This window comes from Anomaloglossus baeobatrachus, chromosome 4 (genome assembly GCF_048569485.1).
Source record: "Anomaloglossus baeobatrachus isolate aAnoBae1 chromosome 4, aAnoBae1.hap1, whole genome shotgun sequence".
Classification (NCBI taxonomy): Eukaryota; Metazoa; Chordata; class Amphibia; order Anura; family Aromobatidae; genus Anomaloglossus; species Anomaloglossus baeobatrachus.
Genome location: NC_134356.1, coordinates 466,588,570 through 466,660,658, shown reverse-complemented (window position 1 = coordinate 466,660,658; position 72,089 = coordinate 466,588,570). Strand labels below are relative to the sequence as shown.

The 72,089-nt window shown below is 46.2% G+C and overlaps 1 long non-coding RNA gene across 1 annotated transcript; it reads right to left on the bottom strand.

Annotated features, from left to right (window-relative positions):
• Positions 1 to 13,807: 13,807 nt before the first annotated feature.
• LOC142301696 (uncharacterized) lies at positions 13,808 to 68,186 on the bottom strand. Its single transcript, XR_012752868.1, has 3 exons — positions 68,147 to 68,186; positions 45,721 to 45,916; positions 13,808 to 13,843 (listed from the first exon to the last, which is right to left on the bottom strand). It is a non-coding gene; the product is annotated as an uncharacterized LOC142301696 (long non-coding RNA).
• Positions 68,187 to 72,089: the final 3,903 nt, after the last annotated feature.

Below are 72,089 nucleotides of genomic sequence, written 5' to 3'. Positions count from 1 at the left end.
TGCCGCTGCACAGTTTTTTACCACTGGGGCTGATGGTGATAGCAGCTTGGATGATAGGCCTTCCGCAAGTAGGGCTGGGCCCCAGGGAGTGGATGATGGGATCCAGCACAGAAAGAAGGGAGACCACAAGATGGGGATGCAGTGCAACTGTTGTTTACTCACAGCGGTGTTGAGCTGATGCACTAAGGACAGCTGGTTTCGACCCCTGGTAACTTTTGTTCCAGTGCCGGTGTGGTAACCTGGTGGATTTTACCCCTGCCACCTCTCACTGGTTAGTGGAACCCCACGACTTGGAGTGTCTGGGGGTCCCTTACTGTCTGCCAGCAGTCTCTGGTCCGTACGGCAGGCAGTGTGAACCCTTTAAGCTTGGTGTTCTGTTCAGCTCCATGGCTCTAGCTTTACTTTTGGTGCCCCCGAATTCTTGGGTCAGTGAGGTCCTTGGTGGTCCCCTCACTGTACAGGTATTTGTCAGGTAGCCTGAAGCGTTCGTCTGACCTAGGGCCCTGTGCCCCATCAGAGCTCCGGTTCCAGGGGTACCTGGCTGTAACCTCTCCGGAAACCACTCTCCTATGCCACCTAGGTCTCTGCTACATGACCCCGTCTGGAGACACGTCCGTCCCCTTCAACTCTCACTACCGGACTCCTGTACTGTCTGTCCCCTCGCACCTGGTTGTCGTCTAGTGGACTGGACTGGCTCCACCCCTGGGTGGCCATCCATTAGGTCCTGGACTAGTCAGTCACCCATGATTGGGAGAGGGAAACTGGGGATGTTTATGTGTTTTAGTGGTACCGAAACTGATCTTCCAGGTCCCTGAGAGTAGACCCTGCATCTTTGCCAGGATGCAGTACCTTGTAGTGCCCTGATGGTATCAGGGGTGCAACAGAAGTATAATGTATACGTTCAGTTCAGAAAAATATACTGAATTACATTACTGTTTGCAAAAAAAGTAGAAAAAAACAAATAAATTACTAGAGCTCAAAACCATAAAACTGCATAAGTAGTCAGATTATACATATGCAATAATTTATGCATAAAAGTGCAAATTTGCCAGAGAAGGTACAAAACTGCATGCATATATAGTCAGATCACCAATATTAAACAGAGCTCTAGGTCATGAGACTATTATATACAGTATGTGCAAAAAATATGCATAAAGTGCATCAACAGCATCGATTCGTGTTGTGTACTGATCTGAATGTATGTGCTAAAATATGCCAAAAATAAAAAAATGCATCCTGCATATATGGGTGATCGAATCACTAGTGCAGACAGAACTGCATGTATCTGTAGTCCAACGACCAGTACTTCTATTGGTGCTGCAACACAGCTAAGATATATGAGTAGCTAGTTTATACTGGTTAAAGCATACCATGCTATGAAGAAATAAATCTCCTACGCCAGCGTACGTTTCGTGGTTGCTTCATTAATGAAGAATTCACAGGAATGGACGTTATGAATATTTTTGGAACATATATAATAGTCTCATAACCTAGAACCTTGTTTAGTATTGGTGATTTTGATTACATAGGCATGCAGTTTTATACCTTCTCTGGCATATTTGCACTTTAATGCCTAAATTATTGCATATGTATAATCCAAATACTTTTTTGTAAATTTTTTGCATATTTTTTGCACACATAGTGATGTAATTCAGTATATTTTTCTGAACTAAACATATATAGTTCCTTGATGCTATTAATGCACTTTATGGATATCTTTGCACATCTTAGTGATTAATTTATGTTATTATATACTAGAAGGTGGCCCGATTCTACGCATCGGGTATTCTAGAATTTACGTATTGTGTAGTTAATGTATGATTTTTGTTATATATATATATATATAGATGTTGTTGTGTGTAGTTACCAAGTGTTTGTGTAGCACGCTGTACATGTTCTGGGTGTTGTCTGGGTGTGGCGGGGGGTGAGAGCGGTGTTGTTTGTGTGTTGCATTGTTTGTAGAGCGCTGTGTGTCTGTAGCGTTGTGTGTGTGTGTTGCGCGGTTTGGGTGGGTGTGGGGTGTGTGTGTGTTTTGGGGGGAGGTATGTTTTGTGCAATGTGTGTGTTGTGCGGTATGTGCGTATATTTGTGTGTGCCGCGGTGTTTGTGTGTTGGGTGTTGTGTGTGTGCGGCGTTGTCTGTGTGTGTGGGTGTCTGTGTAGGGCAGTGTTTGTGGTTCCCAGTGTGTTTGTGGTGTGTTGTGCAGTGCGTGTATGGCGGTGTGTGTGTGTGTGTTTTGGGGGGAGGTGTGCATCCCCCATCGTGCTCCATCTCCAATGCTGCGCACCCCCATCGTGCTCCATCCCCCATGCTGTGCACCCCCCATCGTGCTCCATCCCCCATGCTGTGCACCCCCCATCGTGCGCCATCCCCCATGCTGCACACCCCCCATCGTGCTCCATCCCCCATGATGCACACCCCCCATCGTGCTCCATCTCCCATGCTGCGCACCCCCCATCGTGCTCCATCCCCCATGCTGCGCACTCCCCATCGTGCTCCATCCCCCATGCTGTGCACCCCCCATCGTGCTCCATCCCCCATGCTGCGCACCCCCCATCGCGCTCCATCCCCCATGCTGCGCACTCCCCATTGTGCTCCATCCCCCATGCTGCGCACTCCCCATTGTGCTCCATCCCCCATGCTGCGCACTCCCCATCGTGCTCCATCCCCCATGCTGCGCATTCCCAAACGTGCTCCATCCCCCATGCTGCGCACTCCCCATCGTGCTCCATCCCCCATGCTGCGCACTTCCCATCGTGCTCCATCCCCCATGCTGCGCACTCCCCGTCGTGCTCCATCCCCCATGCTGCGCATTCCCGATCGTGCTCCATCCCACATGCTGCGCACTCCCCATCGTGCTCCATCCCCCATGCTGCGCATTCCCAAACGTGCTCCATCCCCCATGCTGCGCACTCCCCATCGTGCTCCATCCCCCATGCTGCGCACTTCCCATCGTGCTCCATCCCCCATGCTGCGCACTCCCCGTCGTGCTCCATCCCCCATGCTGCGCATTCCCGATCGTGCTCCATCCCACATGCTGCGCACTCCCCATCGTGCTCTATCCCCCATGCTGCGCACTCCCCATCGTGCTCCATCCCCCATGCCGCGCACTCCCCATCGTGCTCCATCCCCCATGCTGTGCACTCCCCATCGTGCTCCATTCCCCATGCTGCGCACTCCCCATCGTGCTCCATCCCCCATGCTGCGCACCCCCCATCGTGCTCCATCCCCCATGCTGCGCACTCCCCATCGTGCTCCATCCCCCATGCTGCGCACTCCCCATCGTGCTCCATCCCCCATGCTGCGCACTCCCCATCGTGCTCCATCCCCCATGCTGCGCACTCCCCATCGTTCGCCATCCCCCATGCTGCGCACTCCCCATCGTGCTCCACAATCACACATCAGACAGTATACACGCACACATCTGATCGCATACACTCACACACACACCCCACTTCTCCCTGTGCCCACCGGTGGGCGGTCCCAGCATCTGTGCTGCACGCCGTACTCCTCTGCCGACACTCACAGATCCGATCGCATACACTCACACACACACACACTCACACATCAGAACACACTCACACACATCCGATCGCATACACGCACACACACACTGACGATATCGCACATACACGCTCACACAATCACAACATCCGGAGATACCACATGCTTCCGGCCATGTGATCCTCCGGCAGGTCCTGGAAGGTAACTGCACGCACAGTATCGCCGCCGAGAAGCAAGCGATATCACGGGATGTTGTGAGTGTGTGGATGCGATCTGATGTGTGTGTGAGGTGTGTGTGAGAGTGAGTGTGATCTGATGTGTGTGTGTGTGTCTGTTCTTATGTGTGTGCGTGTGTGTGTGTTCCGCCGCTGCAGGACCTTGATGCGCTCACCTGGGAGCCGGTGTACGCTGGTAACCATGCTACAATATTACATGGTTACCAGCGTACCCCGCCCCCGCTCGCACGGGAGCCCACACCAGCGTACGCCGGCGTACGCTGATGTGGGCTCCCGGGGGTACAGCACTCACCTGGGAGTCAGTTCGGGGAATGCGTGCGGGGGGCGGAGCCAGAGCAAGCGTGCAATGCGTGAGGGGGGCGGGGTGTGGCCGAGTTGCCAATGCGTGCAGGGGGCCGGGGCGAGAGGCCAATCCGTGCAAGGGGGCAGAGCCGAGGCGAGGCGAGCGGCCAATCCGTGCGGGGGGCGGGGCCATGGCGAGCCCAGCGGCCAATCCGCTGTTTGTCACCGTAAGGACACAATTTTGGAGAAAGACAGACAGACAGACAGACAGAAAGACAGAATAAGGCAATTATATATATAGATCATGAACTGATTATATTTTTTAGGCACCTTTTGCACATTTTGCACATACAGTGAATGAGTTTATATTTATCTACTTATTTTCTTTTAAGAATGTGCTGACATCTGTTTGTAGTCATTTTTATTATCCGTGTGTCTTTGATTTTTTAATTTGTACTATACATTGTCAGATGTCTGTAGTCTCGCGTTTTTTGTCTTTTGGAGGAGTAATTTCTCTGTTTTATGAAATAGCTATGATTAATTATTAATAAAATTTTATATTTTAATTTGTGGTGTTGACCTCATATTTGTGGTGCTTAAAGATTTGGACCCTCACTCAGTTGGTTATCTTAGGCTACTTTCACACATCCGGCTTTAGCAGTGCGGCTCAATACGGCTGTGAAACCTATGCAACGGATGCGGCAAAAACACTGCATCCTTTGCATAAGTTTTTACATGCGGCCCGTCCGTTTTTTTCCGGTTGCGTCATGCTACTGGCCGCCGCATGTGGTTTCTTCCACTGCGCATGCTCAGTAGCATTTTTCCGCATCGCGCTGCATCCGGCGTCCATAGGCATGCATTGAAAAATGCGCCGCAGCGGCCGGATGCGGCGCGATGCGTTTTTTTTGCCGGAACAAAAAACGTTCCAGGCAACGTTCCATCCGCCCGCGGCATCGGCTAAATCTGCCGCATGCGACAAAAACCGGACCAAACGCAAGCCCATGTGGCACAATACGGCACTAATGTAAGTCTATGCAAAAAAAAAAAACGCAACCCGTGGCAAAAAAAAACGGTTGCGGTTTTTCTGCAGAGCGCCGTATTGTGCCGCAGAGCAAAAACCGGATGTGTTAAAGTAGCCTTAGATCAAACAGTACAGTATATGTAGGATAGTATGTGATGGTATATGCCAGTGATGGCGAACCTATGGCACGCGTGCCACCAGGGGCACGCTGAGCCCATTCTGGTGGCACGCGTGCTGTCGCCCGATGCTGCAGCTTTGGTCTGCTAGTGCAGTCGTGCCGGCAGATCAAATCTGTGTTGGAGCGGAGGAGACATTTCTCCTCCGCTATGACACTCCTCCTCCCCCAGGCTGCAGTGGGTTGCCTAGGAGACAGAGGAGCGTCAGAGAGCGGCGCCGGCGCCGTCTGCTGGCCGCGTGGGAACTGAGGACCCAGCAGCGCGCAGCGGGGGGAGCGCTGCTGGGTCCTCAGTTCCCATGAGTTTTATAACTCGTGTGCGGCAGCGCCAGCATGGGGTGGGAGAGGGGGAACGCACATGGCAGCGTGGGGTGGGAGAGGGGGAACGCACATGGCAGCATGGGGTGGGAGAGGGGGAACGCACATGGCAGCGTGGGGTGGGAGAGGGGGAACGCACATGGCAGCATGGGGTGGGAGAGGTGGAACGCACATGGCAGCGTGGGGTGGGAGAGGGGGAACGCACATGGCAGCGTGGGGTGGGAGAGGGGGAACGCACATGCCAGCGTGGGGTGGGAGAGGGGGAACGCACATGGCAGCGTGGGGTGGGAGAGGGGGAACGCACATGGCAGCGTGGGGTGGGAGAGGGGGAACGCACATTGCAGCGTGGGGTGGGAGAGGGGGAACGCACATGGCAGAGTGAGGTGGGAGAGGGGGAACGCACATGGCAGCGTGGGGTGGGAGAGGGGGAACGCACATGGCAGCGTGGGGTGGGAGAGGGGGAACGCACATGGCAGCGTGGGGGTGGGAGAGGGGGAACGCACATGCCAGCGTGGGGTGGGAGAGGGGGAACGCACATGACAGCGTGGGGTGGGAGAGGGGGAACGGACATGGCAGCGTGGGGTGGGAGAGGGGGAACGCACATGGCAGCGTGGGGTGGGAGAGGGGGAACGCACATGGCAGCGTGGGGTGGGAGAGGGGGAACGCACATGCCAGCGTGGGGTGGGAGAGGGGGAACGCACATGCCAGCGTGGGGTGGGAGAGGGGGAACGCACATGCCAGCGTGGGGTGGGAGAGGGGGAACACACATGCCAGCGTGGGGTGGGAGAGGGGGAAAGCACATGCCAGCGTGGGGTGGGAGAGGGGGAACGCACATGCCAGCGTGGGGTGGGAGAGGGGGAACGCACATGGCAGCATGGGGTGAGGGAACGCACATGGCAGCGTGGGGTGAGGGAACGCACATGGCAGCGTGGGGTGAGGGAACGCACATGGCAGCGTGGGGTGGGAGAGGGGGAACGCACATGGCAGCGTGGGGTGGGAGAGGGGGAACGCACATGCCAGCGTGGGGTGGCAGAGGGAGAATACACATGGCAGCGTGGGGTGGGGGAACGCACATGACAGCGTGGGGTGGGGGGTGGGGGAATGCACATGGCAGCGTGGGGGTGGGGGAACGCACATGCCAGGGTGGAGGTGGGGGAATGCACATGGCAGCGTAGGGTGGGGGTGGGGGAATGCACATGGCAGGGTTGGGGAACGCACATGCCAGCGTGGGGTGGGGGTGGGGGAACGCACATGCCAACATGGGGTGGAGAACACACATGCCAGCATGGGGGGGAGAACACGCATGCCAGCATGGGGGGGGACATGCATGCCATGATGGGGGGGGTGACATGCATGCCAGGATGGGGGGGAAACATGCATGCCAGGATGGAGGAAACATGCATGCCAGGATGGGAAAACATGCATGCCAGGATGGGGGAAAACATGCATGCCAGGATGGAGGAAACATGCATGCCAGGATGGAGGAAACATGCATGCCAGGATGGAGGAAACATGCATGCCAGGATGGAGGAAACATGCATGGCAGGATGGAGGAAACATGCATGCCAGGATGGAGGAAAACATGCATGCCAGGATGGAGGAAACATGCATGCCAGGATGGAGGAAACATGCATGCCAGGATGGAGGAAAACATACATGCCAGGATGGAGGAAACATGCATGCCAGGATGGAGGAAACATGCATGCCAGGATGGAGGAAACATGCATGCCAGGATGGAGGAAACATGCATGGCAGGATGGAGGAAACATGCATGCCAGGATGGAGGAAAACATACATGCCAGGATGGAGGAAACATGCATGCCAGGATGGAGGAAACATGCATGGCAGGATGGAGGAAACATGCATGCCAGGATGGAGGAAAACATACATGCCAGGATGGAGGAAACATGCATGCCAGGATGGAGGAAAACATACATGCCAGGATGGAGGAAACATGCATGCCAGGATGGAGGAAACATGCATGCCAGGATGGGAAAAACATACATGCCAGGATGGAGGAAACATGCATGCCAGGATGGAGGAAAACATGCATGCCAGGATGGAGGAAAACATGCATGCCAGGATGGAGGAAACATGCATGCCAGGATGGAGGAAACCTGCATGCCAGGATGGAGGAAAACATGCATGCCAGGATGGAGGAATACATGCATGCCAGGATGGAGGAAAACATGGATGCCAGGATGGAGGAAAACATGCATGCCAGGATGGAGGAAACATGCCACGATAGGGTACATTTACCAGGAAGGGGTACATTTACCTGGATGGGGTAAATTAACCAGGATTGGGAACATTTACCAGGAATGGGGTACATGCCGGGATGGGGGAACATTTACAAGGATGGGCAATATGTCAGGATGGGGTACATTTACCAGCATGGGGGAACATGCAAGAATGGGTAACATTTACTAGGATGGAGAACATTTACCAGGATGGGGCCATGATGGGGACAAATATACCAGAATGTAGGAAATATATATCAGGATGGGGGGACATGTTTACCAAGAAGTGGCCGAGGAAGGGGGACAGAACTACACAATGAAGGGGAGGGGAGCCACTCATACGTCTTTATGGGATTTCGAGATGTTCAGACTTTGAAATGTAGATGTGGATTACAGGGTGACCTCTGATTGCATTCCAGGCTAAAATCTCTGTCTAATATGCTGCAATTTTTTTCCAGAAAGATCAATCCAACTGCTGTGTCTGGAAAGGGCAGGGGCTCAGCTTCAATGTGTGGTAAGCATGAGCGTGATGCCCCCTGCTGAGGAGAAGATGGCAAAGGTAAGATTAAAATCAATTCTTTATATAATAGGATTGGTTGGCACTTCGGAAAAAAAATTGGGTTTAGGGCTACAGTTTGGGCACTCGGCCTGTAAAAGGTTCGCCATGACTGGTATATGCTATACTATGACTACAGACATCACATGATACATACAGGATAGTATATGACTATTATACATTATACTATGACTACAGAACATCAGATATACTATTGACATATCTTCTATATTATGGCTGATATTTGTGCACATATGCTGTACACTGGATGGGGTATAGTAGGTGACTGGTATATGATATAATCTGACTACAAACAACAGTTGTTATACATATACATGTGGTTACATGTATACACATATATATGACAGTATGTATAATGTATGACATCTGATTTCTGTAGTCACTGTATATCATATACCAGTCTAAGTATTTTTTATACTGGATGGCTATACTACTGTATGTTCAGGGGATATACAATGATGTAATATGCACTGACTTATCAACCTGGCACCTTGTTACAGGACATATAAATGTTTTATTATATATGGAGAGCCATATACTATAATAAGTGATGTCCTATAACCAGTCTCAGAGTTGATCAGTTCGGTAATGGATTCTGTATTGTTTCTGTGGTCGCTCCACCTTAGGAAAAGTGTGATGTAAGGCAGCAGACTGAACATTGCAGCAGATCAGATGACGCTGGAGGTGATGACTTCACACTGACACTGACAATACAACCTAATCAATGTGAAACTTCAAGCTACTGCAATAATACTCACTGAGCCTCAGTACAATGGCCATGGATGTAATACATGATCCGACCTTGAACTTATCAGGAGGCGAGACCTCTCACCACACAGAGAGCAGAACTATTCTGCAGCTTACTGATCTCTCCTTTCTGTCTCACCCATAAGCGCTTCTCCGGTGGGGAGATAACAGAGAGAGGTAGAAGACGGGTTTTTCATGCCGCGCCAATGATCACCAGTCAGAGGATCAGATTCATGTAGCTTTATTATTGCATAGGTCTACGCGTTTCAGGAGCTCTGCTCCCTTCCTCAGGACCGTCAGAAATCTGCGGTGGGGAGAAGCTGCCAGGTGCCCTTTGTCTTTGCCTGGATTACTGGTAAAGCATATTTTGTAACCGTGTTAACTGGTAGATAGAAAAAAAATAATTGAGAGTCCTCAGTGGTTGATACCTTTTAATGGCTAGCAAAAAAAGATGGTAGTATATAGCAAGCTTTTTTTTGTGGATTACCGTGATCTAATAATGTAATATACAGTGTCGGCCCCCCAGCAGCCCTAATCAGCTGGGGGGCAAATACACCTCTTCCAGCCCAGGCTCAGCTGATAACGAGACTAACACATTACACCCTTTTTATACTTTGGGTGCTGCTTTTTGGCAGTGTCCTACATATTTCTGTAATACAGGACCTTATGGAATATACCTTATAAAGTCATGAAAGTGTTTCACCTGTTTGATGAATATAAAGTAACAATGATAACACTGGAAAAATGCAGAGCTCACTTACATGATCATCTAGGTACCGACGTTCCTCACATTGCGGGTAACAGATTCCTGCTTTAAAGCTGCTGCCTCTGTCACATGTTTTGCATCCCTGAACTGAAGAGTCTATATAGAACATATACAGTAGATACATGTGGGTCATACTGTGGAAATGTAGTAAGCAATCTTTCAATTAACACCAACTTGGAAAAGATAATCACAAAATATACCTTGTGATACATGACTACAGTAACGACAAAAAATAATGTTCTTGGTTTATATAAGGGAAGTTAGTAATTACATGAATGCATATTGCTGCATAAATTTGACCTAAACGTAAATAAAGAGAACTAAACAAAACAAATAACTCAAACATGTTATAATTTGTCATTTTCTAACTGTGGGGAATGATCCAATATTTCATGTCTGTGAGTGGTATAAGTACCTTTAGTATTAGCATGTCCGCTGTCTGATATTTTAAATCAATGGGATGACAGATGCAAGTGGGTGACTTGTTTTAAAACACAAGTTTGTGAAAGTAAATCATGGCGAAAGCAAAGGAAATTTCAGAGTACCTCAAGCATTGTTGTTGATACTCATCAGGATAAAAAATGTTACAAAACCGTCTCTAAAGAGTTTGGACTCCACTAATTTAGTAAGGCAGATTGTGTTCAAAGGGAGGAAATGCAAGGCCATTATTATCCTCCCCATGAGTGATCGTCCAATACGGATCACTCGAAGAGCAAGTCTTATAACAGTCTACAATGTCACAAAGAAACCCAATGTAACCTCTAAGCAACTAAAGGCTTTTTTCACATTGGCTAAAGTTAATGTTCATGAGTCTCACCAACAGCAGGACAAAGAACAACAATGGTATGCTTGGCAGAATTGCAAGGAGAAATCCACTGCTCTCTAAAAGGAAAATTGATGCCCATGTAGTTTGTTAAAAATCACCTGGACAAGAACACTATTGGAACAATATTTTTTGAATGGATGAAACCAAAATTGAGCTTTTTGGTTTAAATGCCAAATAATTATGTTTGGAGAAATAGAAACACTGCAGAAAGACCTCATATCTTCTGTAAAACATGGTGCTGGTAGCATCATGGTTTAGGCCTGCATCTGGGCCAGGACAGCTTGTCATCATTTATGGAACAATGAATTCTAAACGTTATTAGCAAATTCTAAAATTCTAAAGGAAATCTGTCCATGAACTAAGGCGGGCTTTGCACGTTGCGACATCACAAGCCGATGCTGCGATGTCGCACGCGATAGTCCCCGCCCCGTCGCAGGTACGATATCTTGTGATAGCTGGCGTAGCGAACATTATCACTATGCCAGCTTCACACACACTTACCTGCCCTGCGACCGTCGCTCTGGCCGGCGACCCGCCTCCTTCCTAAGAGGGCGGGTCGTGTGAGGTCATAGCGACGTCACACTCACACGACAGGCGGCCAATAGCGGCGGAAGGGCGGAGATGAGCAGGATGTAAACATCCCGCCCACTTCCTACCTTCTCATTGCAGCCGGGAGGCAGGTAGGAGATGTTCCTCGCTCCTGCGGCTTTACACACAGCGATGTGTGCTGCCGCAGGAACGAGGAACTACATCGTACCTGTCTCTGCACTGGCATTATGGAAATGTCGGAGAATACACCGATGATACGATAACGACGCTTTTGCGCTCGTTAATCGTATCATCTAGGATTTACACACTAAGATGTCGAAAGTGACGCCGGATGTGCGTAACTTTCGATTTAACCCCACCGACATCGCACGTGTGATGTTGCAACGTGCAAACCCATCCTTAGTCTCAAGAGAAAGGGGTTAATGCAGAAAAAACAGTGAGATACAAAAAACAAGTCCTTGTACAAAACAATGGTTAAAGAAGAATAAAGTTAAAAAGTAATCGTTTTGTTTCATAAACCAATAGTATAGTTAAAAATAAGAAACTCTGTAATATAACTTAACAGACCAATCTGCTTCTTTCTCCTCCTAAATTGTTCATTCACTCTCAAAATTCCTAATTCATGAGTAAAAAAGCTATATTCAGTGAAGACACATTATTACATTACTGAGATAGGAGAAGGCTGCTGATAAGATTCACTGTAGAGGGGAGGGATGAGGAGAAGGGAGGAGTTCTCTAGCTCCTTCCTCCTCTTCATAGAATCTCATCAGCAGCAACTGTCTTCTCCTATCCCATTTTATCCACGAATTGAGAATTTGGGGAATGAATAATTAGTTCAAGAGGAGAAAGAAAGAAATTTCTCTAGTAAGAAAAAACTTTGCAGTATATTTTATTTTCATGCGTACTCTTGGTTTATGAAATAAAAATAAAATGATGGCTACTCTGTAAAGTTTTATAAACGGCCAGGTCAAATTCCTGACCTTAATCCTGTAGAAAGACATGAAGTGAGTACTTCATGGGGGGGGGAACCACCAACAACTCAGAGCTGAAGCTGTATGGACTAAAGTTCCTCCAAGTTGACGTAAAGTACAATTACTGAAAGATCTAGAGGCATATATTGCTGCTAAAGGGGGTAACACCAGATACGGGAAGCAAAAGTTCACCTTACAGTCACAGACAAGTGAAATTGGAACATTTTCCTCATTTAAAAAAAATGACAAAGTCTATTTTTTTTTACTTAGATGCTTGATTTGGTTCGCTTTATCTATTTTTAAGAATGGTGTGAAAATCTAATGTAGTGGCCAAATTAATGCACAAACAGAAGATACAGAAAAAAAGTCACAAACTTTGAATCTAATATTTTAAATAAAAAAATATATATTATCCCAAGGTAGTGAGAAGGCCAATACCATAAGAAGTAGGATAGAATTGTGTTCTGTGTACATTGAGTTCATGGAATACAATACATCCTATAAATCTACTATACACTAGTATACAATGTATGTTCTAAGTAGAAAAACTGAGATTTCTGTAGGTTAAATTGTATTGTGCAGTAGTAGTAGATCAGGAGCAAAAAGAGCCATATTAGTGATGCAAAGCCATCTTCTAGGCTGTCAGGTATTTGTGCCCAGACTTGACCTAGCCCACTAGATAGCTGGTGAATCTCCTAATGGTCCCCTGAACCAGCAAGTGGAGGCTACCTTGGATTGACCACCACCGACACTGAAACCACACAGGAGCAGTATTAATTAATAAACTACCCAGCTTACAATATACATGCTGCTGGTTAAGATGACTTTTTTTGTGATTCCTGCATCTGACCAGAGTGTCTCGTCTCTGCCCTCCATGTGTCCTGCCCATGGGTGTCACCATCAACCAGGTAAACTATCACTTTCCAGCTTCTTGCTGCCTACCGCCATCCTGCTTTAGTGATAAGCAGCATATCCCTACCATCTATGCCATTCATGGGCTTTAACTATACAGGGCAGCAATGGGATCTATGTACCTAAGCAACAAACTGATAGGCATTAAAAAGTGTTACCCCTCCAAAATTTCTACCTTCTGTTACTGTTTTTCCCTCTGCCTCATTCCATTTGGGAACTACAACTTCCACCATGCCATGACATCTTCAAGATCTTCAGGGAGTTTTTCTTATACCTGGGAACCTGCAGATTGCTTTTCTTTCAATGCTATCTACAGAAATAGATCTTCATGTGTGGGACAATAGCCAAGATATCCACAGTGCTATTACTCATGCTTCCTCTATTACCTATTTTGACCCCTGGAAAACCCTGGGAGCAGGTCTTGGAATCTAGGGATCAATAAGGTTAAATTTCCAAAACAGAGTTGTAGATGAATTACTATTTCTTACTTATGAGCAAACAGCTCAGACTTACCATTGCAGGTTCTACAGCTTGGGTGACACTTCCTGCACTTGTTCCCATGTATGAAAAATCTCTCAGGGCATTCGCTAACGCAATGAGTGGTACCCTCTACCTGGAAAGTACCTGAAGGACATTCTAGACAAGAATCCAAACCAGGACCAGAGCAGAGCTGGCAGCGAGAGTCACATTTATCACATTGGTTGTTTCTTTTATAATATCTGTGGGGAAACAAAAAGATCATAGTATCATAGTATCATAGTTTTTAAGGTTGAAGGGAGACTCTAAGTCCATCTAGTTCAAACTGTAGCCTAACATGTTGATCCAGAGGAAGGCAAAAAAAACCCCAATTTGGCAAACAAGTTCCAGTGGGGAAAAAATGTCCTTCCTTCGTCCACATCCGGCAATCAGACTAGTTCCCTGGATCAATACCCTGTCATAAAATCTAATATACATAACTGGTAATATTACATTTTTCAAGAAAGGCATCCAGGCTCTGCTTAAATGTTAGTAGTGAATCACTCATTACAACATCATGCGGCAGAGAGTTCCACAGTCTCACTGCTCGTACAGTAAAGAATCCTCGTCTGTGATTATGATTAAACCTTCTTTCCTCAAGACGTAGCGGATGCCCCCGTGTTCCAGTCGCAGGCCTAGGTGTAAAAAGATCTTTGGAAAGGTCTCTGTACTGTCCCCTCATATATTTATACATTGTGATTAGATCCCCCCCAAGCCTTCGTTTTTCCAGACTAAATAACCCCAAGTTTAATAACCTGTCTTGGTATTGCAGCCCACCCATTCCTCTAATAATCTTGGTGGCTCTTCTCTGCACCCTCTCCAGTTCAGCTATGTCCTTCTTATATATCGGTGACCAGAATTGTACACAGAATTCTAAGTGCGGTCGCACTAGTGACTTGTACAGAGGTAGAACTATATTTTTTTCATGAACACTTATACCTCTTTTAATACATCCCATTATTTTATTAGCCCTGGCAGCAGCTGCCTGACACTGTCCACTAAAGTGAAGTTTACCATCCACCCATACACCCAAGTCTTTTTCTGTGTCTGTTTTACCCAGTGTTCTACAATTAAGTACATAATCATAAATGTTATTTCCTCTACCCAAGTGCATGACCTTACATTTATCTACATTAAACTTCAATTGCCACTTCTCAGCCCAATCCTCCAATTTACATAAATCTCCCTGTAATATAAAATTATCCTCCTCTGTATTGATTACCCTGCAGAGTTTAGTATCATCTGCAAATATTGAAATTCTACTCCGCATGCCCCCAACAAGGTCATTTATAAATATGTTGAAAAGAAGCGGGCCCAATACTGACCCCTGTGGTACCCCACTATGAACTGAGACCCAGTCCGAGTACGTACCATTAATAACCACCCTTTGTTTCCTATCACTGAGCCAGTTTTTAACCCAGTTACACATATTTTCCCCTATCCCCATTATTCTCATTTTATGTACCAACCTTTTGTGTGGCACCGTATCAAAAGCTTTTGAAAAGTCCATATACACAACATCCACTGCATTTCCCTGGTCCAGGCTTGAACTTACCTCTTCAAAGAAGCTGATCAAATTAGTTTGACAGGATCAATCCCTCATAAACCCATGTTGATATTCTGTCATAAGGTTATTTTTCTTGAGATACTCCAGTATAGCATCTCTCAAGAAAGTGAGACTTAAGTTAAGTATTCCAAAAATGCGATATTTTTGACAAACCAAAAATGCCCTCAAAAGAATTAAGTTCTCTATTTGCTTTAGTAGTAATGGCAATTAAACATGAAGTGCAAAATAAATGTCACAATGACTTTTGGATAGCGAGGAACCAGAGCTCCTAAGCTTTTCCTGAAGCTGGGGGACCCTATGCTATCCCTATTGTCAGGGATACTCCTATTGGTGGAGAGGCATAAGTCTCCTTCCTGGCCTGGTATTGGGATTTCCATGGTTGCATATTCACAATTCTGTCATTTTTTGGGGTCGGAGACATATTGTTAAGTGGAGTCCATATTGTCAAAAGAAAAGTCTTAAATCTGTATGCCTGAAGTATTAATGGAGTATGAATCCTCTCCCTTATTGTTTTTTCATCTCTGTTCCTACTTCAGATGTTCAACCACACTTTGCCCAGCACCAAGATGGCCACGTGGCGGTGGATGAACTGTGTGATAAGGTCTCCTAAGACATCTATATGGGGCAGTGTGGGTCTCTGACGTCACATAAAGTGTTTTCTTGATCTGCGGTACCACTGGGATTCACACAGGTGACGGTAGCTGCGGGGTCCCCCCTCACATGCACCATCTACATATGAACATGTGGCAATCAGCAGAGTATTGATATCTTGATTGCACCTGATGGTACTAATATATATATATATATATATATATATATATAGTGTGTGTGTATATATATATATATATATATATATATATATTAGTACAGACCAAAGGTTTGGACACACCTTCTCATTTAAAGAGTTTTCTTTATTTTTATGACTCTGAAAATTGTAGATTCACATTGAAGGCATCAAAACTATGAATTAACACACATGGAATGAAATACTTAACAAAAAAGTGTGAAACAACTGAAAATAGGTCTTATATTCTAAGTTCTTCAAAGTAACCACCTTTTGCTTTGATTACTGCTTTGCACACTCTTGGCATTTTCTTGATGAGCTTCAAGAGGTAGTCACCGAAAATGGTTTTCACTTCACAGGTGTGCCCTCTCAGGTTAATAAGTGGGATTTCTTGCCTTATAAATGGGGTTGGGACCATCAGTTGTGTTGTGCAGAAGGCTGGTGGATACACAGCTGATAGTCCTACTGAGTAGACTGTTAGCTGCTTTTTTCTTGCCATAATACAAATTCTAAGTAAAGAAAAATGAGTGGCCATCATTACTTTAAGAAATGAAGGTCATTCAGTCCGAAAAATTGGGAAAACTTTGAAAGTGTCCCCAAGTGCAGTGGCAAAAACCATTCAACGCTACAAAGAAACTAGCTCACATGAGGACCGCCCCAGGAAAGGAAGACCAAGAGTCACCTCTGCTGCGGAGAATAGGTTTATCTGAGTCACCAGCCTCAGAAATCGCAGGCTAATAGCAGCTCAGATTAGAGACCAGATCAATGCCATACAGAGTTCTAGCAGCAGACACATCTCTAGAACAACTGTTAAGAGGAGACTTTGTGCAGCAGGCCTTCATGGTAAAATAGCTGCTAGGAAACCACTGCTAAGGACAGGCAACAAGCAGAAAAGACTTGTTTGGACTAAAGAACACAAGGAATGGACATTAGACCAGTAGAAATCTGTGCTTTGGTCTGATGAGTCCAAATTTGAGATCTTTGGATCCAACCACCGTGTCTTTGTGCGAAGCAGAAAAGGTGAACAGATGGACAGTTGTCGCGGGCGGGGAGGAGGGCGTCAGCACACGACGCTCACCCCCACTGCTCGGGTCCGGCTGCTGCTGCTCAGTGGTGGCTCGAGCGGTGGGCCGGATCCCGGGGGTTTCTCGAGCGGCACTCCTCGCCCGTGAGTGAAAAGGGGATTTTGGTTGGAGAGATTGTTTATTGTCCGTGACGCCACCCACGGTTGTGGTGATTGAGTGTACACCACCGCTGCTCTATATGGGGATCCTGGGGATGGTGAGGCGGAGCAGCCAGTTGTTGTGTTGTCCCTCCGTGGGTAGGGGTTGGTGATCCCGGGGCCCAGTGGGGTGCAGGGGCGCAGGGGCAGCGCTGTGCCTTGCGGCACTGAGGTACTCACTCAGCCAGTAAACACGACACAGTTCTCGGTAACAAACGGCTGGTTGGACGGGTCCCTCGGACGGTTCACGGTGCTGCGGTTCCCTGCAGTTAGCGGTGACGGTCTCTTCCCTGCACCTTTGAAATGTCTGTTTGGTAGCGATGGATTCCCACCGGTTACCCGCTCCCCGACTACAATCTGAGCCGGAGGAGCTCCACACTTTGCCCGCAGGCGCCGACCCTGGGAAACTGGTGCCTTGGCGGTGGCGGTGTTTCCCCGTTGTGGTTGGACCTTTGCCGTCAATCAGGACTTGCTTGTTGGGGGATCTACGTCCCCTTCACTAACGGATTTGGCAATTTACGGCGACTCCAAGCCTTGCCGGGATCCGAAAGGCCCCTGCCTTGGTGCTGACTGCCCTTTGTATACTGCTCCAGACCCCCGGGCACACAGCCTCTGTGGTCCTTCCAGCAACCTCCAGACAGTCCCACTGCAGACCTTCACCGCCGTCTGCTGACCTTGCTGACTCCGTCTGGGCACACAGCCACAGACGAACTTCAGGCTTTTCTGTCACTTCCACTGTTGTTTCACTTCACTCTAGCTCCCTCCTGAGCTACCCTCTGTTCACCTCCTACTCCTTCCACTTCTCCCTCCAAACTCCTCACTCAAGCTCTTCCCTGAGCTGACAGCCGGTTCTTCCCGCCTCCAGAGCTGTGACCTCCTCGGTGGGCGGAGCCAACCGCCTGGCCCACCCCCTGGTGTGCATCATCAGCCTCTGGAGGAAGGCAACAAGGATTTGTGGGTTAGCTGGTGTACCTGCAGGGAATGTGGGGTGTGTGTGTTGTGTGACCTGTGTCCCCTGGCTTGCCCAGGGCGACACATTCCCCCTTAGCAAAACGCAGACCGTCCTCGGGCTGCCCGTCCAACACCGGTTTTATTTTCCTTTTTGTTTTCTGTAAATGTAAAAGGGTATAACATGATAAACGGTAAATTATGTACATTTTTAATAATAACTCTTCCCAAGACGGGAGGCACATCTCTTTAACGTTGCAAACGGTTTACGGTTATGGTTTCCGCTCTCTCCCACCCAAGCAACCTGGCCCTGATGCTGCCCCTAAAGCCCAGGCAGCACCCCTTGACCCACAGTCCAGCACAAGTTACCCGAGCGGGATCTGTCCTTCCCCTCCAGAGGGTAGCCACCGGTTCCTTTGGTGGCTGGGCCCCAGCCTGCTCTGCTGAGGGCCCTCCCTCCAACCTGCCTCTCCGGAGGCGGCATTGCGGAAAACGGTAATGGTAAACAACTTATTTACAAGCCACTAACGTTTGTGGTTGCCCTGCAAGTTCACGGGCTTGTCCATGGATAGTCCTCCATGCAAAACTTTAAACGGTCCCCACGGGGACAACGGTGTCGTCTCCAGCCGGTTGCAAATCACAAAGACAATCTGGTTACTTTCACGGTATCATCATTTTTCATCATCTTTCAAAACTTTTCAAACAACGAACAACCACTCTTTACATTCCCTGACCCCTTTTTCTCACAGAACGGTCTCCCTGTACCTAAGTGGGGGTCTACCTAGGTTGGGACGGGTGGACCTTCGGGGCCCAGTGTCAGTGGTGCTAGACAGTGGGGTAGAGGGAACAATCGGTTCCTCCCCCCTGCTACAGTGTGGAGCAGGCGGAGGTGTAGGGGAGCTGGGTACAGGTTCATCCCTGGGCACTGGCACTGGTTCTGGCTCACGGTTAACCACTTCCACTACTTCTTCATCCACGGGTTGTGGGAACAGTATCACTGGAAGGATCACCGCGCCGTTCTGTGTAGGCCAGTTTGCTGGGAAGTCACCCATTACAGTGTGGATTACCTCTGCTGCCTTGTCCGCTGGTGGAGGAACCGGTACTTCAGCCTCTGCCTTCAACGCTGGGGGGCATCTTTTTAGATGGTCCCGGGAAACTGTGGCCAGGGTGCCCCCTTGGTCACGACTGATCTGGTAGGCCTTCCCATCTCCCCATTCTGTGGGTTGTATGACGTAAGGGACTTGCTCCCACTGATCATCCAGCTTGTGGGCCTTCCTTTTCCGTTTCAGCACTACATCTCCTGGCTGGAAAGGACCCGCGGATGCCTTCTGATTGAACCGGTGCTCCTGCTGTTCTCGACTTCGACTGAGGTTTTTCTCCACATACTCCTGGATTTGCCGGTATTGTGCTCTCCTCCGACTTTCCCACTCCGCCGTCGAAGGGAGTGCTTCTGGGGCCTCCAACCCCGTCTCCAGATCCACTGGCAGGCGGCCAGGCCGAGCCCTCATCAGGTACGCTGGGGTGCACTTCGTCGAGCTAGACGGGATATTATTGTACATGTCGACTAAGTCGGGTAACTTTTCCGGCCACAGGTTCCGTTCTTCCAGCGGTAGCGTCTTGAGGAGCCCCAGGACCAAGTGATTCATTTTCTCGCACATGCCGTTGGTTTGGGCGTGGTCCGGAGTGGTCCGGATCTTCTTGCAGCCGTACAACTGGCAGAATTCGTGGAACACCTCTGCTTCAAAGGCCGGGCCTTGGTCAGTCAGCACCTTTCCGGGATACCCATGGGGTCGGCAAAAATAAGCCTGGAATGCTCGAGCAGCAGTTCGACCAGTCAGGTCCTTAACTGGGACTACCACCATAAATCTTGAGTAGTGGTCTACAATGGTCAATGCGTAGGTGTACCCACTTCGGCTAGGGGTGAGCTTGACATGGTCTAGGGCGACCAGCTCCAGCGGCTGATGGGTGACTATTGGATGCAAGGGTGCCCTCTGGCTAGTCTCGTCCTTTCTCCTCAGCGTACAAGGACCGCACTCTCGGCACCAGGCTTCCACCGATTCACGCATCCCACTCCAATAAAACCGCTCCCTCAACAGCATCTCCAGCTTCTTCCACCCAAAGTGGCCAGCACCATCATGGTATGCCCGCAGGACAGTAGCGACATCAGCTTGAGGAACGACCAACTGGCATATTTTCTCATGGGTCTTCGGGTTGATCAGCTCACGGTACAGCCTCCCTTGGTGTAGGCAAAGCCGTTTCCGTTCTTTCCACAAGCGTTGGGCTTCATAGCACCTTGTTCCACCAGAGTCTTGACAAGGTGAACAGCTGGCGCTTGGTCCTGAGCTTCCTGCCACTCTTGACTGGGTCGTGGGTCCAGATCCACCCGTTGCTGATGTACTTGTATCCTCTCAGTAGGCGGCTGGTGAAACGCAGGCAACTCGATCTCCTCGAGGTCGTCATCCTCGCACCCCTCTTCTGACAAATGGGGCATTCGGGAGAGTGCATCCGCATTTATGTTGACACGACCGGCTCGATACTTTATGGTGAAATCATAGTTGGCTAGCCGGGCTACCCACTGCTGCTCCAGCGCGCCCAACTTGGCCGTGTTCAGGTGAGTCAGCGGATTGTTGTCCGTAAACGCGGTGAAGGTTGCTGCCGCCAAGTAGTGGCGGAACCGCTCCGTGATAGCCCATACCAACGCCAATAGCTCGAGCTTGAAGGAGCTGTAGTTCTCAGGGTTCCTTTCGGTCGGCCGGAGTTTTCGGCTAGCATAGGCAATCACCTTCTCCTTTCCATCCTGGACCTGGGATAGGACCGATCCTAGCCCCACGTTACTGGCGTCCGTGTGGAGGATAAACGGGCGCCCATAATCAGGGTACGCCAGGACCTCTTCTCCGGTCAAGGCCGCCTTCAACTGACAAAAGGACTCCTCGTGCTTGTCCTCCCACGACAGTGGGGCTCCAATGGGTCTACCACCTTTGGTCTGTCCCACGAGGAGGTCCTGCATGGGGGCAGCCATCTTCGTGTATCCCTTTATAAAGCGCCAGTAGTACCCCACCAGACCCAGAAACTGCCTTACTTCCTTCACTGTAGTTGGTCTCGGCCAGCTCTGGATGGCAGTGATCTTCTCAGGGTCGGGGGCGACACCGTCCGCACTCACCACATGCCCTAGGTACTGCACCCTGGGTTTCAGCAGGTGACATTTAGAGGGCTTCAATTTCATCCCGTACTTGGCAAGGGACGCGAACACCTCGGCCAGGTGCTCCAGATGGGCCTCATACGTCTGGGAATAAACAATCACATCATCCAAGTACAACAGGACGGTCTCGAAGTTTAAATGTCCCAGACAGCACTCCATCAGCCGTTGGAAGGTTCCAGGGGCATTGCACAGCCCAAACGGCATGCTATTGAATTCGCAGAGCCCCATCGGGGTGGTGAAGGCGGTCTTCTCCTGGTCCTCTGGGGCCACGGCCACTTGCCAGTATCCGCTGGTGAGATCAAGGGTCAAGAAGTAGTTTGCAGTTCTCAGTGCAGCCAAAGATTCTTCAATACGAGGTAATGGATAGGCATCTTTATGGGTTATCTGGTTGATCTTCCGGTAGTCCACACACATCCGCATGGTACCATCCTTCTTCTTGACCAGTACCAACGGAGCGGCCCAGGGACTACAGCTGTCCCGAATGACCCCTGCCTCCTTCATATTCCTCAACATATCTTTGGCACACTGGTAATGTGCAGGGGGAATAGGTCTATACCTCTCTTTGATAGGGGGATGTTCACCGGTGGGGATGTGGTGTTGGACCCCCTTGATCTGCCCAAAGTCTAGGGGGTGCTTACTGAAAACCTGTTCGTACTCCTGCACTACCCTGTATACCCCTGCCCTGTGATGTGTATGGGTATCATCAGTGCCTACATGTAGCTGTTGGTGCCACTCCTTTGTCTCCCGCTGGGGTGGGGAAGTGGTGGTAGGTGGGAGTGTGGATGGACTGGCTTCATGGATAGTGTGAAGGTCCAGGGTGAGCAGCTTGGCAATGGTGGCATACCGGGGAAGCCTGACTTCTTTCTCTCCACAGTTCAACACCCTCACAGGCACTCTCCCTTTCTTCACATCCACCACCCCTCGGGCGGCCATTACAGTGGGCCAGTGCTCGGAAGGCATGGGCTCCATCATCGCAGGGTAGTCACGCCCCTGAGGCCCTACTGCTGCCCTACACCAGATCATCATCTCACTCCTAGGGGGCACAGTCAACGGAGCAACATCCATCACTCTCACTCCACCAATCTCCCCTCCTGTCGAGCTTACATGCTGGCGGTACATCAGGGCGCGGATCTCACGCTGCACAGCCCTCTGCCGGCTCCCTGCCGCTGTGGCGGCTAGCTGTTGCAATAGGGTCAACACATCAGCCATGCAGTGTTCCATCACATTGGTTCCCAGCACTATTTTCGGGTTATGATCACTGGGCTCATTCATGATCACAATCATACCCTGGTGTTGCAGTTCAGCTTGCCCCACTGTCATAGCCACTTGTTTATACCTCACCTGGGTCAATGGAAGTCCATTAGCGGCAATCAACGTTATACTATTGTCTGGGGGCGCCAGCTCGTCTATGGCCCAATACCGCTGGTACAACGTGTACGGTATGGTAGTTACCTGTGATCCAGTGTCCAAGAGAGCCATCACTGGTATGCCGTCCACAGCCACGGGGATGATGGGACGGGCCCCGATATATCGGTCTCGCCAGTCTGGGGGGCCACGATGTTCTACTCCTGAGGATTGGCCCGGGGCCCCAGGGGTTGCTCGTTTAACGGGCACTGTCGGAAGTAATGGCCCGGCTTACGGCACTTGTAGCAGATTGGAGGTCTGCTCCGCGGGTTGTTAGCACTTTTCCGCTGCATCCAGGGAACATCCTCGGGACTGTCAGCAAGCTGTATCTGTGCTGGAGGCTGAGATCTGGTCAGAGGTTGTAGTGCAGCAAGGATTTTGGCAAGGTCTCCGTCCATGCGACAGACCTGGGCTGCCAGTTCTTCTACTGTGCTGCTCGGGGCTGCAGGTATTGGAGAGGTTGGTTTGGCTGAGGCCGCCACAACGGGAGCTGTCTGGACGGGCCACGGGGCGGGTTCCAGAACTTCGGCAGCTGGGGGCTGTAGGGCTTTAATGGCCCGCTCCTTTAACACAGCAAAGTCCACATCAGGGTGTTCCAGGGCCCACAGCCGGAGTTGTTTACGATCCTCAGGGGACCTCATCCCCTGCGCAAATTGCTCCACTAACATCTTGTTGCTATCCGCCTCATTAATAGGGTTCACCCGCTTCAGCGTGCGGAGGGCGGTCTGCAGACGTAGAGCATAGTCCCGAATGCTATCCCCAGCTCGTTGCCGGCACTGGTAAAACTGCATCCTCCGCTCAGCTTCAGTCCGGGTCTCGAAGGCAGTCTGTAGCTTCTCAAAGATGGTGGCTACAGAGAGCCGGTCCCCCTCGGCCCAGGTCTCCGCTTCCTGCTCCGCCGCACCGGTTAACTGGCCTAGCACTATCGCTGCACGTTGCTTATCAGTGAGGGGGTACAGCTCTAGCAACGGGTTAAGCTTTTTCCGGAAGGCCTGTAGGGCATCCGGTTTCCCGTCATACTGCGGTAGCCAGGCAGCTCCGGGCGCATAGGGCAAGGAAAACGGCATGACCTGAGCAAGCGCGGGGGCCGCGGCACCTCCCGCCAGTACGGCCGGGACCTGGGCAGGCCCATTCCCATCCGCGGGTGCCGCTGCGGCTGCGACCACCGCTCCTCCAGCGGCTCCGTCGGGCGCAGACATCTTGTTTCCGTCCCCCTTAGCTCTTTCCGGCCCCTCCCCTCTCGGGGTGGGGTTTTGGCCTTCGCGCCTCTATTACTCGAGAAGACGCTCGAGCGGGAACTTTTTGCGCCAAAGATGGCGGCTTCTGAAATTTTTCTGCCGGATACCTCCGGCGGTAACAAGGCGCACCTCTACCAGACGGCAGAGCGGTAAGATCCTGTTCGTGACGCCAAGTTGTCGCGGGCGGGGAGGAGGGTGTCAGCACACGACGCTCACCCCCACTGCTCAGGTCCGGCTGCTGCTGCTCAGTGGTGGCTCGAGCGGTGGGCCGGATCCCGGGGGTTTCTCGAGCGGCACTCCTCGCCCGTGAGTGAAAAGGCGATTTTGGTTGGGGAGATTGGTTATTGTCCGTGACGCCACCCACGGTTGTGGTGATTGAGTGTACAACACCGCTGCTCTATATGGGGATCCCGGGGATGGTGAGGCGGAGCAGCCAGTTGTTGTGTTGTCCCTCCGTGGGTAGGGGTTGGTGATCCCGGGGCCCAGTGGGGTGCAGGGGCGCAGGGGCAGCGCTGTGCCTTGCGGCACTGAGGTACTCACTCAGCCAGTAAACACGACACAGTTCTCGGTAAACAAACGGCTGGTTGGACGGGTCCCTCGGACGGTTCACGGTGCTGCGGTTCCCTGCAGTTAGCGGTGACTGTCTCTTCCCTGCACCTTTGAAATGTCTGTTTGGTAGCGATGGATTCCCACCGGTTACCCGCTCCCTGACTACAATCTGAGCCGGAGGAGCTCCACACTTTGCCCGCAGGCGCCGGCCCTGGGAAACTGGTGCCTTGGCGGTGGCGGTGTTTCCCCGTTGTGGTTAGACCTTTGCCGTCAATCAGGACTTGCTTGTTGGGGGATCTACGTCCCCCTTCACTAACGGATTTGGCAATTTACGGCGACTCCAAGCCTTGCCGGGATCCGAAAGGCCCCTGCCTTGGTGCTGACTGCCCTTTGTATACTGCTCCAGACCCCCGGGCACACAGCCTCCGTGGTCCTTCCAGCAACCTCCAGACAGTCCCACTGCAGACCTTCACCACCGTCTGCTGACCTTGCTGACTCCGTCTGGGCACACAGCCACAGACCAACTTCAGGCTTTTCTGTCACTTCCACTGTTGTTTCACTTCACTCTAGCTCCCTCCTGAGCTACCCTCTGTTCACCTCCTACTCCTTCCACTTCTCCCTCCAAACTCCTCACTCAATCTCTTCCCTGAGCTGACTGCCGGTTCTTCCCGCCTCCAGAGCTGTGACCTCCTCGGTGGGCGGAGCCAACTGCCTGGCCCACCCCCTGGTGTGCATCATCAGCCACTGGAGGAAGGCAACAAGGATTTGTGGGTTAGCTGGTGTACCTGCAGGAAATGTGGGGTGTGTGTGTTGTGTGAACTGTGTCCCCTGGCTTGACCAGGGCGACACACTCTACATGCCTGGTTCCACCGTGAAGCATGAAGGAGGAGGTTTGATGGTGTGGGGGTGCTTTGCTGGTGACACTGTTGGGGATTATTCAAAATTGAAGGCATACTGAACCAGCATGGCTAACACAGCACCTTGCAGTGGCATGCTATTGCATCCGGTTTGAGTTTAGTTGGACCATCATTTATTTTTCAACAGGACAATGACCCCAAACACACCTCCAGGCTGTGTAAGGGCTATTTGACTAAGAAGCAGAGTGATGGGGTGCTACGCCAGATGACCTGGCCTCCACAGTCACCAGACCTGAACCCAATCGAGATGGTTTGGGGTGAGCTGGACCCACAGAGTGAAGGCAAAAGGGCCAACAAGTGCTAAGCATCTCTGGGAACTCCTTCAAGACTGTTGTAAGACCATTTCCGCTGACTACCTCTTGAAGCTCATCAAGAGAATGCCAAGAATGTGCAAAGCAGTAATCAAAGCAAAAGGTGGCTACTTTGAAGAACCTAGAATATAAGACATATTTTCAGTTATTTCACACTTTTTTGTTAAGTATTTCATTCCACATGTGTTAATTCATAGGTTTGATGTCTTCAATGTGAATCTACAATTTTCAGAGTCATAAAAATAAAGAAAACTTTTTGAATGAGGTGTGTCCAAACCTTTGATCTGTACTGTATATATACACCCTCCTGACACACATGGCCATACACGGCCCACCCCAAGAAGCATTTGCAAAACAATCGTTAGGGTGCACACACTTATGCAGGGGCACAGCTACTTATGGGTAATATTCCTTCATTATTTACTGCTTGCTCTTTGTATTTTTTCATTTGCTTTTCTTATTTCCCTTATTTCATACATGTCTTTATATCTATGGTATTGTCTATACAAGCTATCTTGGTATATTTATTGAAATTGTCAGCTTTGCTATTTAAACTCTTCAGTGCCATCTAGCAGCTACAGGATATCAGTACAGGGGATTCACTTTGTACATTTGACTGTGTAGTTGTTGAAGTATTTGATTGAATGCCCTGACACTTGTCCACATACTATGTTGACCCTGTTCCCTGTTGTAGTCCCTTCCCTTTTCTTGTGTCCTTACCATGTACTTACCATGAATTGATCTATGTACAAATCTTTTTAATCCTTTTGTTACCTTAATAAAGAATTTCTACATTTTTACATAGGATTACCGTATTTTTCGGATTATAAGACACACTTTTCCTCCCAAAAATTTGGGAGGAAAATGAGGGGTGCGTCTTAAAATCCGAATGTAGCTTACTGGTGGGGCTGTCTGTGTGGCTCTGTGTGCAGTCTGCCAGGTGCGTGCGGGTGACCGGGTGCCTGTGGCTGCATGCATGCGGGCGGCCAGGTGCCTATGGCTGCGTGCCGGCTGCCTGTCGATGCCGGTTGCCTCTCTCTTCCAGCGGCCAGCTGCTTCTCTGTGAAGGCAGACAAGCGGCCTGCTCGCTGCCCCTCTGTGCGTGCAGGCGGGTGGCTGTGCGGACTGCTGTGGCTGTGCGGCGGGTGTCCCAGTGTGTCCGCGGTCCCGGTTTGAAATTATGGTGCCGGGAGTCAGCGCGTGCGCAAATGGAGCTCTTGGATGAGAGCTCCATCTGTGCATGTGCCGCTCCTGGCGCCATCACTTGAACCGGGACTGCGGACAGACTGGGACACTCACCGCACCGGTCTGCTCTACCACTGACACTGACCCGCTGCTACTGCCACCGCTGTCACCACTGACCTGTCACCGCCACTACCAACATTGAACGCCGCTGCCACCACGGACCCGCCCCACTGCCAGCACAAGCTCTGCCTCCTGTGACCCTGCTCCACCACCACTGCTGCCCGCCTCCGGTAAGACAACACCGGAGTATAAAACGGACCCCATTTTTTATTTTTTTACATTTATTTATCTCTAAATTTGGGGTGCGTCTTATAATCCGGTGCATCTTATAAACCAAAAAATACGGTAATTTATCACCTTTGTTACACCTCTTGCAGCTTGTCTGCTATTTTTCCATTAGCTTTGTTGGAGTATACCAGCATGCACTGGGATTCTTAAACAAAGCACCATAAGACAGGAAGTAAAAAAAATCAATAGCAGAATGATATTGTTGTTAGGGAATTTTAATGCAGCCATATTAGAAATTGGTTTTGATTGGGGATTTAGATTAAAATTTCTTCAGCCTTCGAACCACCCCTTTAAGTTAAGCAAGGACGGAACAAATAATACTGAAAACACATTCCATAGGTAAATTTTACAGGATGGTACAATGGCACCACTGCATCATTCCACCTGTCCTTGGATGTTTAGGAGAGGACGCAGCTGATAAATTTGTCAGAGACTCTAGATTAAGTGAGTGCAATTTTTCTTTCTAGGTCATCATACCCAAAGTTTGATTGAATGTATACTGATTCTGGTGTGACGCCCTGGCAAAACCAGGTAGTCACACAGTTTTAGGCCCCCGCATAACACCGCTCCCACACAGGGTTAAAGCAGCTGACAAAACCCTAGTCACCCCCTCAAGAAGGGACAGACACACCAGTGGGCGGGACCAGGCGGAAAGGAAACGCCCACCTAGGGGTCTGGAGAGCCCGGGTCGGGAAAACAGCAGAGGAGTAGTTGAGAGGAGGAAGGAGGTGAAGCTGATGGTCACCGCCAGCAGGAGACGGGAAGACGGCTCGGCAGATCCGAGGTGGACTGTGGCAGGGTTGTAGCCTGACGGTACTGACACTGGTGAACCGACCCGGAAACCGTGCACACAAGGGGGTACTCAGACTCTAAAGTCAGGACCGGCACCGACGGCCTAGCTAATTAACCGATTGAGGGCAGGATTCCAGGTCCTGTCCCAACTTAAGTCCCAAAAAGTAGACAACCACCCACAGAGAGGGATAGGGCATCCGCCAGGGCCCGGTAGATCCCACGGGTCAGCGTCTGACGGGCACGGCTCCCAACCAGAGGACCAGGAGCGGACTCCTGCGTTACACACTGGGAAGTTTACATAAGAAAACACAAAGTGCAGAGGAAAGGGGTAGTGACCATCAGCCCGGGTGTGGGACCAGATACACCCATCTGCAGCAGCCGGCCACCATCACCTTGGTTTACCAAAAGACTTGTGTGATTGATTCAACAGTGAGTAACTTTCCCAGCACGACCGGGTGCGCCGGCCCCTGCCGTTATTATCCCCTGCACAGAGACACTGGGACCTGGGGCATCCATCCCTGCCCACGGAGGGATTAACATCCAGCTGCCAGCCCATCGCCCCTGGAGCCCCACAACAGCAGCGGTGGTGCTACATCTCACCACACACCGTGGGTGGCGTCACAGATCGTTTTAACAACCCTCGTACAAATACGTCCCCTCTTTTTATTCGAAGTGTCCGCGGGACCCCCGGGTCCGGTAGAGTCCCTCGAGCCATACCGCAGATCCGGATCCGAGCAGCATGGCTGCTGGCATGGGGTCGGCACACTGGCATCTAGCTGAAAAAGATATTTAGCTCGAGAATTGAAAGAAAAGCACTGCACGATAGTTGTTCTAGCTAACATTGCTTAGAACATTTCCAGTGATGCTTATTGACTGAGAGCAGCTGGCAGTTAGGGCTCTCCTCATTAAAAGTCCCCTTTTCACCTTGATGCCAGGTTCAGCTACCCATTTTGGTTTTGGCTAAAGGGGATTGTAATCCTGTATGGGCATTTTACCTAGTTATAGCACAAGGTCAATTAGAAACAGAATTTCATAAACAAGACACTTTAATGGCAGCAAGTATCAAAAATCTATTACAGTATCCTCACCAACAATGTACCATTGAAAATGTTGGTGTCTTTATATTTGGCCCCTTCAGGCCTCAGGCCATGAGAATGACTGCTACCTCAATTACTGGTCAAAAATAATAAGCTTTCTAATTCACTACACTATAGGTAGCTATCTGTCACCGGGTGTGATAAGGTAATTTGGAATAGGGGCACCTACACTGGCCCTAGGGATAGGGTGACCCTAGCTGTCCCTGTTCCCAAAGATACGTCTAATGGTGATGATGTTTGGGCCACCTTCCTAACCATAACTCCTGAGTAGCCCTGGTGTATACTCCCGGGAAGGGCCACAACAGGAGTGGTTTATCCCACACTAATAGACAGACAGGGGAAAAAAATGCAAACTCACTGCACACACACACACAGAGGTAAGACAATAGGTGCTCAGGAGGAAATAAAGAATCAGGGAGGAAATAGACAATGAGAATATTTCCACGACACACAAAATAATGCACACAAGATCACTAGAAAAATATCACCACAGCACAAGGATTGGTATCGCAAATTAAGCTATAATCGGCATTGGGAAACAGTCTCCACCATCTATTACAGGGTGGAGGTGGCTGTGATCGATTTCTTGTAACCTGTGACCCTAGCAGTACTCCACAGGCTAGCAGAAATTAACTCCTGCTAGATTGATCACTAATAAGCACACAACTTGTCGACGCCCGAGTCTGACTGTGCAACTCCAAAGCACCAGAGAAACCATAGTGTAATGCATGGGTCCCCAATTCCAGTCCTCAAGGGCCGCCAACAGTGCATGTTTTCAGGATTTCCTTAGTATTGCACATGTGATAATTTAATCACCTGCACAGTTGATGATTCCAACACCCATGCAATGCTAAGGAAATCCTGAAAACATGCACTGTTGGCGGCCCTCGAGGACTGGAGTTGGGGAACCCTGGTGTAATGTGCTTCTGCAGTGTGAACAGGGTCAGAACATGCCATGACACTCAGCGATTTCAGAGCTTAACACTATGTGACAGTACCCCAACCTCTACAAGGGGACTAAGGACCATCTGGACCAGATCTCTCCAGATGACAGCAATGGAAAGTCCTAACCAGATGCATTGATATTCGAAGCTGGCACCAAAGTCCTTTCCTCAGGACCACAACCCTGTCAGCGCATCAGATGGTGCAGAGGACAATAAATGACCAGGGAATCAATAATTCTTGGCACCTCAAACATCAAAGAACCATCAACTAAAACCTTGAAGGAAGGGGCAGGGATCCCAAACCCACAAACGTCTTCAATAGAGACTTATGAAAAACTTTAAGGATTTTATGATGGCAGTAATTTTGAACGGACCAATGAATCAAGGTCCTAACATGAGCAGAGGTATCTTAAGCTTTTAGTGGACAACTGGGAGCAGGGACACCTACACTGGCCCTAGAGCTAGGGTGGCCCTAGCTGTCTCTGTTCATAAGTATACATCTAATGATGACAATGTTTGGGCCGCTTTCCTAACCCTAGCTTCTGAGTAACCCCCTCTCTCCCATCCCTGAGATGGCCTGAACAGGAGTGGTTTATCCTGCACAAATAGACAGACAGGGAAAAAAAACTATACTCATACTCACTGCACACACACACACAGAGGTAAGCCAATACATGCTCAAAAGGAAAAAAAAAGAAGAAAGGAGGAAATAAACAGACAAGGAGAATTTTTCCACAATTAATAAAATAATGCACAGGAGATGACCAGACCAAGATCACCACTGCACAAGGACCAGTATTGTAAATTAAGCTATAATCAGTGTGGAGAAACAGGTTCCACCATCTCCTCCTAGACCGACTACTAATAAGCACACAATTGGTAGATGCCCAAGCCTGACCATGCAACTCCAAAGAACCAAGGAAATCATAGTGTGATGTGTCAAACTCTGCAGTGCGAACAGGGAGAGAAGTCGCCATGACACTTGGCAAGTTCGGAGCTGAACACCATGTGACACAGATCGTACTGGTGTATTCCCTTCATGCTTTAAACATGCCTCAATCACACCCATCCTCAAAAAGTCCTCCCTTGACCCATCCTCTGTGTCAAACTATCGCCCCATATCACTTCTCCCCTATGCCTCAAAACTATGTCCATCTTAAACTGTCCTCATACCTCTCTTCCTGCTCTCTCTTTGATTGGTTACAATCTGGTTTCCGACCCCATCATTCTACTGAAACTGCCCTGACTAAAGTCGCTAACGACCTACTAACTGCAAAAGCCAAGCGACACTACTCTGTCCTCCTCCTCCTGGACCTGTCCTCTGCCTTTGACACAGTAGACCACTCCCTTCTATTACAAACTCTCTCACCTCTGGGCATCACAGACTTGGCGCTATCTTGGATCTCCTCATACTTATCCAACCGAACTTTCAACGTCTCCCACTCTCACACCACTTCCTCATCTCGCCCCCTATCTGTCGGGGTCCACCAAGGTTCAGTTCTTGGACCCCTGCTGTTCTCCATTTACACCTTCGGCCTGGGACAGCTCATAGAGTCCCACGGCTTTCAGTATCATCTCTATGCTGATGATACGCAGATCTACCTCTCTGGACCTGACATCACCTCCCTACTAACCAGAATCCCACAATGTCTGTCTGCTATTTCATCCTTTTTCTCTGCTTGATTCCTAAAACTGAACATGGACAAAACAGAATTCATTGTCTTTCCTCCTCCTCACTCAACTCCCCCACCTGACATATCCATCAATGTCAATGGCTGCTCGCTCACTGCCTGGGAGTAATCCTAGACTCTGATCTCTCTTTCAAGCCACACATCCAAGCCCTTTTCACCTCCTGCCGCCTCCAACTCAAAAATTTATATAAGGGATTTTATACAAAAAATCCACAAAGAACCAGCGCTAAATGGGTTTTTTTATATATATATTTATTAAAGAAAATATTGCTATCCTTGTTCCAAGGCAAGGTGTTTAATAGTACACAATACACTAAAAAAATTTATAAAACCACATATACCAAAAAAAACACAAATTGAATAAATCAGAATTGAAAATAAAAAATAAAAATAAAAATAAAAATCAAAATAATAGTATAACACAGATAAATCAAAATCCACACAAAGGGTTTTGGTATAGACCCGTTTCCTCAGAGGTGATCCGAAATTCACAATAATTAATATCTCACTCAGCTATCGTAATGCCCCGGCCGGTGGCATATACCTGATTTAGTAAAATATTGTGACTGATAGCATATAGGTGTACCACACCACCTCTGACTAATTTGCAAGCCTATTTTGCACACATCAAGCTTTGCACAATCTGTTGTAAAAATCAAAACCCTCAATCCACAATGTGAGACCAGTGGGATTTGCCAGCAGATTTTGGTCTGCAGTAATATAGACTTAATTCCCCCGTTAGATAAACTGAAGTCGTTGTCAATGCAGGATTAACTTGTTGAATTTTCCAAGCACCTACTTGGAAGCATGTGGTCGTGAACAATACAGGTTGTGGGGAGGATGTCAGGTTACCACAACCCCCTTAGTAAGAGTCTCTAGACCACTATACGGTGCCACAACTAAGCGGTTCCGTATTGTCCCAGTTACCCAGCAGCTAGGTGCAGCCGCTGGAAGCACCGATTATTTGCTGCAATTAGAATGTATGATCAGCGGTTTTACTCAACCTCTCCAGCGGGCAGTCCGATCTGTGTCCAGTGTGGGCTGAATGTGTCCACACACCGAAGGAGTTTACTTGGCAAGCTGTCACTACACAGGTAAAGCAGACAGTGCAAGATTCCAATCCAGTCCACTTCCAATGTGAACAATGAATAGCCGTAGAGGGCACCACTGGAGAATGGTCGCAGGCAAAAATAACAGCGGTAACTTCTCAACCTTTTCAGCAGACAGTCCGGACCGTGTCCTTTAGAGGCTGACTAGTGCCGTACAAGGGAGAGGTTGTTTGACAGAGTATCACCACACAGGTGGAGTAGGCAAAGCAGAGTCTTAATCCGACGCGCGTTTCGGGGGCGTGCACCGGCCCCCTTCCTCAAGGATGACTGGGCTATTGCCTAGAGCGCTATTTATGCGCATATTAAGTTACTTGCAATTTACATAAAAGTAAATAGTATTTCAGTTCACATTTTAATCACTGTATATATCAATTTATAAAAAAGTTATTCATAATACCCATAGACCGGAGTACAATGCAACATAGTATAATATAATATAACAACTTGTGCAAAGGTTTTTCTGGGCAATCCAGTATATAGCCCTACTTTTACCATCATATACTGGACAGAATATATACATGTGTACACTATTTTTCAGCAGTTCTATTTTAGATTTTAAAATTTTAAAATTTAAAAAATTTTTTTATTAATATTATAAGAGAACATCATAAATGGTATAAATTTGCTATAATAAGTCTCTTATATTCAAAAACACTCTTAGACCAGTGAGACACTAATTTTGAGGTGTGTTACACATATACATATTTATCCATATCCATTACATCCATATATGGTTATATACTCTTTTTTTTTTTTTTTTTTGTATTAATACCAGTATCTTTAGTTCTTCTGCCTATTTATATATATAAAACTATAAATTAATTAAAAGCAAACAGTTCAATGTCATTATTGAGTCCATATGGTTTCAAAGTATTCAATTCAAAAATCCATTGGCTCTCTGCCCGTGACATTTTTTTAATAAAATCGCCACCCCTCCAGTCCTTTGTTATTTTTTGCACACCCCATACTTCGGATCCCTTAAAAAACCCTCCATGTTTTAACGCATAATGTCTGGATAGGGGGTGTTTAGTAGATTTATTTTTAACATTTCGAATGTGTTCACCCACCCTTTTCCATAGGGGTCTAATAGTTCTCCCAATGTATTTTTTCTGACAAGGACATTGAATGCAATATACAACTCCCTTTGATTGACATGTGATGAATTCTTTAATCATAATTTCTGACTGTCCATGTACAAAGGATTTTCGTGTGATATTCTTTGTGTTTTTACACACTATACAACTTTTGCATGGAAAATAGCCTTTCAAGTCGAATAATCCTGTTTTTTTGGGTACTGTAAAATTACGTATAGTGGGTGCCACTAAATTGCCAATGTTGTTGGCCTTTCTATATATAAATTTTGGATTAGTGGGCAAAAATTCCCCTATTATTTTATCCTCTTTCAAGAGGTTCCAATACTTTTTGACAATGTTTTTAAAAATTCTTACTTGTGCAGTGTATTGGAGAATTATGGGGATATTAAAATCATTGGATTTAGGAGAGATGGGTGTGCATTGTACTCCGGTCTATGGGTATTATGAATAACTTTTTTATAAATTGATATATACAGTGATTAAAATGTGAACTGAAATACTATTTACTTTTATGTAAATTGCAAGTAACTTAATATGCGCATAAATAGCGCTCTAGGCAATAGCCCAGTCATCCTTGAGGAAGGGGGCCGGTGCACGCCCCCGAAACGCGCGTCGGATTAAGACTCTGCTTTGCCTACTCCACCTGTGTGGTGATACTCTGTCAAACAACCTCTCCCTTGTACGGCACTAGTCAGCCTCTAAAGGACACGGTCCGGACTGTCTGCTGAAAAGGTTGAGAAGTTACCGCTGTTATTTTTGCCTGCGACCATTCTCCAGTGGTGCCCTCTACGGCTATTCATTGTTCACATTGGAAGTGGACTGGATTGGAATCTTGCACTGTCTGCTTTACCTGTGTAGTGACAGCTTGCCAAGTAAACTCCTTCGGTGTGTGGACACATTCAGCCCACACTGGACACAGATCGGACTGCCCGCTGGAGAGGTTGAGTAAAACCGCTGATCATACATTCTAATTGCAGCAAATAATCGGTGCTTCCAGCGGCTGCACCTAGCTGCTGGGTAACTGGGACAATACGGAACCGCTTAGTTGTGGCACCGTATAGTGGTCTAGAGACTCTAACTAAGGGGGTTGTGGTAACCTGACATCCTCCCCACAACCTGTATTGTTCACGACCACATGCTTCCAAGTAGGTGCTTGGAAAATTCAACAAGTTAATCCTGCATTGACAACGACTTCAGTTTATCTAACGGGGGAATTAAGTCTATATTACTGCAGACCAAAATCTGCTGGCAAATCCCACTGGTCTCACATTGTGGATTGAGGGTTTTGATTTTTACAACAGATTGTGCAAAGCTTGATGTGTGCAAAATAGGCTTGCAAATTAGTCAGAGGTGGTGTGGTACACCTATATGCTATCAGTCACAATATTTTACTAAATCAAGTATATGCCACCGGCCGGGGCATTACGATAGCTGAGTGAGATATTAATTATTGTGAATTTCGGATCACCTCTGAGGAAACGGGTCTATACCAAAACCCTTTGTGTGGATTTTGATTTATCTGTGTTATACTATTATTTTGATTTTTATTTTTATTTTTATTTTTATTTTTTATTTTCAATTCTGATTTATTCAATTTGTGTTTTTTTGGTATATGTGGTTTTATAAATTTTTTTAGTGTATTGTGTACTATTAAACACCTTGCCTTGGAACAAGGATAGCAATATTTTCTTTAATAAATATATATATAAAAAAACCCATTTAGCGCTGGTTCTTTGTGGATTTTTTGTATAAAATCCCTTATATAACTTATTAAAACCTGGCTAAGTAAAGGGGTGTCTTTGCCAATAGAACCAAGCTGCAAGAATACAGCAGGTTTTTTTCAGGGTTAAGCGCTGCCATTTGCCTGAGGCATTTTAGAATATATCTTATTAACCCCTTGTGGCTAGCTGCTAACCCACAACACGTGCTATCCTTGTCCAGGCTTTGTTATATATACTCCCGCGTAGGTCAAAATGGGGGATTTGTGGGAAAACCGCAAAGATAGGATTTTTAAAGTGCAAAGGTTTTTTGGTTATGCGGAAAAGCCACAATCAAACACTGTTAATGGTCCGGATATATCTATAATTAAAAAGAAACTTAGGGAGTTAGAACAATTACTTTTAAAAGAGATGAGAGATTTATGGGAAGTAGCTACTCTTGAAAGGTATCTGGAAGCCGATATTATACCTAAAGGATTACTGGTTAGTAAAGCCCTATCAGGAGATATAGGAGATCGCCAAACCCTTTTAGAATGGGATGAACTTTTTAAAGATTTTTCTAGACAGGCAGTTCAATTCATTATTGATAAAAGAAAAAAACAACTCATACTAAATAAAAGTCGAATTCTTCAACTATTTGATGAAATAAAACCCCATAAAAATAATTACGAAATATCCAATCTGTCTAAAAATATATTAAAACGGATACAAAATAAAGAAAAAGAAATTATTGAGAAAAAAGAAAGAAAATATGGGAGAGACTTGGGCTTATCCGCTTTATCGGGTAGGAGAAGTTCCACCATGCCCCAGACTTATTTGGATAAATCAAGTAGATATGATGGAAGGGATCCATTAGAACTTAACCAATTTGAAATCATAGATCAAATTGAATGCACCCCTGATGCAGGATCCATGGAAGAGGAAGAAGTTTTTTCCGTATATGAAACTTCCATGGAACAACTAACCCAAAATTTGTTATTAGATTCTGCCAGTACACCGAATTTGGCAAACACCCCCCAAACAAACACTGGTTTGCATGAACAAGCAATAGGTGGTAGAAGTTCAAACGATACTCCCATTTTGGAAGTACCTATAGACCCTGGGAGTAGTATGAATGAACCCTCCACGTCTTTAAGAGGCAGGTCTATTTTGCCAGAAACTAACAATAATAATACGCCTGTCAACTCAAGAATTAAACCTACACAATCTCGACCCCAGAGACTTAATAGGAGATATGTCAGTATTAATCCTGGACGCCCCAAATCAACACGGAATACTACCACCCTGGATTTTTTCAGGGTAGGAAAAAGGAATACAAAAGAGGGTGTAGGGGAGGGAAACGCACCAAAAAGAAAATAAATAGTCAACTAGAAGAGAATCAACAATCACAAAAAATCTTTAATCTCAGTCATCATCAATTAACCATTAATGAAACTTCTTTATTACAAAAAGGGCTAAAATTTGCACCCTCTGTGGGCCTTAACAGGTTCCAAGCTTTCATTGGGGTGAAACAATTCATGAGAAAACTGGCCCTAAAAAAACATTTTTTGAAAAACCCTGTGGTTAAAAATATGACGAACCCGACGGACTCGACTAATGTAACTAATCAAACTACTGACCTTAAATGTCAGTCTAACTTTCACCCAATAAATGAATATTCGGACTCCTTTTTCACTTTTCAAAAATGTGTAGTGAACGACATTAGACGGTTGAAAAACCCAACGCAATGTGGAAATCGGAAGAACAACTTAACAATGGGGGAAATAACAGCAATAAAAAACTTGCAAAAAAATGGGAATATAATAATACGCCCGGCAGATAAGGGAGGGGGCATAGTCGTGATGGACATGGGTGACTATGAGAAAGAATCAGCTCGCCTATTAGGAGATAGGTCAACGTATGCTATGTTGTCCTCTGACCCTACAAATACCTATATAGAGGAACTTAATTCCCTAGTCAGGAGAGGTCTTGACAAGGGAATTTTAAACAAAAATGAAGCATCTTACATTAGGAACCAGACCCCCAGACTAGCTGTCTTCTACCACGTACCTAAAATTCACAAGACAATGCAAAACCCCCCAGGACGCCCTATTATATCGGGTATTGGCTGTTTGACAGCCAACCTATCAAGGTATATAGATATTCATCTTCAAAAATGCGTTCCACTATTACCTGCTTTTTTGAAAGATAGCACTCAAGTGTTGCAGCTCTTACAAGAAGTAAAATGGGAGCAAAATTATATTTTGGGGTCCATTGATGTCACCTCACTGTATACCTCTATTGAGCATCTAAAGGGCTGTGAAGCCTCAAAATATTTTCTAATCAAGTCCGGATTATTTCCCCAAATGCAGATTGACTACTTGGAGAAATGTATTTTGTTTATATTAAATCACAATTATTTTCGATATGGGGTCCAATACTTTTTGCAAAAGTGGGGGACAGCCATGGGGACCAGGTTCGCCCCAAGCTACGCCAACCTCTATATGGGGAGGTGGGAGGAAGACACCATATACCCTGGGGGCGTGCTTCGGGAGAACCTGGTCCTCTGGCGTCGCTTCATTGATGATGTTCTTTTTATTTGGTCAGGTGACGGTCAGTCACTTCATGAGTTCTTGGCAGGTCTAAACGTAAATGAATATCACCTTAAGTTCACCCATACAGTGAGTGCCACAATGATTAATTTTCTTGATCTAAATATTTTCATTGAAAATGGTCAGATTTTAACTAAAACCTACCATAAACCTACCGATACAAATAGCTATATATCATTGAGGAGTTGCCATCTTCCAAGTTGGCTCCTAAATGTTCCAAAAAGCCAATATATCAGAGCATACAGAAACTGTAGTAAACAAGAAGATTTTGAGATGGAAGCGGGTGCACTAACAAAGAAATTTGTCCAGAAAGGATATAGGGGGGAGTTTCTGAAGGATGCGTATGCACAGACGAAATTGATAGAAAGAAAAAATTTACTTCAAAGTAAACAAGTCGCACCCATCTCTCCTAAATCCAATGATTTTAATATCCCCATAATTCTCCAATACACTGCACAAGTAAGAATTTTTAAAAACATTGTCAAAAAGTATTGGAACCTCTTGAAAGAGGATAAAATAATAGGGGAATTTTTGCCCACTAATCCAAAATTTATATATAGAAAGGCCAACAACATTGGCAATTTAGTGGCACCCACTATACGTAATTTTACAGTACCCAAAAAAACAGGATTATTCGACTTGAAAGGCTATTTTCCATGCAAAAGTTGTATAGTGTGTAAAAACACAAAGAATATCACACGAAAATCCTTTGTACATGGACAGTCAGAAATTATGATTAAAGAATTCATCACATGTCAATCAAAGGGAGTTGTATATTGCATTCAATGTCCTTGTCAGAAAAAATACATTGGGAGAACTATTAGACCCCTATGGAAAAGGGTGGGTGAACACATTCGAAATGTTAAAAATAAATCTACTAAACACCCCCTATCCAGACATTATGCGTTAAAACATGGAGGGTTTTTTAAGGGATCCGAAGTATGGGGTGTGCAAAAAATAACAAAGGACTGGAGGGGTGGCGATTTTATTAAAAAAATGTCACGGGCAGAGAGCCAATGGATTTTTGAATTGAATACTTTGAAACCATATGGACTCAATAATGACATTGAACTGTTTGCTTTTAATTAATTTATAGTTTTATATATATAAATAGGCAGAAGAACTAAAGATACTGGTATTAATACAAAAAAAAAAAAAAAAAAGAGTATATAACCATATATGGATGTAATGGATATGGATAAATATGTATATGTGTAACACACCTCAAAATTAGTGTCTCACTGGTCTAAGAGTGTTTTTGAATATAAGAGACTTATTATAGCAAATTTATACCATTTATGATGTTCTCTTATAATATTAATAAAAATTTTTTTTAAATTTTAAAATTTTAAAATCTAAAATAGAACTGCTGAAAAATAGTGTACACATGTATATATTCTGTCCAGTATATGATGGTAAAAGTAGGGCTATATACTGGATTGCCCAGAAAAACCTTTGCACAAGTTGTTATATTATATTATACTATGTTGCATTGTACTCCGGTCTATGGGTATTATGAATAACTTTTTTATAAATTGATATATACAGTGATTAAAATGTGAACTGAAATACTATTTACTTTTATGTAAATTGCAAGTAACTTAATATGCGCATAAATAGCGCTCTAGGCAATAGCCCAGTCATCCTTGAGGAAGGGGGCCGGTGCACGCCCCCGAAACGCGCGTCGGATTAAGACTCTGCTTTGCCTACTCCACCTGTGTGGTGATACTCTGTCAAACAACCTCTCCCTTGTACGGCACTAGTCAGCCTCTAAAGGACACGGTCCGGACTGTCTGCTGAAAAGGTTGAGAAGTTACCGCTGTTATTTTTGCCTGCGACCATTCTCCAGTGGTGCCCTCTACGGCTATTCATTGTTCACATTGGAAGTGGACTGGATTGGAATCTTGCACTGTCTGCTTTACCTGTGTAGTGACAGCTTGCCAAGTAAACTCCTTCGGTGTGTGGACACATTCAGCCCACACTGGACACAGATCGGACTGCCCGCTGGAGAGGTTGAGTAAAACCGCTGATCATACATTCTAATTGCAGCAAATAATCGGTGCTTCCAGCGGCTGCACCTAGCTGCTGGGTAACTGGGACAATACGGAACCGCTTAGTTGTGGCACCGTATAGTGGTCTAGAGACTCTAACTAAGGGGGTTGTGGTAACCTGACATCCTCCCCACAACCTGTATTGTTCACGACCACATGCTTCCAAGTAGGTGCTTGGAAAATTCAACAAGTTAATCCTGCATTGACAACGACTTCAGTTTATCTAACGGGGGAATTAAGTCTATATTACTGCAGACCAAAATCTGCTGGCAAATCCCACTGGTCTCACATTGTGGATTGAGGGTTTTGATTTTTACAACAGATTGTGCAAAGCTTGATGTGTGCAAAATAGGCTTGCAAATTAGTCAGAGGTGGTGTGGTACACCTATATGCTATCAGTCACAATATTTTACTAAATCAAGTATATGCCACCGGCCGGGGCATTACGATAGCTGAGTGAGATATTAATTATTGTGAATTTCGGATCACCTCTGAGGAAACGGGTCTATACCAAAACCCTTTGTGTGGATTTTGATTTATCTGTGTTATACTATTATTTTTATTTTTATTTTTATTTTTATTTTTTATTTTCAATTCTGATTTATTCAATTTGTGTTTTTTTGGTATATGTGGTTTTATAAATTTTTTTAGTGTATTGTGTACTATTAAACACCTTGCCTTGGAACAAGGATAGCAATATTTTCTTTAATAAATATATATATAAAAAAACCCATTTAGCGCTGGTTCTTTGTGGATTTTTTGTATAAAATCCCTTATATAACTTATTAAAACCTGGCTAAGTAAAGGGGTGTCTTTGCCAATAGAACCAAGCTGCAAGAATACAGCAGGTTTTTTTCAGGGTTAAGCGCTGCCATTTGCCTGAGGCATTTTAGAATAAATCCAACTCAAAAATATTTCACGGATATGTACATTCCTTTCTCAAGAAGCTGCAAAAACCCTAATACATGCCCTTATTATCTCCAGTCTGGATTATTGCAACCTCCTGCTCTATGGCCTCCCTTCTAACAGTCTCGCACCCCTACAATCTATTCTAAACTATGCTGCCTGGCTAATCCACCTCTCCCCCCGCTACTCCCCGACCTCTCCTCTCTGCCAATCCCTTCACTGGCTTCCCATTGCCCAATGACTCCAGTTCAAAACACTAGCCATGACATACAAAGCCATCCACAACCTGTCTCCTCCCTACATCTGTGACCTAGTCTCCTGGTACTTACCTACACGTAACCTCTGATCCTCACAAGATCTCCTTCTCTACTCCCCTCTCATCTCCTCTTCCCACCATCGCATCCAAGATTTCTCCCATGCCTCCCCCATACTCTGGAATGCTCTGCCACAACACATCAGACTGTCGCCTACCTTGCCAAGCTTCAAAAGGAACCTGAAGACCCACCTCTTCCGACAAGCCTACAACCTGCCGTAACCCTCAGTCTGATATAACACTGCACAATCAGCTCTACCATAACCTACTGTATCCTCATCTATCCCTTGTAGACTGTGAGCCCTCGTGGGCAGGGACCTCTCTCCTCCTGTACCTGTCTGTGTCTTGTACTGTTTATGATTATTGTACTTGTCCCTATTATGTATACCCCTTTCACATGTAAAGTGCCATGGAATTGATAGCGCTATAATAATTATTATTAATAATAATAATAATAATAGTTACATTGATCAGATCATACTTACATTGTATCTGACAGTTAGGAGGTAAAAGTTAATGCAGATATGAGATTATTTTCTGCAAGTTAATAGGGTTCTAAAACTGTCCAGCTGCTACACTGAAAGCCTGGCTATCGGGAGCAATGGAACTCTTGGCAGCCTTAGGCTTTCAATCATAGAAGTGTAGCCGGAGCAATTTGCTTCACCGCTTAGTACATATTGAGCAGTGGCTGTAACAATGTTTCGGCAGCAACTGATCAGCTCTGCATTACATTAGTGCTGATCCTGCTGTCAGTCAGTGACGGGGTGTAGTTACAGCCGCTCGGATCCAGACTCGCCGGGTGATGGCTCGAGCGTCTCCGGATCCGGGGGCCCCATGATCCACTTCGATCTGAAAGGGGGGGCTGGCGCTTTAGGGGGACGTAGGCGTACGGACGGAGCTGTGTTTGAGTTTGTGACGCCACCCACGGGTTGTGGTGAAGGTGGACACCACCGCTGCATTTACTGGGCACCCGGGGGAGATGTTGCGCAGCAAGATGTTAACCCCTCCATGGGCAGGGATGATGGCCCCGGGACCCGTTGGGTATTGTGTGGTTGGGGGGTGCACGGTCGGAGGGCACTGTTGTACTCACGATTAGTAACACACACAAGTCTCTGGTAAACCAAGATGATGGTGGTCGGTGCCCGCAGCCGGCTGCATCGGGTCCACCACCCGGTTGGTGTTCTCTGCCTTTTTCCTGCATCGTGTTTGTGTATCTGTGGACTGCCTGCACTTCAGCGATGGGAGTCCGCTCCCTGGCCTTGTGAATGTCGGGAGAGACTGTTTGCCCGCAGACGCTGGCCCGTGGGATCTCTCTGCCTGTGCGGTGGCTTTCTATCCCCCTCGTTGGGCTGTTGTTGTCAGTCGGGACTTGGGTGGGAAAGGGCCTATAGTCCAGACTGCAATCAGTTAATTAACTCGGTCCAGTGGCTTCTGGACCTCGTTTCAGGGTCTGAGTTACCCCCCTTTGTGCTCCGGTTTCCGAGTCGGTTCCCCGGGTCGGTACCGGCGGGCCACTACCCTGTCCCGGTCCACACGGTTCCATCGAGCCGTCTTCCCGGCTCCTGCAGGCTGAGGCCACCACTTGCCTCCTAGCCAAAGGTGCCCGGGCTCCAACCCTGGCACCTCTCAAACAGCTGCAGACCTGACACACAGGCCTGCCTACACTTCACTTCACCTCCACTAACAGACTGTTTAACTCCAACTCCACTGATTTCCTGCCTCAGGCTCTCTGAACTCCTCGGTGGGCGTGGCCAACCACCTGGCTCCACCCCCTGGTGTGTCCATCAAGCACTGAGAGAGGTGACTAGGGTTTTAATGGTTGGCTGATGACACCTTTTTAGGGGACAGGTGTTGTGCGGGGCTCTAACTGTGACTACCTGGCTAGCCCAGGGCGTCACACTGCTCACTATGTACAAAGCGGTGACGGTGAGCTGCACCTCTATGACCGAAAGCCCGAGGCTCCCGACAGGAATAAAGTTAAATTCCCCCTGGTAGAAAGGCTTCCAGAGCTGCTGGGTTGCAGTAGATTGCTATTGACCCGATGATTAACCCTATGTCTACAGGTTAATAGCCAGTTTTTAACTGACAGGTTCCCTTTAACATCAAGCTGTCAATTTTGTAAATAATCACCTTCATTAGCCATCATTATATTATTATTTCCCATGTTAATCAGCCTTATATTTTCACGGAATATTTCTATATGACCGAAATGTCTTGTAGACCTACTGTTCTAAGCATCTATTTCTGAAGGATACAGTTCCATTCTGAATTATTTAATGCAGGTAATGGTATAATAAACTAAAATATTTATAACGGATTAAAATTAAAGTGTACAGGATCTAAGTGATTCACACATATTGAGCCTATGAAACAATACAGTACACGGAGTAAACCGGAACCACATATTTTCTAGTTAAAGTAGAGCCTCAAATTGAATTTATATCTCATATAACAGATTCCCAAGAATGCTCAATTTGTGACAGATTTCTATGTAACAGACACCTATGCTAAGCAATTTGAAGTGCAAAAGGCATTTTATATGCCATTATTTGATTACTGTCTGATAGCTTTATGCATGCTCTAATGAGATCATTTTGGGAAGGAAGTCGTTATGAGCTGGACTCATGCGAGGTCTCATGTTCTCTGTATTATTTGAAAATATACTGTGCGCCATAAATGAGATGCTGAAAACTTTATGGCTTTTCCCAAATGATTTGACGTTTCTTCATCTTATTTTTTTTCTTCTGTTACTCCAGGGTAATATGCATATATTTCAGAAAGTAGCAAATGGCAAAACAAATCTTTTACATTTTAACACTTTACCATCCTGGGCATGAATATGAAGGCACCAATCGCGTTATTATATTGTCATGTAGTGTAATGTGACTTGTGTTCTGCGTCTTTGTAAACAATGTGGTATGTGAATTGTAATGCAAATTCTGATGTCTTGTTTCATTATGATGGTAATGTTATGTTTTGTAAAACGTTGCTATATAGTGCATCATACATAGCAGTATTATATGTAGTTGCCAGGCTGTAGGGCAAGAAGTAGTTAAGTTTTGGGACTAGCCCACAATGAGAGGGGTAAGGGCGGCGTCACACGCTACGATATATCGGGCGATATGTCGTCGGGGTCACGGACTCCGTGACGCAAATCCGGCATGTGACAGCTACGAACGACTGTGAACGAGCAAAAATACTCACCTTATCGTTGCTCGTTGACACGTCGTTCATTTTCATAAAGTAGTTCCTCCTTCTGTGCGCCGGTAGTTCGTCATTCCCGAGGCAGCACACATCGCTCCATGTGACACCCCGGGAATGACGAACACAACTTATCTGCGTCCCGCCGGCAATGAGGAAGGAAGGAGGTGGGCGGGATGTTACGTCCCGCTAATCTCCGCCCCTCCGCTTCCATTGGGCGGCCGCTGTGTGACGTCGCTGTGACGCCGAATATCCTTCCCCCTTCAGGAAGAGGATGTTCGCCGCCCACAGCGAGGTCGTTCGGGAGGTAAGTATGTGTGACAGGGGGTTACCGACTTTGTGCGCCACGGGCAACAAATTGCCCGTGACGCACAAACGACGGGGGCAGGTGCGATCGCTCATGTGATCGCATGACATATCATCCCGTGTGACGCCGGCCTTAGTTCATAGGCAAAGAGACAGTACATAGTTATATAGGTTGAAAAAAAGACCTAGGTCCATATAGTTCTAGTTCAACCTTTCTCCACCAATGATACATTTTGTCATTAAATCATGTATAACCGACAATGTTGTGTTTACTGTGCAAATCATGCAGCTCTTTTTTCTAGTGTCAGCCATTACCACCTCTTGTAGTAGGACATTCCACAATCTGACTACTCTTACTGTAAAGAACCCTTTCCTATTTAGCTGCTGGAATCACCTTTCTTCCACTCACAGTGATTGCCCTCTGGTCCTCAGTAACTTCTAGAAATTAATGAATACTCAGTGCTTGACAGAAACAGACGCATAGTCTGTAGGTCGTCGAGGCTGCATGCATACAAGTTGAGTGAATTTACATAGTTATTACCATGGATGACAGTACACATACTACTAGACTAATAGAGAGCATCAATGTACTTACCCAGGGGGGCAATGTAGTATGCAAAGGTGAAGCAGTTTGTAGTATCCAGAAGCACACATATCACAGTCCTTGGCTGATCCTCCATGGCATGTAGTGCAGACCTGGTGGCAAGCTGAACAGAAGCCAAGTGTCACTCCATCGGCTTCTTCACTTGTGTTGTATGTCCCAGTTGGACATTGTTTTACACACTTGTTTTCTGCAATGAACACAAAGTTACATTTCGTTGAAGACTGCGTTGTGTGTTACTGTTGAGATCACTTTAGAATTTCTCCTATTTTTACTTTGTATTGAAATCCCCATTAATTAAGATTTCTGCATCATTTCTTCTCACAACTATGTATTGGGCCAGTCTTGTTATTCCTCCTAAAATTGTATAAATACATTGACATCTCAGTGATACCAGTTGTGAGTGGTTACATCAAGAAGAGACACTTTGATTAACTTGTTAAGTTTCCTTTTAACATGTAGGGATGGCCCAATGCTGCTGAGAGCACTTTTCCGGGGTTTTCATGAAATTAGTCCTAATATGTGTGAGGACAGGGACTGATAGATACATAGCAGAGATGAAGCAATTAATTCAATGTTAATTGAATTTGTGTCAGACTTGAGGAAATTCACAGGTAACAGAATATTTGAACCCTTTGCAATCTGATTAGCCTAAATCTCCCAACAATGCCCTCCGTCATCAGTCAGACAAGGCTCACATCATCTTAGATGCAGCCGCATGGGCTTCTCCATAATGCATTGCAGCTATTACATTACATGCTATAGTACAGCTAATCATAAGGAAAATATCCACCAAAGATCAAGTCTTCATAGGTGATATGAATAAAAGAAAAAAATATTTTGAATAAAATTTACAATTAAAAGTTATAAAGATAAGATATAAAAGTGATTTGTATATGGGATCGCTATGAATATAAGGATTTGCTCACATATGCATAAAAAAAATAAAAAATCCCACCAGTTTTTATCCAGAAAAGTGAGGCAAGTGAAATCCATTTGGTATTCTATTTGTTATAGGAGGGCTATGCAAATGTATGATTGTTTTTCTTGCCTAGGATCCGTATTTCATGCATATGACTGTGACGCCCTGGCAAAACTAGGTAGTCACAAATAGGCCCTCGCATAACACCATTCCCTCATGAGGAAACACACAGCCAACCATTAAACCCTAGTCACCCCCTTAGGGACAGATAGACACACCAGTGGGCGTGGCCAGGTGGTTGGTACACGCCCACCCAGGGGTTTAGACAGCCCGGGGCGGGAAAACCAGCAGTAAGGTGTTGAGGTTCAGTTGGAGAGGAGTTTGAGTTGAGGTCAGGCCTGTGTGTCAGGCCTGAAGCAAACTGACAGGTACCAGGGTAGGAGCCCTGGTGCCGCTGGCTAGGAGGCAGACGGTGGTCTCCGTCAGCAGGAGACGGGAAGATGGCTCGGTGGAACCGAGGTGGACCGGAACAGGGTTGTAGCCCGCCGGTACCGACATGGGAAACCGACCCGGAAACCGTAGCACAAAGGGGGATACTCGGACCCTGAAGCCAGAAACCAGAATCGACTGGAGCTGGTTAACTAACCGATTGAGGCAAGGACTAGAGGTTCTGTCCCACCCAAGTCCCTCATAGAAGACAACAGCCCACCGATTAGGAATAAGAGGTCACCGCCAAGGCCCATAGATCCCATGGGTCAACGTCTGCGGGCACAGCTCCTTAGGCCACATCCAGCCGGGAGCGGACTATTACGTTTCATACTAGGAAGTTATTTCTACTTAAAGCAGTGCAGGAAAAGGATAGAGACCACCAGCCGGGTGGGGGACCAGAACGCAACCGGCCGCGGCACCGGCCACCATCACCTTGGTTTACCAGAGACTTGTGTGTGTTTCTAAAAATGAGTACACCAGCACCCCCTGCGGTCGCCATCCCCTGCACGCACCAACCGAGTCCCGGGGCCACCATCCCTGCCCACGGAGGGGTAAACAACTTGCTGCACAACATCTCCCCCGGGTGCCCCGTCACAGCAGTGGTGGTGTCCTACCTCACCACATACAGTGGGTGGCGTCACGAACTTAATACGGCCCAGGCAGTACATATACGTCCCCTTTTTATTCGGCGTGTCCGCGAGACCCCTGGGTCCGGAGACCCTCAAGCCTCCACCCCTGAAGGTCCGGATCCGAGCAGTGTTGGCTGCTGACACGGGGGCGGCACATGACATCTGTATGCAATGCAAAATGGTAATGTAATCATAAAAAACTGACGGCATACAGATGGTTCTTTTTCTCATACCCATAGACTTGCACTGTCGAGTCCTGTCGGAAATACACAACCGTACTAGCATGCTGCAATTTTTTTTCCTCAGTCAGATAAAAGCAGAAGAAAAAATCGCAGATCAAACAGTGCCTCATTGAATAACATTGATGCCAGTGAAATGCGATTTTATATTGCATTGCACTTGGTGTATTTATATGCAGATGTGAGCAAAATTTGAGAGGGATCTGCCCTGTTGCAGAAGGGTGTGGTATTTAAATCAAAATTCTGGATCATAGGCATTGAGTTTCTAAAAATGTCCAGACTAAATAATTAAAGAATTAATACAGCCATGGCTGAAAGTGTTGGCACCCCTGAAATTGTTCCAGAAAATGAAGTATTTCTCCAAGAAAATTACTGTAATTATACATGTTTTGTCATAAACATATATTTACTTTGTGTGTATTGGAACAAGACAAAATACTGAGAAAAGAAGGCATGTTGGACATAATTTCACACAAAACCCCGAAAATTGACCAAAATTGTTGGCACCTTTAAAAAGTTGTGGAAATCACACCTAAACCAGATAAAAAGGAGAGATGTTGACTCAATGTTTGCATTGTGTGATGTACGTGCCACCCTAAGCATGGAGAACAGAAAGAGGAGAAGAAAACTGTCTGAGGACTTGAGAACCAAAATTGTTGAAAAATATCAACAATCTCAAGCTTATAAGTCCATCTCCAAAGATCTTGATGTTCCCTTGTCCATGGTGCACAATAAAATGAATTTTACAACCCATGACCCTGTAACTAATCTCTCTGGACATGGACAACAGAGTAAAATTGATGAAAGATTGAAACACAGGATAGGCCAGGTGGTGGATAAGCAGCCCCAATTGAATTCCAAAGAAATTCAAGCTGTCCTGCAAGCTCAGGGTACATCAGTGTCAGCGAAACTATCTGTCGACATTTGAATTAAATTAAACGCTATGAAGGAGACCCCACTGCAGACAAAGAAATAAAACAGCTAGATTGAAATATGCCAAAATGTACATAAGTAAGCTAAAATCCTTCTGTAAAAACATCTTGTGGAAAGATGAGACCAAGATAGAGCTTTTTGGTAAAGCACATCACTCTACTACTTAAAAAAAATGGAATGAGGCCTACAAAGAAAAGAACACAATACAGTCAAATATGGTAAAAGTTCAAAGATGTTTTGGGGCTGTCTTGCTGTCTCTGACACTGGGTGCCTTGAATGTGTGCAAGGCATCATGACATCTGAAGATTACCAAAGGATTTGGGGTTGTAATGTAGTGCACAGCGTCAGAAAGCTCAGAAAGCTGGCATTGCGTCCTAGGTCATTGGTCTTCCAGCAGGTCAAAGAGCCCAAACATACAAGAAGCTCTCAGAAATGGATTGAAACAAAGCGCTGGAGATTTCGGAAGTGGCAGCAATGAGTTCGGATCCAAATCCCATGGAACACCTATGGAGAGATCTTAAAATTGCTGTTGGGAGAAGGCACCCTTCAAATATGAAAGACCAGTGGACCAGTTTGCAAAAGAAGAGTAGTCCAAAATTCCAGTTGATATGTGTAAGTGAGTCGCCCACCACAGCGCTGCAGCGGGACACTGTGGAGACTTCTCTGTAGGGACCCTTCTGGCAACAGGTATGTCAGGTTCACTTTCATAGGAGTCATGACGCCACTCTCGGTTTTGCGGTCAGGGTGGTAGGGGACCGCCACTGCAGTTTAATGAGCGTCTGGGGCTGATGGTGTCTGCAGTCTGGTGTTATGGCCTCCCGAGAGTGAGGCTGGCCCCAGGGGCAGGGGTATATGTGTGTGGAACCACAGGTCACAGAATGAATCAGTCGCAGTCCAGAAAGTCTTTTAACTTGTTTACTCACTTTTAGTTGGTTGGTGAGATACCCGGGTGATGCTGAGATTATACCAGGTGGAACCAGGAATTCCCGCAGGCCGTTCTGAGGGTAGCTATTAACTCGCCTTTCTTGCACTTCTTTTGTTTCGGATAACCCCTGACTTGTAGTATCGTGGGATTCATCCAGGGAAAGTCGCTACTGCCTCTCCTTCCCTTTCTGGCCCGTTTGCCGGCAGCGTGGACCTCGTGAGATGGCTTCTGGCCCTATCTCCTTATGGGTCCCCTATGGGTCCCCCTGTTGCTGCTGAGGCTCGAGCTCTGTATCTTTGGTGAGGAACCTCTAGTCCCCTCACCGGCAGGTTTAGCAGATCAGAAGATCGATATCTGGCTCTAGGGACCTGTTACCTGTGCATGCGTAGTTACCAGCAATCCCCGTACTCGACTGCCCCTCTGCAGGTGTCTTTCAGGCTGACTTTGTGGTCACTGTACTCCCCCGCTAACAGCTACCACACAAGCAGGGTCTGGCTAGCGTGGCTGTACGTCTGCTTCCTTCAGCAACTTCTGTATACTACTCCAGACTGGCTTGCTCCTCCTCCTTTTCCTACTGCCACTGCATCTTAGCTATCAGCCCCTCCTCTACACCCCTTGCTGAGAATTGAAAATTAACCTCTTCAGAGCTACCCAAGGGTCCCCTCTAAAGATGTGGGAGACCTGGTCACTATGTGTTTGTGTGTACACACCTCATTCTGGCCTTTTGGAATTACCTGGAAGCACTGTCTCAGCATGGGTGCAGTACTCTGTGGTGCCTGACCAGGTCAGGGGCGCCACATAAGGAGCTTTTTGATGGTAATAGGAAGCGATTGATTGCCATTATTTATTGTAAATATTAAGTTGATTGTGCCAACATTGTTGTCCTGCCAAGTTTTGGGATTTTGTGTGCAAATTATGTCCAATTTGACTTTATGTCTCTGCTTTTTTGTGTTGCTCCTATACAGACAAAGGAAATAAACATGTGCATGATAAACATGTGTAATTGCAATATATTTTTTTTTTAGGAGACATACTTCATTCTCTGTTATTGTGCCACCCTGCGGCTTCAGGGGCCACAGGATACTGCACCTCACCTGAGGTGCAGTATTCATCTCGGATACGGAGGAGGTCATTGCCGAAAAACCAACAACAACACACTCAACCATCACATAACATGGGAGCTCTTCCCCTGGGACTGGGTGCTGGGGTGGCCATCATGAGGTATGGGATCTTTTGTCCACTAGTTCAGGAACTCAGGAGGTGGGGCACCAACAGGGGTAGTTAGGAGCCATCACACTCAGTAGTCAGTCTGTTCCGGGCGCAGCAAGGGCCAGATCGCACTCAGGAGGAGATTAGCAGAGACACGGACAGTTTTGGGCCCGTGGTCTAGAGCGGGAATCTCGACCTGGGTTCTTAGAAAAGAAGGGGGATCCCAGGGTTTTCGGGAAGTGCAGAAGGCACCCGTGACCTGTTCCACGACCCAGGAGCTGGAGGTGGAGGGAAACCGTCGAAAGGAGATGCACAAAAGGAAATACTGGCCTCGACTTCCGAAGTAACCGGGATCGGCTGAAGCCCATCACAGTGTAGCTCGGTGCTCCAATGGCAGTGTGCTTCCAGTGAGTAAAGAACTTGAACTGCACCCTCTGTGTCGTCCCGTTACTGCCGGCACATCGCCATAGGCGACTACCACTCCTATCATCCTCCCTGGGGCCAAGCTCTGCCTGTGGAGAGCTGTGACACCCGAGCTATGTTACCATCCGCACCAGCAGAGAGAGGTCCCGCAATGGCGGCTAATAATTGGCCACACTCCACAGGTGGCGTCACGAACAACTACCCCCATCATCGCCATCCCCAGCTTTATTGACACTGCCGGGGTCACGCAATCGGGCAAGGCCACGGCGGTGACCCAGGACCAGCACCGCAGCTTGGTGACAGGTAACCCCAGACCCCGTGGGCACGTCATAACAATCTTAAGGGTGCCAACACTTTCGACCATGTTTTTAAGTAGAACATAATTTTCAAGGATAATTCTGATGCAAAAGACTTCCAGGAATCTTGTTTCTGTGAGAATATCTTATTTATTGAACATGTCTTAGAGAATATTCTAACAAGATCTTCAATCCTAACCTTGGTTTCATTTAACTGAAACAAAACATGTTTTTATAACTGGTTTATAGCTGACATATAACAAGTAATATAACCTATTGGCAAATTATGTATTTTAATAGCTGTATTCATTATTTTTCCTCTTTCTGTTTACACATAAATGCCTTTATCAATTAATTATAAGCAATAGCATCTTTTATGTGCTGGAGGTCTACAGTTTGAAAATTCAAATGAAGATATGAGATACAAATTATAGAAATAAAAATATAGAATTAAGATAAAAAGAATTTAAACAACTGTTTTGAGTAATACACCAAAGAACTCACTCAGCCATTAACCTATGGAGCCCATTCTTGAGAACGGGTCCATCCAACTATCTTAAATGTTAACGATTTGAGCTCTTTCTCTTTTTTGAGATGCCCAAACACTAGTTCAGAGTTATTAATCATAGAATAGATTCATAGAATCATAAAATGGTAGAATTGGAAGGGACCTCAGGGGGCATCGGGTACAACCCCCTGCGAGTGCAGGTTTTACTAAATCATTCCAGCTATATGGTTATCAAGCTTCTGATTGAAGTGTTCCATTTATGGAGAGCTCACCACCTCCCGTGGTAGCCTGTTCTACTCTCTGACTGCCCTCACTGTCACAAAGTATTTCCTAATGTCTAATCTGAATCTCCTTCCTTTTAGTTTCATCCCATTGCTTCTTGTACTTCCTTGTGCTAATGCAAATAGGGTAATTCCCTCTGCAGTGTGACTGCCTTTCAGATATTTGTTGACCGCTATTAAGTCTCAGCCTTCTCTTTTGTAAACTAAACATTCCTAGTTCTTTTAGCGGTTCTTCATATAACATGGTTTGATGACATTCTACCATCTTGGTTGCTCTTCTCTGGACTTGCTCCAGTATATCAATGTATTTCTTGAATTGGGGCTCCCAGAACTGAACACTGTATTTCAGGTGGGGTCTCACCAGGGCAGAGTATAGGGGAATAATGACCTCTTTTGATTTAGATTTAATGCTTGTCTTGATACATCCCAGAATTGTATTGGCCTTTTTAGCTGCAGCACCACACTGTTGGCTCAGGTTGAATCTGGGATCTACTTTTATGCCCAAATCCTTTTACCCTGTGCTATTACCTAGTTCCAGGGCCAGATTAAGGTTGGTGGGGGCCCCTGGGCAGAAAATCTGGTGGGGGCCCCATAACGTTAGCATTTTAAGCCATAACAGTAGAGCACGAACTGTAGCATTTAGATATAAATCCACTGAGCATGGATCTTATCCTGTTCTGCCACATTCAGATTTACACTTATACACAGAAAATAAAGTTACTCACATTTTTTTATTGATCCCAATGTTAAGACAGCCAAGTAATAGTAAAAATACAGAAAGGGAAAGTTCTCACTGGCAGCAATGGTTGCTGAAAATCACAATGTGCTCTCTATTGTATTGTCTCCGGAGTAGTACATAGCAGCTGATGTCTGTACACGGTATGCCATACACTGTATCAGAGGTGGATCTAGGTTTTCCTGTCCATGGAGTAGGAGGTCAGTTTGGCGCCCCCTTCTATACACGGCTTATGCGGTTTGAGTAGTTGTCATGTGACCGCTCATACGCCATTTTCACACGTGCCGATGAGCTGCTCTTCCTAATTCTCTCAATGTTCAGTGAAATACTACAGCCCATAAAGAGAAGCAGGAAGAGAAGCTAATTGTGACTCAAAGTATTAAAATGACCTGCAAGTGGTCATGTGACCACTTCTAAAATTAGCAAGCAGAGCCGAATCCTTACATTGAGTATATTACAGGTTGTTGGATTGGGCATGCTACGGGGCTTACTTTTATTATTAAAGGGGTTGTCCAGCTCGACAAGGAAAATTTGTAGTTATATGACTGCAGACTTCTGAATTCTCACAGCTTGCGGACTGCACACTGTCATGATTTTCCCGTGCCATGAGCAAGTAGTCATGGGACTGCAAGTATGCGATTTGTTTACTTCCGGCCACATTCAAATTAGACGTCTGCAGCCTCACTCAATAGTTACATGCCCTCAAGCTCTCACTGCTGGCATCGGAGAGTCCTGACAGTGTGCAGTGTGCACACTGAGGATTCAGAAGTCTGCCGTCACATAGAAACTTTCATCACAAACCTGGACAACCCCTTTAATGCTACTAACATAATGTAGAAACCCTTGCGGTCATGTAATTTTACAAATCATGGCTTGCTACATGTGTACAGGATCAGAATCAGTAAAATGTACATAAATACACTGTGTGCAGAATTATTAGACAAATGAGTATTTTGCTCACATGATACTTTTATACATGTTGTCCTACTCCAAGCTGTATAGGCTGAGAGCCAACTACCAATTAAGTAAATCAGGTGATGTGCATCTCTGTAATGAGGAGGGGTGCGGTGTAATGACATCAACACCCTATATAAGGTGTGCTTAATTATTAGGCAACTTCTTTTTCCTTTGGCAGAATGGGTCAAAAGAGAGATGTGACGGGCTCTGAAAAGTCCAAAACTGTGCGATGTCTTGCAGAGGGACGCAGCAGTCTTGAAATTGCCAAACTTTTGAAGCGTGATCACCGAACAATCAAGCGTTGCATGGCAAATAGCCAACAGGGTCGCAAGAAGTGTGTTGGGCAAAAAAGGCGCAAAATAACTGCCCATAAACTGAGAAAAATCAAGCATGAAGCTGCCAAGATGCCATTTGCCACCAGTTTGGCCATATTTCAGAGCTGCAACATTACTAGAGTATCAAAAAGCACAAGGTGTGCCATACTCAGGGACATGGCCAAGGTAAGGAAGGCGGAAAACCACCACCTCTGACCAAGAAACATAAGATAAAACCTCAAGACTGGGCCAAGAAATATCTGAAGACTGATGTTTCAAAGGTTTTATGGACTGATGAAATGAGAGTGACTCTTGATAGACCAGATGGATGGGCCGAGGCTGGATCAGTAAAGGGCAGAGAGCTCCACTCCGACTCAGACGCCAGCAAGGTGGAGGTGGGCACTGGTATGGGCTGGGATCAGCAAAGATCAACTTGTGGGACCTTTTTTGGTTGAGGATGGAGTGAAGCTCAACTCCCAGACCTACTGCCAGTTTCTGGAAGACAACTTCTTCAAGCAGTGGTACAGGAAGAAGTCGGTATCGTTCAAGAAAAACATGATTTTCATGCAGGACAATGCTCCATCACATTAATCCAACTACTCCACAGCGTGGCTGGCCAGTAAAGGTCTAAAAGATGAAAAAATAATGACATGGCCCCCTTGTTCACCTGATCTGAACCCCATAGAGAACCTGTGGTCCCTCATAAAATGTGAGATCTACAGGGAGGGAAAACAGTCCACCTCTGGGAGCAGTGTCTGGAGGCTGTGGTGGCTGCTGCACGCAATGTTGATCGTAAACAGATCAAGCACTGACAGAATCTATGGATGGTCGGCTGCTGAGTGTCATCAGAAAGAAAGGGGGCGATATTGGGCACTCATTTTTTGGGGTTTTGTTTTTGCATGTCAGAAATGTTTATTTCTAAATTTTGTGCAGTTATATTGGTTTACCTGGTGAAAATAAACAAGTGAGATGGGAATATATTTGCTTTTTATTAAGTTGCCTAATAATTCTGCACAGTAATAGTTACCTGCACAGACAGATATCCTCCTAAGATAGCCACATCTAAAAAACCCCACTCCAACTTCCAAAAATATTAAGATTTGATATTTATGAGTCTTTTGGGCTAATGGAGAACAGTTGTTGATCAATAATAAAAAAAATCCTCTAAAATATAAAATGCCTAATAATTCTGCACACGGTGTACAGCACCAGAACCAAAAGCAATACCAAAATACATCACTAGCACCCTCATCAGTAAACGAATATATCACCAGAACCACCAATACATGACTACAGTACCAAATTTACTACAACAATATATTGTAATGTCACATCCCCATATACATTTGTATCACATGAATTAACAACTCCCAGTATGTCCTTAACAATTGTAAGAAAATGCTGGGAATTGTTATCAGTATTCATCAGACTTTGAACCATACAGGAACCACGGTTCTGATGAGGAGAAGCATTGAGTGTCACACACATACAGTCACATCCAGGTACCTTGTAGGTGACATCTTCCCTGATCGGAGTCATCCTATTCTTTCTTCTCCATCTTGTCCAGACGTCATGATGACTTTTCACTTCCACAGCTCCTCTCTGCAGACCTCCCGGGCCTTCTGCAGCACATCTCGACATTATGCCCTTAAAATAAATAGCAGAATGATTATAATGCTCCTAAATATAAATATATGACCTACGCTGTGCGCCTGAATAAATAATTGCCCCTCACTGTGCTCCCTGCACAAAATGACCCACACAATGTCATTCTTATGGTACATGGCCTCTTCTTTCAGTACTGGGCCCCCTCTTCACACCGTCCTCTACATTGTGTACCCACTATACTTCCAAATGTCTATACTGTGCCCCCTCCTCACACTCCCCCTCCTGAGCTGTGCCCTCACAATGTCCCCCATGCAATCCCCTCTCTATACTGCCCTCACCCTCAGTACCAAAATCACTGAAAGTGCAACTCAATCTCACATTCCCCCTCTTCAGCATACTGTGCCCTCCATACTGTGCCCTCACACTGGCCACCATGCTGCCCCTTCTCTATACTGCCTACCTCCTTCACTATACAGTCACTATACCGCACCTCAGTCTCACATTCCCCCTCCTCAGCATACTGTGCCTCCATACTGTGCCCTCACACTGGCCACCATGCCGCCCCTTCTCTATACTGTCTACCTCCTTCACTATACAGTCACTGTACCGCACCTCAGTCTCACATTCCCCCTCCTCAGCATACTGTGCCTCCATACTGTGCCCTCACACTGGCCACCATGCCGCCCCTTCTCTATACTGCCTACCTCCTTCACTATACAGTCACTATACCGCACCTCAGTCTCACATTCCCCCTCCTCAGCATACTGTGCCTCCATACTGTGCCCTCACACTGGCCACCATGCCGCCCCTTCTCTATACTGCCTACCTCCTTCACTATACAGTCACTATACCGCACCTCGGTCTCACATTCCCCCTCCTCAGCATACTGTGCCTCCATACTGTGCCCTCACACTGGCCACCATGCTGACCCTTCTCTATACTGCCTACCTCCTTCACTATACAGTCACTATACCGCACGTCAGTCTCACATTCCCCCTCCTCAGCATACTGTGCCCTCCATACTGTGCCCTCACACTGGCCCCCATGCTGACCCTTCTCTATACTGTCTACCTCCTTCACTATACAGTCACTATACCGCACCTCAGTCTCACATTCCCCCTCCTCAGCATACTGTGCCCTCCATACTGTGCCCTCACACTGGCCACCATGCTGACCCTTCTCTATACTGCCTACCTCCTTCACTATACAGTCACTGTACCGCACCTCAGTCTCACATTCCCCCTCCTCAGCATACTGTGCCTCCATACTGTGCCCTCACACTGGCCACCATGCCGCCCCTTCTCTATACTGCCTACCTCCTTCACTATACAGTCACTATACTGTACCTCCGTCTCACATTCCCCCTCCTCAGCATACTGTGCCCTCCATACTGTGCCCTCACACTGGCCACCATGCCGCCCCTTCTCTATACTGCCTACCTCCTTCACTATACAGTCACTATACCGCACCTCAGTCTCACATTCCCCCTCCTCAGCATACTGTGCCCTCCATACTGTGCCCTCACACTGGCCACCATGCTGACCCTTCTCTATACTGTCTACCTCCTTCACTATACAGTCACTATACTGCACCTCAGTCTCACATTCCCCCTCCTCAGCATACTGTGCCTCCATACTGTGCCCTCACACTGGCCACCATGCTGACCCTTCTCTATACTGCCTACCTCCTTCACTATACAGTCACTGTACCGCACCTCAGTCTCACATTCCCCCTCCTCAGCATACTGTGCCTCCATACTGTGCCCTCACACTGGCCACCATGCCGCCCCTTCTCTATACTGCCTACCTCCTTCACTATACAGTCACTATACTGTACCTCCGTCTCACATTCCCCCTCCTCAGCATACTGTGTCCTCCATACTGTGCCCTCACACTGGCCACCATGCTGACCCTTCTCTATACTGCCTACCTCCTTCACTATACAGTCACTATACCGCACCTCAGTCTCACATTCCCCCTCCTCAGCATACTGTGTCCTCACACTGGCCACCATGCTGCCCCTTCTCTATACTGCCTACCTCCTTCACTATACAGTCACTATACTGTACCTCCGTCTCACATTCCCCCTCCTCAGCATACTGTGTCCTCCATACTGTGCCCTCACACTGGCCACCATGCTGACCCTTCTCTATACTGCCTACCTCCTTCACTATACAGTCACTATACCGCACCTCAGTCTCACATTCCCCCTCCTCAGCATACTGTGTCCTCACACTGGCCACCATGCCGCCCCTTCTCTATACTGCCTACCTCCTTCACTATACAGTCACTATACCGCACCTCAGTCTCACATTCCCCCTCCTCAGCATACTGTGTCCTCACACTGGCCACCATGCTGCCCCTTCTCTATACTGCCTACCTCCTTCACTATACAGTCACTATACCGCACCTCAGTCTCACATTCCCCCTCCTCAGCATACTGTGCCCTCACACTGGCCACCATGCCGCCCCTTCTCTATACTGCTTATGTTCCCCACTACCCAGGCTCTATACTATGCCCCTCACACTTTTCTCCACCAATACTCTCCACTTACAATTTTCTCCCACCATACTGCTGCCTCACACTTTTTAATGGTGCCCCCCTGATTGCCGTGCAGGGGAACATATGCCGCATGCCCCCCAAAGGTACGCCCCTGTACAGTGTACAGGAGAATACATGACTGGTACACAATATACTGTGATACAGACATCAGAGGTTATACAATATACACATTATTATATACCATCTGATGTGTGTACACAGTGTATCACACTACTCTCTCTGTACGCTGGATGTGGTATACCATGTGCACAGATATACAATCCCCTGCACTGATCACACATGGGCCTACAGGACAGGATGTAACATATTCTATATGTAATATGGGCCATATAGTGTAATGTGTGCTGCAGGCTCAGATGTGATCAGTGCAGGATCTGGGTAGTGATGTCTCTGCTGGAGCTCAGTGTGAGTTATTGCAGGGGAGGGATGAGGCTGCAGCCGATGACCCGGCACTGACAGCCCGACCTGATCTGCAGCAGCTCACACTCCTGCAATATCTCACACTGATCCCGAGCAGAGTGGCCGCTGACACTATGGAATCCCGTCTGGAGTTATCAGCGGCGTCCTGCTCCCTCCTCACTGCAGTCTCCTGCCCGGCCGGCACCATGATTAATGACCTCATACTTACCGGGATAAACTGAGACCTCCGGTCCTCCCACAAGCTCCTCTACGGCAGGAAGAAACAGCAGCGCGGTGACGTCATCCTGGCAGACGCAGCCCACACAGCGTGCAGTGGGCGTGTCTGCAGTAGTGATGGCCGGGATTGAAATACCTTAAAGGTACAGTGCGGTCTTGAACCACTGCGACATTAATAAAATGGCGGACACACAGATGGTGGTGGGGGCCCCCTCAGAGGCTCTTGTGGTGGGGGCCCCTGGGCTGAAGCCCCGTCTGCCCCGCCTATAATCCGGCCCTGCCTAGTTCTATTCCTCCCATACTATATATGATTAATTATTTTGAGTTCCCCAATAATTCAGTTGTCCAGATCATTTATAAAGATATTAAACAGCACTGGGCCCAGGACAGAGCCTTGTGGCCCCCACTTTTGACTTTCCTCCAGTTTGATGTGTAGCCATTTAATATTACTCATTGTGCACGATCATTAAGCCAGTTGTTAATACATTTAGCTGATTTTCTGTTGATTCCGTACTAGATCATTTTTTCAATGAGGATGTTATGTGAAGTCAAGGTATACTATATGCATGGCATTCCCCTGGTCCAATCATTCACTGTCTTTATTATAGAAGGAAATCAGTTTGGTCTGAGAAGATTTATTGATTATAGAGCCGTGCTGGCTTTGGCTTATTAACCTCATCACGACCGAGGACATCCTAAGTCATAAAGGGGTAATCACCGCTGGCTACAGCGGTGAGCCAGATGTGATCCCTGCACATGTCTGCTGATTTGAACAGAAGACATGTGCAGCTAAAAGGTGCAGGTGGCTGCGCGATCACCCACGCCTGTTAACCCCTTTGATCGCGCTGTCAAAATGTGACAGTGCAAATTAAATGGCCACAGCGGGGAAACGCCTTTCCCTGTCACCATCCCATCGGAAGCCCCGTGACGTGATCATGGGGAACCAATGGTTGCCAAGGTAGCGATGGATCATGTGATGACTTCTGTCACTATCATAATGCAGTTCCTGTTACAGCCAACAGAGCAGTGGCTCTAACAGGAACGCTGCATTTCTGCTGATCAGAGCTGTGCAGCTCTGATCAACAGAAAATAATCAGTGATCAGACTGCTGATCCTTATAGTCCCCTAGGGGGACTACTAAAATTAAAAAAAGTAAAAGTTTTAAAAAAAATAAAATTTCAAATCACCCCCCCATTTGCTGCATTGAAAATTAAATGGTTAAAAAAATAAAAATATATACACACATTTGGTATTGCCGCGTTGAGAAATGTCTGATCTATCAAAATATAAAAACAATTAATCTAATCAGTAAACGGTGTAGCAAAAAAATTCCAAACGCCAAAATTACGTTTTTTGGTTGTTGTAAATTTTGCACAAAATAAAATAACAGGCTATCAAAATTGAAGATATGTGCAAAAATGATACCATAAAACATGTAAGCTCAAGACGCAAAAACTAAGCCTTCACTGGGCTCCATATCCTGAAAAATGAGAACGCTACAGGTCGCGGAAAATGGCGCACATAGTGCGCCACTTTTTTTGGACAAACTTCTGATTTTTTTTAACCCCTTAGGTATAACTAGGGTCTCCATTCCTGTATGGTGCTGAGTAGCCCACCTAATCTAATAGTATGGGCGTCATCAATAGGCTGTAAGCCAGGCACACACTTTGCATCTACATGTGTGAGCGGCGACCTATACATGCCATTTGTGTGCAATTTTAATACTAAACGATCACCCCCCTCTATGGATTGGCAGTGTGTGAGTGGTTTACCCCCGTATCAGTGTTTTACCCCCATTGCCTCCATCTTTATTAAGGGGTTTTGGTGCATCCTGTGAGTGCATTTGGTTCTGTGGCCTGGGCAGTTAAACACTGTTGCCTTTTCTTGCTATGAATTTTTCTGAAATTTTGGGGGGTGTGGTACAATTATATAGTGCCGGGCAGCCTGCCTAGTCTACTAGTATGGGCGTCATCAATAGGCTGTAAGCCAAACACTGTGCGCCTATATGTGTGAACGGTGCCCTATACAAGCCATTTGTGTGCAATTTTAATACTAAGCAATTACCTCCCCCCCATGGGGTGGCAGCGTGTGAGTGGTTGCTCCATTAGTGTTTTGCACCTGTTACCTCCATCAAGACATTAAGGGGTTTTGCGGCATTTTGTGAGTGCATTTATTTTTGTGGCCTGGGCAGGTAAGCATTGTTGCCATTTCTTGCTGTAAAAGTAAACCTATACAGTACATGTTTGGTATCGACGAACTTGTACCATCCTGAGGCATCACACCGACACATCAGTTTTACTATATAGTGAACACAGTGAATAAATACGCCCAAAACAATCATGTAATTGCACTTTTTTTTGCAATTTTTCCACACTTGGGAATTTTTTTGCCGTTTTTCAGTACACTATATGGTAAAATCATGGTTTCATTTAAAATTACAACTCGTCTTCCAAAAAACAAGCCCTCATATGCAAGATTGATGGAAAAATGAAAAAGTTACTGGAAAGGGAGCAAAAAACAAAAATGAAAAATGGAAAATCGCTCGGAGTGAAGGGGTTAATGCCTTCTCATCCAGGTATGTAAGTAAATGTTCTTTGACTATTTACTTGAAGATTTTTCTATGGAGGTTAGTAGAATCTTCCACTTGTTTTATGGTTTCCATTTTCTGGTGATGTCATTTTTTGGTCATCCAACCTGGTTTCTTTATGTCTTTCCCATTTATCTTCCTGTTAGGTATTGTTAGTTCTTGTGCATTAAGGATTTCCTTATGGAAGATTCCCATCCTTCGTATGCAGTTTTGTGCTTAAGAATTATGTGCCATGGAATTCTACCAACCATTACATTTAGGCCCCTGAAATCTGCTCTGCTAATGTCAAGCCTTGATGTTTATGTCTTCCCCCTGTTGCAACCCCAAGTTCAAGGAAAGCGTGATCGCTGAGTCCCAGTGTCACTGCTACCCTTATTCCCTTAACCATACCATCGTTGGTTGTTAGGATTAGGTCTAAGATGGCTGTTCACCTCATACTTTCTTCTACCAGCTGGGACATAAACTTGTTTGCAAGGCAGGATAAAAATTGGAGAGCCTGTACTCTTACCTGTGAGGGTTTCCCAATGAATGTCTGGGTAGTTGAAATCTGCCATGATCACTATTTCATTTATTTTTTTTGAGAATGTGGCCATTTGATGTGGAAAAATCTCATCCCTACCCTTTGTTTGACCCGGTGGTCTATAATAAATGCCTGTATGATGTCCTTCCCGTTGTTTACTCCATTCATTCTTAACAAAATATTTTCTAATATATTCTCATTCTCTGAAACTTGAGGTGACATACAATGCAACTCCGCTTTGTTAGTTCTAGTCTTTTTGAGTAAGTTGTATCCTTACATCTGTGTCACTCCACCAGGTTTCTGTGATTCCAGTGACATAATAATTTTTATTTTTTTATGTCAATGACATCATAATAGAAATGTGAAGACCGCATTCATCTCCCGCCAACACAACCACCTTGTGCTCTGCTGTTGGTAAAAAAACTAATTTGCTGACCTATTATATTAAACTACTCTATATATCTGTATTAATCATCCCTACACAGCACCAATTAACAGTCTCAATTGCAAGTACACCACTCCAGTGTAACGAGGCGAGCAGCTCTGACTGTTTTGTGATTAAAATGGACATGGAGACTGACATTACACAGGATGGTGCTGCCACCTTGTGGACAAGTGCTAAAACTGCTCGAGAGGTGGACGCTGTAAAATCTGATCCCCTCCCTCAGGCACTTGTTGTACAGGAAGTAAAAGTGCGGGAAAAGGACACTGAGCTACTGGAGGTGGACCTGAGCAGACCTGCCTCGGACTGCCCTCATCGCTGAAGTGTGAGGGATTGCCAGAACTGCTGCAGACGGGATACTGGACTCAAGGGACCTCCGGACCGTCTCCTTCCTCCGTACCAAGAGACTGTAAGCTAGTCCTCTGTTGAGAGGGCTGAAGATCTTCCCACTTCTCTCCTTTGGAGTCGCCGCCGTTTACCCGGAGTCCAGGCCTGCTACATGGGAGCCCTCCCTCCTTGTGTTTTGGACTGGTAATATAACCTATAGGGCAAGTCAGGGACAGAATTCTTGTTTATCATTGCTGTTTTTTTTGTGTTCTGCGCCGCGTGTCTGAAGTTAAAGACCCGGATAGCAAACCCTGGTTATGTATGCTGCTAAGGCAGCGGCGTGTGTCATTGAGATGTTTACCAGTAAAGAAATGTACCCTTACATAAAATCCGAGCGTGGGGATTTTGTTGGCGCAGATTATGGGAACTCAGCCGCGGCCTTACCCGAGGTCACTTCATCAGTATCATGGGATAAGGTCATCTCCTCACCCACTTCTGAACCGGCAATACAAGGTTTCCCATCTATACACTATGGGTAAGTTTACAATGTTATTTACTATGTAATTGAATCTCACATACATGACCCTGTAGTGCCCCTCCATAAATATAACATTGTTATTTAATTTATGATAATACTGAGCTATATGGAGGGGAGATGGGATAACATGTGCCAGTTGTTTGGTGGGTGGGTGTGATAGAATCCACCTGCTACCTCATGCATTTCATTATATGGAAAGGGAATTTTTAATCATTGTATGTTTGTTAAAAATAAAAAATAGTTTTCTACATTTGAATAAGTCTCCTGCATGTGTTTTCTTAGCACGATGTATTTAGCTGAATTTTGGGAGTAAATTCCATATTACATTGTCCATACAAGGATTTTGATATAACTCACTAAGATGAATTTGAAAAATTATGTATATCCCTTTTTGTCTATGACCTATTTGATAAACAGTAATCATGTTGTTGCTTGCAAAAAACAACACTTTTGGAAGGCTTCTTAAAAAAATATAGCTTTAGCAAACAGCATAACTGTTTCTACTCCCCAAAGGTTTTTCAGCCGTGGCTTCTTCTATCTAAATTGCCTATGCACAAACATTAGCAAGCCAGGCTTTTGCCTGGCAAAAAGAGTAATTTTTAAGCTCTTCTTACATTTTAAAATTAGGGGTGATCGAATACCTCAAATATTCGGCTTTGCGAATATTTTCTGAATAGGTTCCCGCTATTCAACTATTCGCAAATATTTGATGCACAATGTAAGTCTATGGGAAACCCGAATAACAACTATTCGGAACTATTCGGGCTTCCCATAGACTTACATTGCGCATCGAATATTCGCATAGCGGCGAGTTATTCATCGAATATTTGTGAAGCCGAATATTTGAGGTATTCGATCATCCCTATTTAAAATCATAAAAAGTTTTAAAAGCATGTTATTAAACAGAATGTTGGCTACCACTGGTTACCACCCATGTACCCATAGACACTCCTCAAAATTGGAGAAGGAAAATTCATGGAATTGTGGAAATTATAGGATTAATAGACATGTTAATCATATGCAAATGATGAAAATATGGAAACAACATTTGCAAACCATCTTGATGTTTTCAGTATCGAGTATGAGCTCACCATGCAGAAATACATGCACTTATATACCTTGGCATGCTATCAGTCAGGTTATTAATAGTTATCTGAAGAATATTCTTCCATTTGTAATGCATTTGGGCATGCAATGTCTCAAGATCTGCTACAGGCAAATCCATTTTGCAATTACTGAAAAATGATGTCTCAGAGGTTTTCGATGGGAGGAACAAATATTTGAAAAATCAGCCAGATTTTTGTTTTAGCTGCATTTGCCATCTATACTCCCACTTGTTTAGGGTCCATTACTTTTTTTTTATTTAACAACAGACCTACAGTAGTCTGAAAAAAAAGAATACACTCATTTACCCATCCCCTGCCTTCTCTACATATTGATAGTAACTGCTCCAGCCAAACAATGGCCACAGGTCTAACCAATGTGCCATTGCTGTCGCCTATGATTGGCTAACAAAAAAAGTAATTGTAAGCAATTGTGAGTACACAGTACCAAATAATATGATGATTGCAATACATTAAGAATATAAAAACGTTGATGGGAGGACTTCTTTAAAATGAAAAAATGTGATCAAACATTTATATGACTGGGGCTGCACAACTTTGAGCATTCAACTTTTATTTTCTGAATCTCAGGATGGCGATGCTAGATTATAACATAACAAAAGAGAATGTGGTTTAATTGCAACTCTATTATTCCTGATGCCATGATACACAGGTTTGGATCTCTTGCAAAACTTTCATTCAACATAAAAGTTACAGTAGCACAAATTTTTGAGTTGGAAAGTAGCCACATACTCTCTTCATTATATTGTAACATAGCATTGCTAAATGACAATCTTCAGCTGTTCAATGATTATCCTAGCCATAACCGCCATGTAACTCTAGCCTAAATGTGAATACTTGGTTTATTAGCATCTGCAGTTTTTATTTTTTTTTAATTAGTAAAACATTTAAAAAATACATAATTTGTAAACCACAATAATTGTGCTGACCCAAAGAATAAGCCTGAGATGACATGGTGGTGGTAAACGTGTTGCCCAGGTTGGTGGACCACTCAGTGGGCTTCCACACCCCACCCACAAAGTCACAAAGCTGGAAAGAAGCAAGCTAATTATATACAAAATTGGATCATGCAGATGTCCCACCAGTTCACAAATCATATGACAAATGGATGTAAATTTTTACATAATTTTTACAGAATGTAAATAAATAAGTTATTACAACTCCATTTGTATTGTTTCTGAGTTACAGTCTGAGCTGCATTCACAATTGGTCGTTATTGGAAAGTTGGCAGCCTTGATGACATATCACAAGAGGCTTAACTGAAAGTAGTAGTTGTTCCTGTGTAGGAGGTGATCGAGTCCCCATACTGTTTATGCTATTTTCCTTACAGTAAGCATATTGTAGGTGTTAAGTATTAAAATGTATGTGATAACATGTACTGCTGTTAGCGAACTGTAGATCCCGATGTAACATAACGGGACTGTGTAGCAGCCGGCGCCATATTGCAATCAAGCAGGACGAGTGGTAGATTACATATTAGATAACATAGGGTTGAGCCAAATGGGGAGGAGTGACAGGTGGCAAGTGGGTTGGCTAGTGGTGCGTCCTTTTTGGGGTGCAGCTTCAGACAGGGTTCGAGTCAGAAAAGATGTGGCTATGGTGTCAGGGCCAGTGAAGGAACCTGGAGATAACCTTGAGAAGTCCGGAGCCTACGGCTCACCCCGGCAGGCTCATGGAAGTTGTAAGAGTATACAGCCGTCGGGGCCCAGAAGCAGACAGCGGTGTAATGAAGAGGAGGAATAAAGATGCAGGTGCGGCAGCTTGAGGATGGGAGTCCAGATAGGGCATATAGGTCAAGAGAGAGTACCCCACAATAGCAGAAACAGCAGAACTGTGAGAAGTGAGGCCATGTCTCTCATAGCAGTGTTATGAATAAACTGTACAATTTTGGTTTGCCTAGAGAACTCTGGTGTTGCATGTTCTACTACTTCGTCTACAACGGGGACCAGTAGCGAGATGATGGCCACTGGCCTGAAGAAACCAGTAAGTGTTGCACCTCCCACCCAAAAGTCATACATACACATGGGGGCTCCTTGGCGAAAGAGCGCAGAGCCTGTACGGCCCCACATCCATGCCTTCCTTCATCTGTGCAATGCCTGATGTAGAAAATAAATTTCCTAGAATTAAAATGCAATTGCAAGCTGGCTCTGTGCCTAGTTGCATAAATGTAGAACTATATGATAGTCAAATCAGTAGCTGTGCATGTAATGCATAGGCCCACTGGCTCCAACACAGTGTTCTGTTTTCTGAATTATTAAAATGGTTCCAAAGCAGTGGCCCCCCTCTAGGACCACCAGCTGGCGAAATAAGGTATATATTATTATGATTATCAGACTCTGCCCTACCGTGGAAAGCTTCAAGAGGAACCTCAAGACCCACCTCTTCCAACAAGCCTACAACCTACAATAGCCCTCAGTCCAGCACACCGCTGCGCAACCAGCTCTGTCCTCACCTATTGTACCATCACCCATTCCTTGTAGACGTGAGCCCTCGCGGGCAGGGTCCTCTCTCCTCCTATACCAGTCTGTTTTGTACTGTTAATGATTGTTGTACATATACCCTCTTTTACTTGTAAAGCGCCATGGAATAAATGGCGCTATAATAATAAATAATAATAATAAGAAGAATTATGAAGACTGTTGGGCCATTATATTTCAGAACATTTTAGAACTGTGGAAGAAAACTGGCTATAAACGGATTTTCACATCTCAAAGTAGTAACATGTCTCTAGTATAAATCACTTAAAGATTTTAGGGGGTTTGGGATCCCCATAGTTTCTCAGAATGAAGGGGATGCCATTCTGGTTTTTGCACTTGACCCCTTTATAATTTATCCCTACACAGCGGTGTCCCATGCTCCCAGGAAATAAAAGAATTGCACAAGCCACAGTCACTTGAATGCATTTGAGTAGGGCCATGCTGTAGTTCCTCGCACAACTGGTGCCAAGTTCCACTATGCAAGAGAGAAACAGTAAAAGGAACACAGTGCTGCTCCAGTGCTGTGCCCCCTACATTCTCAGGATCTAAGGGGTTCCAGAGGTCCCCCCCCCCAGATTATAAAATGATGGCATATTCTAGCCACCACTTTATCAGCTAGAAAACCATTGTTGTTTGATAGTATCAAAATATTTAGGGAAACTTCTTCGTCATAGCCATACATTTTGAATGTTTGCTGTCGTAGAAATCTAACAATCCATTATTATATTTAGTACTTACTATATAGGAAGAACGGTACCAAGCAGGTTACACAGTTTTCCGCTGAGGGACCATCACATGATTCACACGTCTGATCACAAGAACTACATGTGAATAAATCATCTTCTAAGAATGTTTTTGGGGGACATTTTGCATCTCCTTGAACACCACACATTTCACTTTCCTGGTCCAGAGTTAGTTGGCTTTGGCACTGTGTGCAGTCTGTTGGCTGTGGGCCAGAACATTTGGCACATGTTTTGTGGCACTCTATAAAATAAGCATATCATAATATACATTATTATATATGTTATGGTAAAATGGAAAATAATTCACTATTTATTACCGTATTTTTCGGACCATAAGACGCACTTTTTTCCCCCCAAATGTTGGGGGAAAGTGGGGGGTGCGTCTTATGGTCTGACTATAAGGCTGCGGGGAATGAGGGTGCCGCGGTGCAGCGGGTCATCGGCGGCACGAGCAGGCTGTAACAGCCTGCCGTGACCACGTGGGCCCGCTCATTACATATGCACACCCATGCTCCCGCCCATCATCTCTCAGCGAAACCGGCGCTGACAGGTGGGCGGGGTGATGGGCGGGGGGGTGCGTGCATAATTAGCAGCCGGCCGTGATCACCCCTGGCAACTACAGCCTGGAGTGATTATGTGCGGCTGTCTTCACTGCCCCCCGTGCATCATTATCAGCGCGGGGTGCAGTGAATCAGTGTACTCACCCGTCACCGTGTGTGGAGCCGCCCCCCTGCAGCATCGCGTCTTCCTGTCTGTGCCGGCGGTCAGCTGATCTGGACACTAGCGGCGCGCACCGCGATGACGTCATCGCAGTGCGCGCCGCTAGTATCCACCAGAATCGATCAGCTTACAGCCGGCACAGACAGGAAGACGCGATGCTGCAGACACCGGTGACGGCTCCACACAGCGGCGCTGCAGCTGAGACAGAGATCGGTGCTTCAGGGAGCGAGGAAGGGTAAGTATAAACATTTATTTTTTTTTCCTGTGCCACAGGATACACGCCATTTACCAGGATGGGGGCATTTCATGAGCAGGATGGATGGGGGCATTTCATGAGCAGGATGGATGGGGGCATTTCATGAGCAGGATGGATGGGGGCATTTCATGAGCAGGATGGATGGGGGCATTTCATGAGCAGGATGGATGGGGGCATTTCATGAGCAGGATGGATGGGGGCATTTCATGAGCAGGATGGATGGGGGTATTTCATGAGCAGGATGGATGGGGGCATTTCATGAGCAGGATGGATGGGGGCATTTCATGAAAAGGATGGATGGGGGCATATCATGAGCAGGATGTATGGGGGCATATCATGAGCAGGATGGATGGGGGTATATCATGAGCAGGATGGATGGGGGGTATATTATTAGCAGGATGGGGGTTTATAGCAGGATCATATACAAGGCAGGAGGATCCTTATCAGAATGGGGTACCTTAGTAGAGAATTTGGGGACATTACCCCCATAACAGTGTCAGCAGCAGATCCTCGCCCCATAACAGTGTGTCATGACCATATTTTTTGGTTAAATTTTATTTTCCTATTTTCCTCCTCTAAAACCAGGGTGCGTCTTATGGTCAGGTGCGTCTTATAGTCCGAAAAATACGGTAATTTAAACATATAGAATCTTGAACACATACAGATTAAATGTGTCTTGGAATTCTTTTCCTTAGCAAAGATTATAATAGTAAATTTTCTGAGTGCAGATACATGGTGCCTACAGTAAAATATGGTGGTAGCAGTGTCCTTATGGGGGACTACATGAGTGCTACTGGTGTTGGGGGTCCATGTCATTGATGGTATCATGAATTCACAAATCTACTGCTCTATGTTGAAAGAGAAGACATAACCATCACTCTATGCCCTTGGTAGACCTGCACTTTTACTTACAGCAAAGATGGGCTGCAGTGTGTACATCGCCCAGGCCAAAAACTAATACTCTACCAAGATACAGCTAAACCCCCACTAAGTGGAGGCATCACAGGTGCAGGAGGAGCAAATCACACACATACCTCCATGGAATGGAGGGTGTGATTGCTGGATGGTAAAACTGCACACTGATGGCTTGCATAGAGCACTGTTCACACTAGCAGATGCACAATCACAAACCCGCAGCCTATTAGGTGACGCCCATACTATTAGATCAGGTGAGCTGCCAAGCCGTACCCAATCTGTTTACCATGCAGGGACAGAAACTCTAAAATGCAAGTCCTAACAGAAATGGGCCTGGCTGTATCCTGTACAAAAAATATGAGGTTTTAGTTGGTATTTATGGCCATAAAACGGTATTTATGGCCATAAATAGGTTGCGGGCTTGTGACTGTGTATCTGCATGTGTGAACAGCGCTCTATGCAAGCCATCAGTGTGCAGTTTTACCATCCAGCAATCGCCCCCTCCATTCCATGGAGGTTTATGTGATTTGCTCCTCCTACACCTGTGATGTCTCCATTTAGTAGGGGTTTAGCTGTATCCTGGTAGAGTATTAGTTTTTGGTCTGGGCGAGGTACACACTGCAGCCTATCTTTGCTGTAAGTAATACTTAATTTTTGGAGGATATTTATTCTTCTTTTTGTTGCTATTTTTATATTTAGTGTAGGGACCCTACAAGCATGAGGTTCCCGTGACGAGAGTTGTAGGCTTCCGTTTTCTGGCCATAAATACCAACTAAAACCTCATTTTTTTTTGTACAGGATACAGCCAGGCTCCTTTCTGTTGGGCCTTGCATTTTAGAGTTTCTGTCCCTGCATGGTACACAGATGGGGTAAGGCTTGACAGCCCGCCTGATCTAATAGTATTGGCGTCACCTAATAGGCTGCGTGCTTGTGACTGTGCATCTGCATGTGTGAACAGCGCTCTATGTAAGCCATCAGTGTGTAGTTTTACCATCCAGCAATCGCACCCTCCATTCCATGGAGGTGTGTGTGTGATTTCCGCCTCCTACACCTGTGATGCCTCCATTTAGTGGGGGTTTAGCTGTATCCTGGTAGAGTGTTACTTTTTGGCCAGGGCAATGTACACACTACAGCCCATCTTTACTATTTATTCCTCTTTTTGTTGCTATTTTTATAAATGTGCACTTTTCCAGCATTACAAAGATCTAAACACACATGTGTTGCATTTCTGAAGAACAGGGTGATCTGAACCCAACCAAACACCTACGGAGAATCTTAAAAACACAAGTTGAGCATTAAGGGGGCTTTACACGCTACGATATCGTTAATGTTTTATCGTCGGGGTCACATTGTTAATGACGCACATCCGGCGTCATTAACAATATCGCAGCGTGTAATACTTACCAGCGACCTTAGGCGACCTCAAAAATAGTGAAAATCGTTCACCATGGAGAGGTCGTCCCAAAGTCAAAAATCGGTAAGGGTTGTTTAGCGTTGTGGTTCATCGCTCATGCGGCAGCACACATCGCTATGTGTGACATCGCATAAGCGAGGAATGTCTCCTTACCTGCCGCCGGCCCCAATGCGGAATGAAGGAGGTGGGCAGGATGTTTACATCACGCTCAGCTCCGCCCCTCCGCTTTCATTGGCCGGCCGCTTAGTAACGTTGCGGGGACGTCGCTGTGATGCCGAACGTCCCTTACCCTTGAAGGAGGGATTGTTCGGCAGTCACAGCGACGCCGCCGACCAGGTAAGTATGTGTGACGCTGCGTAGCGATAATGTTCGCTACGGCAGCGATCACAAACAATCGCATGCGCGACGGGGGCGGGTACTTACACGGTCGCTATCGCTAGAAATTTCTACCGTGTATAGCCCCCTTTACTCTCCATCCACCATCAACGATCTAAAAGAGGTCGTTCTTAAGGAATTGGAAAAAGATAGCTGTTGCAATATGTCGCCAAGTAGTTTATTCCATGCCTAGAAGACTTTGTGCTGTCCTTAAAAATCATGAAGGTCATAAAAAAATACTAGATATAGTAGCTTTGT